This window comes from Oratosquilla oratoria, chromosome 3 (genome assembly GCF_046742065.1).
Source record: "Oratosquilla oratoria isolate Oo_2021 chromosome 3, ASM4674206v1, whole genome shotgun sequence".
Lineage (NCBI taxonomy): Eukaryota > Metazoa > Arthropoda > Malacostraca > Stomatopoda > Squillidae > Oratosquilla > Oratosquilla oratoria.
Window position 1 is genome coordinate 12,850,966 of NC_134779.1, and position 72,089 is coordinate 12,923,054.

Genomic DNA, 72,089 nt, shown 5'->3' on the forward strand with positions numbered 1-72,089 from the left:
AGTTTAGTGTGGATCAATTTATTCTTCAGAATTTCCAACTTCCTGAAAGTATCCTTCGTAGCAAGGGGTAAAGGAAAGAGTAGGTTTCCTAATCCGGTCATTATTAGCTTGACGTTTCGACTCTTCATGAGTCATTGTCAAAAGACAAAGATGGAACAACTACGTGGGTTTGTATAGTACAAAGATACAGGAATACAGCGCTATGATTGGCTGGAAGGTATGAGCTTTTCTCGGCCGCTCATTGGTTGAGAGGACGGGGCAGTTTTCACGCACGGTCATTAGCTGGTCTGCCCGCTCTCTCGAGCCTCCTTACCTCGGGGCTGTAGCGTGATGTTCTCCGTCCTGCCTCGGGGCTTGCCTCTCCTGAAAGGCTAATGCTTGGGAGTATAGTAGGGCGTCTTGATGGGAATTCAGAGATGGCCTACTATCTGCAATATACAAAGCTTCAAGGTAGGCAAGACGGTTTTTGTCAGACTCCTTCTGAATGATGACAATGTTCTGCCGAAGGACATCACCTGTGAGATGCTGGCCATGTTTCTCCAGGAAGTGGCATTTGGGACCTCACTGAGTTAGATGATAGCTCAGGTGCCTGGAGAGTTTGGTAGTAGTCAACCCTATGTAAGCATCATAGGGCTTACAGTCCCCATTTGGGCAAGAAAATGTGTACACAAGGCAGGTACTTTCCATATATCCAGGTCGTGCTGAGCTAGAGTTCTTCATGACGAGGTCCTTTGTGCGGCTTTTCCTGTAGCACACTACCAGCTTTACACGGTCTACGGGGTAGGTAACTTGATTATTCCTGTCAATGATACTTCTCACACTCTTCTCTTCTTAGCGGTAAGCAGATGCATCTGTGAGTGATTCCTTCTTCATCAACAGCTTGTTGTCCCTCGTGCCATTTGTTTAGAACAGTACGGAGAACACGTTGGCAATCCTGATTCTAAACAAATGGCAATACAAGGACTACAAGGAGAGGTGCATCATTACGGCAACAAAAACATGCTATATTACAACTGGTAGTCCATAATTTGCATAAAAATAGATCATTTGTATGATGAAGAATATGATAAGTATCTATCCCAAAATCCTTAGACAATGGAAGAAGAAAAGGGTGTCAACCAGGATAAGAATTTCTCACGTGGGGAATTGGAGAAGGGAGATAGCTATAGTTGGGAGCTGAAATCTAGGAAGCTTCGGGAACAAGCCGGGACCGTGAACGCCCCTTCAATACGAACGCACAGCTTTGAAGAACCAGAGAAGTAATACTTCTCCGAGAGGGAGTGATGTAATTCGTATAACGTGAGAAAGGGGACGTAAGAAGTGAAAATATCTGTGTGAATTGCTCACGACGTGAAGTGCAGACCCTAATCTATTTTTGGGGCCTTAAACGGGCAGAACTCGCGTTACACAGAAGTTTTACATAAATTATTTGATTTTTTTTAAATTTTTGTAGAGAAAGTCCACAACAAAATTTTAGAGATAATTTCAACATTTATTACAATTCAGGGTGTCTCCACAGTAATCAAATACGGTATTGAAGTAACACAATCAATTATGTGGAAAAAATCCTACAAACACTTATTACTTTAGTAAACTGGCGACAGTTTTCAGACATAAAATAATATACTTGTACATGGTTGGAGACACCCGTCCTGCGCGCTCTAGTACCTAAAGCTGAAATAGAAAAGGTACCTCACATCGTAACACTCCTCTATCCATCCTAGTGATGTAGCGCTGGCTTGGTATAATCTCTTGATGGAGAAGCACGCTTAGAAGAACAGGATGCATTTGATAACCATGGATATTGTTAGTCATTGTCGGGAATGGTGGGACCCAAACTATGTCCCTCGTGGATTACCCCAGAATTCACGCGGGGTAACTTCATATATCTTGAACACGGTTCACAAATTGTGCAGTCTGTCCACGCATTATATGTACTTTAAGAGTCATTTAACATTGGCACACGGGCTCCACAACGTAGAATCACTGGAATGTGACTGGCAACTGGATCACTCCATCCGAGATGTGATTGGCGAGAAGGTCGAGTAGCTACTGCGTGACACCATGCTCGACACAGTACCGACAGAACATGATGTATTGTTTTTGGCGCGTGAATTTTCCAATTGTCACTTTGCTTGAGGAATGTATCATGATGCCGGGACAGGTGTTGGATACAATTTAAGGAGTCTTGTGGGATAGTTAATAGTATAAGGAAAGGGACAGATTATTCTAAATAACCAAATTTAAGCTAGCTATAAGAAGAAGTGGCAGGCGTGCAGGGGTATAGAATGACGTGGGTTCTCCAACGAATAATAAAGATGAAAACAAATGGTGATACATAGGCAACAATGTATTAATCAAAATACAAAAATGTAAAGACACAATAATAGTATAACATAGTGAATAAACTGAACCCAGTTAAGTTGAGACATTTGTATGAGTGGCTTGTGAAGACAAAACTTTAGGTGACGAGGTGAGATGATGTCCTGACTAAAGAATGAGAATGTGTACATTATTTTCACCTAATAGAGGAAATCGAGGATGCTTGGACTCAATAAGGCACTGTCACTCAATTGGCGCTAAACTCTCACAGCAAAATGCTGCGGGGAATTGGGACTCTAGTAACTTTAACTTGCTTAAGAAGAGAACAAAAATAAAAAAAAATAAAAAAATAATCATTGGATGCTTTAAGACTTCCAATGTCTTTACTGAGCGAAGGAAAAAGTAATAGCTGAAGGGCCACCTACCGGGGCCAAGGGCCGAAAAGAAGGGGGTGCTTTCTAGTCTGCATATAAAAGAGAGGCCGAAGCCTAAAAGAAAATGGGGAAAACACTAGGTAGTGTGTCGTAACACCGAAGTTGTGACAGTATCTACTTGTGACTGTGGAGCGCCCGCAGTTACGAAAAAAAAAGGTGTAGTTCTTCCATGTTCAATACCCAGTCTTCCTCTGAAGCCAGGGTCACGAGGACAAATTAAAAAATATCGCATATATGAAAATACGAAGAAATATATTTTCCATGAATTACTGAAATAGCATGAAAGTTGATGTAGCCCAAACTGAAACAAAAATGCATTTAAAGCTAGGAATGATAGATGGAAAATAAGAGTGTAGCACCTTGCCTGTATACTACAAGTAAATACTACAGCCCCCCACACTCGCCCCTTCCGAGAATGCTGTTTGCAAGCAAAGTTGTTGGGGGCAGCAGTGAAACAGGTTGTACGGTTCGTAGGTTTATTAATCAGTAGGTTATGCGTACAGAGGGGAGGCACGACATGTGCTCAAGGAGTCTAGAGCAGCATTTCTCAACCAGGGTTCCCCGGAACCCTAAGGTTTCGCAAAAGGTCCCTAAGGGTTCCGCGAGAACAAGTGAGATAAGCTAATGCACTTTTGATTTTTTATTTAATTTCATATATATGATATAATTAAACACGCATGACATATTCTTGGTTATTGGAATAACGTAATATAGACATCATCCTATCTAACCTATCATTACGATGAAAATAAAATGAGAAAGATATGGTATATGTATTGTTTTTGCGCAGGGATTCCTTGAGACATGCAATTTATTTTACAGGTTAAGCAAGGGTAAAAAGGTTGAGAAACGCTGGCCTAGAGAGTACCTGACGGCGTGAGCGAAGATGTTGCACGCCAAGCACACACATAAGAAAGGGGCCTCTGTTGGATGTATGATAGGGCTTTTATCCGGGGGCGTCGCTGTTGGTCAAAGCACGCCATTACATCATTGCACCCTATTGCATACTGTGCTAGTCTCCTATGCCAACTACACTATACCACAAATACAAAATCCAACACAAAGTATCTTTACTGATTTTATGGGATTAACTGGTGCTCGTGGCCCGCTTCCCGTGGGCAGCGGGTTCTCCTGCAAATAAATAAATAAATAAATAAATAAATAAATAAATAAATAAATAAATAAATAAATAAATAAATAAATAAATAAATAAATAAATAAATAAATAAATAAATAAATAAATAAATAAATGAATGAATGAATGAATGAATGAATGAATGAATAAATAAATAAATAAATAAATAAATAAAAGTAATAAGATACACCGGGAATCTACCATTCCATGTAGTTAACAGTCCCACCCTTGATACTTTTAGAAATAGGATAACCCATCACTACCTCTCTCTCCTCAATTCAAATCCCAGTCCTGACCTTAATTCTGATCCCACCATTCACCCATATCCTAACCCCATTCCCAGTCCGAATCCTATCCCAAACCCTTAATTCCTTTACCCATCGCCCGCAAATCATGCCGCTCGTGAGCGGTCTTATGCGGGTTTCAGCAAAGAAAATAGTTGTCGGGAATAAATCCCAACAGAGGCATTTTTTTAGAGTAAGTAAGCTATTATTACAAATTAATATAGAGATCTGTGGTTACGGCCTCAGTTAATTTAGTAAATTGATAGCTGCAGAATTAGGATTAAGATTGAAATACAGTCTTTTAGAATGCTTAGTACATGAAAGCATGCATAACAAATTATACAACTTTACCTTTTTCCACTTAGAGTGGCTTATCATTTTTGTTTATATATACGAGAACATTATATAAAGCATTATGTAAGGGACACGACGCCATAGGACTAGGCATGACTGACTACCCTCTCAAGGAATGTCGAGTTACCGATATATAATTTTTATGATTAATCTTTTTATTTACCACTTGGTGAATTCTCCGTCTTGAGTATTGGTTCTAGTGTATCACCCGTCTCTAATTCCTATGTATGGGCATTGTACATGTATCGTGCAACATTTTCACTTCAGTTAAAGTAAAGTTGTACCTCCCATAGACCTTTGGCAACGAGAGGTCAAAGGTCACTAGGCGTGATCGGCGCCAAGTGGGGCCCTTGTAAGGCAGTCCAAAAGATGACACAAATTGAAGAAGTGTTATTGATTCGTGACTGGGGAGTGATATAAAAATTTATCCCAGTCACAGACCTTATATAAAAGTAATAGTGTGACGTGCGAATGCGACTGAGCGTGTGCTAAACCAAAGTGTGGGGACGCGTCCTATGAGAGACCCAGTCTCCCCTCAAGGCATTTCTCCATCCTTCCCCCCCTACCCATTCTATCCTACATGCCACACCCGGAGTCGACGCACACATTCACCGCAGCCAGAGCAATCAATCAAATCAGCCATCCCGAGTCCACTGCTGAATAAAGGCCTCTTTCATAGCATTCCATGATTCACACGACCACGCCATCATCTGCCACGTCACTCCTGCAAACTTCTCAATCTCGTCTCTCCACCTTCTGTCTGGTCTCCCTCTTCCACGCTTCCCATCTCGCGGCGTCCACTCAGTAACACACTTGTTCCATTGCTCATCAGTCGTTCGCACTAACTTACCTGCCCAGAACAGACGAAGAAAATCACCAAGTGGCCCCAAGGCCACGGTAAGTTGGAATACGGTAGTTTAATGAAATATCTAAATAAACCTGAATGATTGAAATTATTACATATTCACATAGATACATGATGCTTTGTGATGCCATTGTACCTTTCAGGGTTCGATGGTTGCCTGCCGATCACAAGTATGTAGTTTTTCTGTTGCGAAACGTTGTTCACAGGAGTATACCGGAATTAACTCGGTGGGGCGGTCACCTAGTTTAAACTTACACCGTTAGCATTACGTGTTAAAAGGTATGGGAAATCTGTCGGAAGTTATGATATTCTTTACAGTTGTGGTGTACAGGAAGAGTCATAAGGTCTTTTATTTCCTTCTTATTATATCTATTGGTCCACGTATATTTCCAGTTTGTTTGATCCTAGGTTCTTCTGTTTCAGGAGATTACTTTTCTGTATGGAAAATGTGTTTTCCACACCCTTAAGATGTGTGTTTTTCTAATTTTCATAATCCTATGATAACCCCCTGTTCATGAAAAAAATCCACCCCAGTGAAATGATGCTATCTCCCGTCTTTCTCTTTGGTCCTTTAACAATGGAAATGCGAGTCGAGGAAAAAGAGACAACTCTGTTGAAGGATGTGTCGAGCGGTGACATGTGGTTATTTCATACCATGTCACACGTTGTATTGTTTGTGGCTTATTGGTTGCCGTCCTTTTGAACGGTGGGAGCTACAACTTCCCAACATAGGGTGCTTTATGGGAGCTAGGGTCCATGTACATGTGGTTGATTACGTTGTAAACTGGTAGTTCGTGTTCTATTCTATGAAAGTTACCGACTGCTACAGGTCCCTTCTATGTTAAACTATATGAGATGAATTGAAATGTATGGTGAAGGAATAACTGCATAATAACAATATAAGAAGTAAAAAAAGCATTGTCAATACTACAATCCCTCTTGATACCGCATATGATAGTTTATAATAATTTTTTTCACGAAGTTTTCGCTATGTTTTTATTCAACCTTGAGGAGTACGGTGTGTTGTGGAAGGATTTGTATTTGTATTGTTTACTATTGATAATAGTTGTCACTTGCCTATGTATACATGACAGGGTATATTATTGATGTGCAGTGCACATGGAAGTTTTGAAACTTGAACAAAGTTCACTATCAGTGGAAGTTAAGTGGAGATAAGATGGAAGGAATGCTTAGGATGGGTGAATGATTATCAGCTGTCATCTTCCACTTGTATACATAACAGATGTTGGATGAAGTCCACAGCTGAAATATATAAACGTGTATACAGTACAACATGAGTTACAAAATTTAAGTGCACAAGACATCTGTATGTATATAACCCATGTTATAAAGTGTTTAACAATGTTTATCATTTGATATATTGGGAATAGAATAGACAAAAGTTCAGAAAGGCTCAATCATGGTTCAGTCAGTGACTTAGTGAGAAATGAGACAATTACAAAAGCAAAATAGAAGGATTTAGGATTATTAGTCGTGGATAGTTATCTCTTGACAATGTTAAAAGATGATTGTGGATGAATTTATTTTATTTTCTATTTTCATTTTGCAATTGTATAGTCTATACTGTAGAGTTATAAAAATACTGTACAGAAATTGTAAGAATAGCACAAGAAAGCATACGAGTCTGGCTTTTGACACATTTCCATTGTGGTACCCTAAAAAAAAAAAAAAAAATCCATATATCTTTAAACAGTATAAAACATAGACCATAGTAATTTAAAGTGTATTTTGATAATTCCACATTCATAATTGGTCAATTGATGGGAGCCCTTAAAAAAGAATGTAAGTCTCTTAACCTCCCATGTATTTGAACTTAGGAAGTGTGACAAACATAGAAATGTGTTTTCCTAACATGGATGGGGCTGATACTTTGTCGAAACCGACCAAATCAGAGCAAAATCTGATGAAAAATCAATGAAACTGGCTAATGTATACCCTAAAAATATGTTTGAATTCTGAAACAACCAATTGTCTAATTGTGAATTTTACTCAGCTTTCCAAAAATGTGATCCTTTTTTGCCTGTCTTGGTTCATGAGATATTGACCAGTTTCATGATAGCCACCAAACCACACAAAACCTACAATCTTGAAAAATCCTCAGTATTGAAAATAGTCATGTTATAAAACGTTCAGGTGTATCTTAACTTAACTCAGCTGAACCTAACAAATAGAAAACTCTATGATCATGAGCTTTGCAAGCGATACAAAGGATTACAAAGAAGGAGCATATCAATAGGTCGAATGTGAAAAAATTATATTAATGATAAATCAATAGAAATTATAAATGATAATGAAATTAGATAAATAGGTAAAGTCAAATAACAAACAGGTAAATAGTAAATAAGAAATTGACAAATGAATGATAAATGATAAACAAATAAACAGGCAAATAGTAATAAATAGCATCAAATAAATGGCAGGTATTACAGCATCTTGCTTAGGTATTTATCTAAATGAATCTTAAATCTTCAAATTGAACCACATTGCACTGCCTATACAGGAAGTTTATTCCATTCATTAACTACATGGTTGGGAAAGTTGTATCTACTCACTTCCAAATTAAATCTATATCCTGACAGTTTGAGAACATTATTTCTTGTTGGATTCTCATTCAATGTGAAAATGCTGTCACTTGATGTCAATTCCCTTTAGAATCTTAAAGACCTGTATCAAGTTACCTCTGAGTCTACATTTTTTTGGGAAAACAGATTTATATGTTTTAGTCGATTTTTGTATGATTTATTTTTGATATTTGGAATCAGTTTTGTGGCTGGCCATTGTACTTTTTCCAATCTGTCAATGTCTTTAATAAGATTCGGTGACCACACAGAAACAACATATTCCAAATGTGGAGGAACTAACAATTTATATAGCTTGTTAATGAGAGATGGACTTTTGAAGTCAAAAGATCACAATCGGTCTTAGAATCCTATTTGCTTTCTCAGAAGCTGAAATACACTGCTTAAATGATTTGAGATTGTTGCTGATAATTATGCCAAGATCCTTTTCATTATCCACTTTTGTTAATGAATTTCCAAATAACATATAATCATATTTGATGTTATTTTTACCTATGTGTATAACCTTGCATTTACTTGTGTTAAATTTCATTAGCCTTTTTTGAGACCTTTGCTGTAGTTTAAAAAATTCTTGGTGGAATATTATGAAACTGGTAATTATTTCACAAAACATCATCAGATAAGTAATATCTGGTGTCACCATTAGAAAGAACAGGTCAAAATACATACACACAGGAAGTTTCAGCAAGTTATGACAATATTAAGTGAAAGGTTTTGGTGGGTTTTGCTGGTTTTGATAAAATGTCAGACCATGAATGAAGAGATGATTAAAAAAAAATCATAGTGTTTAATCTAGAAAAAAATATGTAGCAGTGGTGTGGTATCTATATAAAGGGTATAAACAAGATGGTAGGCTTCCCACCCATGGGAGAGAATACAAGAACCCACAGTGCTGATGCACCAGTCATAAATTTTTACAGTAAATTAGAATAACTAAAAACAACAGTATCCTTGACCCTATCTGGAGATGTAATCCCAAGGAACTGACATTCAGTCCTCGGCCTGGGACCAAGATTTATAGGAGGGTCCAGAGGCCATTGCCAGGTGCTGTGGGTCTGCAGGTTTCCAGTCAATTAAAATTTGAGGCAACAGTGATTGATATTGTATTATGTAATTAATTTTCATGTTTTATACTTTCCCAGGTAAAAGATTCATCATGGCTCAGTAAGGGGCAGAAGGCAAATTTCCCTTCCTTGGGGAGGAAACAGGTTAGCATCAACACTCATAACAATTGCTGAGCAAATTTACTTTTTAGAGAAATGTATATACATTGTGACGAATGTGGATAAGATGTAAAGGGAACACGGGCTGAGGAAAATACTTTTATTCCTGACCAGTTTCACCTGAGTGGCAAAACTAGTCAGGAATAAAAGTATTGCCCTCAGCCCGTGTTTCCTTTACCTCCTATCCACATTTTTAGAGAAAATTTGACAGAACCAAGATTGTTATTATCATCATCATTATTATTATTATGATTATTATTATTTATTATATATATATATATATATATATATATGTATACACACATACATACAGAGAAAGAAATAAGAGACCAAATAGAAAACCTAGATGTTAGGAAATCACATGGACTGAATGGAATTGGAAATTGGATACTGAAAGAGTGTATTGACGAACTGACAGACAAATTATACAAGATAATAGACTTTTCACTCAAAGAAGGAAAGGTACTGCAAAATTGCAACGATGCAAACATAGTACCAATATATAAAGGAGGAAACAAAGAAGATCCTATAAACTTCAGACCAGTATCCTTTACAAGCACAGTAGCAAAAATATGCGAAAAAGTTATCAGAAACAAATGGACCAAACACTTGGAAGAAAATTAAATAGTAAACCCTAAACAATTTGGCTTTAGAAGTGGAAGATCGTGTGCCACAAACTTAATATGCTTTTACTCGAGATTAATTGAGATAATACAAGAAAGAGATGGCTGGGCAGATTGTGCCTATTGGACTTGCAGAAAGCATTTGACAAAGTACCACATAAAAAATTAATAAGAAAAATTGAAATAATAGGAGGAATACAAGGTAAGCTACTGGAATGGATGAAGGATTTCTTAAATGGGAGAAAAATGAGAGTGGTACTTAGAGACAAAAATTCGAACTGGGAAGATGTGAAGAGTGGCTTCCTGCAAGGCTCTGCATTGGCTCCTTTAATGTTTGCCATATAGATAAATGATATGGATGAGGGAGTGAATTGTTACATGAACTTCTTTGCTGATGATGCCAAATTACTCAAGAGAGTAAGCACAGAAGAAGATTGCAGATCACTACAAGAAGACCTGGACAAAATATGGGAATGGAGTCAGAGATGTGAAATGAACTTCAACATTAAGAAATATAGCATAATGGAATTTGGAAAAAGCAGAAATAGAATATCGGGTCAATATAGAATTGGAAACAAGGAAATCAAAAAAGTCAATTCAGAAAGGAACCAGGGAGTGATCATCTCAAGTGACTTGACACCTGATTAACATGTCAATGAATTATTTGGAGAGACTTTTAACATGTTAAGATCAATGAAAGTGGCCTTCAACTACATGGATGAAGAAATGGTAAAGAAAATAGTGGTTACGCTAATAAGACCTAAACTAAAGTATGCTGCAACACTGTGGGCACCTAGCACAAAGAAGAATATAAGAAAATTAGAAAGAATCCAAAGAACAGCAACAAAAATGGCACCCACACTATCAAATTTGACATACTAACAAAGATTGGAGAAATTATATCTATCAACACTGGGACAAAGAAGAGAAAGAGGTGATTTGTTGACCATTTACAGAATTATGAAAGGGATGGAAATTCTCAATAGAGACGACTTATTAAAATGGGACAGAAGAGAAACAAGAGGACACGAAAAGAAGCTAAAGAAGGACAGTTACAGAAGAGACCTGAAAAAGAATAGCTTCCCACATAGAGTGATTGATGTTTGGAACAACTTAATGGAGAAACAGCGAGTGCCAAAACTATACACGATTTTAAGAATAAACTGGATGCGAAGAGATAAGAAAATGGGTCACTATGGCTCATCCCGTAAAATACAACTAGGTAAATACACATATACCATTGGCTTTTTCACCCTTACAAGGGAGGTAGCCAAAGTCAAAGACATAAATCCATTCCCACCCATTTCATCCCCACATACTCCACTCCCATTCACCACCCCTCCCTCCCTCTTCTTGGCTCCTCCTAGATGATGGGTCATCCCTGCATCTTGCCCACTGTCCTGGGTCAGATGCAATGTAGCAAGACACAGCACATCCACAGCAAGGCTGCTTCATTTAATCGGAGACCCCCATCTCTGTCCCCTCATGCAGAAAAAGAGAAGATAGGGAGAAAACCCTTTGGGCTGCTTCAAAATATCATTCACACATACTTCCACCCCCCCAGCTCCCACCCACTCCATTCCATGCATCATAGCATCATCCATACACAACCATTCTCCACTCACCCTTATCTTCTGTCTTTTCCCTTCCTTCCACAACAGACATTCCCCTCTTTCCCAATGCTCCTTTTACCCCATCCATCCATCTCATCCTTGGTCACCCCCTTATGTTCATTACCTTCACTTTTACCTTCTGAAGTAGAGATTTATGACATAAAGTCTATTTATAGAGTAATGTTTGTATTATATTTACACTGAAGACCTTTCTCTCTGCATAGTAAAAGTGAAATTATTACTTCAATCAGCCCACAAGAGTGGAGCAGCCATCAAGATGATGTAACCCTCAAAAGACTTCTTGGTTTAGTTTGTAAGAATTCTGCAGAATCATTATGAACTACCAGCAAGTGCCAGAGTGTATGCCTGGCTGCCGATCAAGGAAGCATGCTTCTCTTGTTCAGGCAGCTATTGTGCGTGGAACTGCTGAAGAAGCCCTGGCATATATGAAGGTGTGTATCTTAGTGATGTATATCAGTTGTCTTGTTTGCATGTTGTGCTTGGTCTAGGAGAGTAGGATTCTGTATCAATGAATAGGTTTTGTTAAAAGACTTGAGTATCACTTGAAAAGGAATAATTGATATATATATTTTGAACAGATTGAGTACTGATCCTTTCAGTCATTTGCAATGATATATACTATACAAGCTTAAAGCTAGATTAGAAAATAATTTATTCATTTATCAAATTTCTTCTCACATAAAGTTGATTTTTCAGTTGATTTGTCACAGAAGCTACCATGTTGTTGACGAGGCTGGAAGAAGTGCTTTGCACATGGCTGCTTCCTGTGGGAAATCCAAGGTAACCATGAGTTTGGTCTTTTTTCCATGCTATAATTGGATTTTTCATGTAATCATAACAGCGAAGACTTGTAGTGTCATTAAATTGCTTCATGTAGTGACATCAACCTTACATCCCTCTTACTCTCATAGGTTGTAAAGTGGTTGCTGGCCAAAGGTGTTTTACCTACTCAGAGAGATTGGGAATCTGGGTACACTTCAGTGCACCGATCTATATTTTATGGAAATCTAGACATTGCTACAGTACTTTGTGCTGTAAGTACAGCATGTTTCTAATAATGCTCATAAGAATTGATATCATGACTTCATTTGTTCATTACATAGCCCTGTTTAAATGTATATAATAGTATTGATCTCTATGATAATTACCATTGAAATAGCCTTATTTGTTTTGTAGGCAGGAGGAAGCTTGACGAGTGTAGATCACGATGGATTGACTCCCCTTGACCATCTTATCCGGGATAGGCCTGCTTACATTGAATATCAGCCAACCCTTCCTAGTGAGGTGTACTCTTGGGGAACTAACTCCAACTTTACATTAGGACAGGTATACTGTCACATATCATATATCATTCTTTCATTATTAATATAGAGAAAGGAAGAGATGTTTGAGATGAAATTTCTGGGAAGTATGGTAGAGGATACAAGGCTGGATAGAGTGAGAAATGAGGAGTTGAGGAGGAGAGTGGAGGGTGTGGAAAAGGAGTTAGGAGATAGGGTTGATGAAAGAGTATTGGGATGGTTCAGACACATGGAAAGAATGAGTGAAGAAAGATTAGTAAAAGAAGTGTGGAAGGCAGAGGTGGAATGAGGGGGCAACCAAGGATGAGATGGATGGATGGGGTAAAAGGGGTGTTGGGAAAGAGGGGAATGTCTGTTGAGGAAAGGAGGAAACAAGACAGGGGTGAATGGAGAATGGTTGTGTATGGATGATGCTATGATGCATGGAATGGAGTGGGTGGGAGATGGGGTGTTATGAAGTATGTGTGAATGATACTCTGACACAGCCCAAAGGGATTTCTCCCCATCTTCTCTTTTTCTGTGTAAGGGGACAGAGAGGGGTGGTTGCCAATTAAATGAAGCAGCCTTGCTGTGGATATGCTGTGTCTTGTTGCATTGCTTCTGACCCAAGGCAGTGTGCAAGATGCAGGGATGACCCATCATCCAGGAAGAGACCAGAAAAGAGGAAGGAGGGGTGATGAATGGGAGTAGAGTATGTGGGGATGAAATGGGTGGGAGTGGATTTATGCCTTTGACATTGGTTACCTCCCTTGTAAGGGTGTATATATTAATATAGAGGTACTTTTTAAGAAGATAGATGGATGGGGTGAAGGGGGCTTTGGGGAAGAGGGGAATGTCTGTTGAGGAAGGACGGGAGAGGACAGAAGACGGGTGAACGGAGAATGGTTGTATATGGATGATGTTGTGATGCTTGAGGTGGAATGGGCAGGGAGATGTGGGGTGAGGTAGTATGTGTGAGCAAAATTTGACGCAGCCTGAAGGGATTTCTCCCCGTCTTCTCCTTTTATGCATGGGGGGACGGAGAGGGGGGTCGCCGATTTAATGAAGCGGCCTTGCTGTGGATGTGCTGTGTCTTGCGACACTGCTTCTAACCCAGGGCAGTGGACAAGGTGCAGGGATGACCTGTCATCCAGGAGGTGCTAAGATAAGAGGGAGGGTGGAGGGGTGTGGAGTGTATTCAGGGATGGAATGGGTGGGAATGATTTTATGCCTTTTCCTTTTTGGCTACCTCCCTTGTAAGGGGGAAAAAGCCTTGGTATATGTATGTATGTATGTATGTACTTTTTAAGAATATCTTCAAGTTATTTTAGATGTGATCATCTTTGGAAGGGACCAATTCAGGGTAGTTCATAAGCTTAGATGATTGCTTATGTTTCCTTCCTTTAGGCTAGCCAGCAAGCACGGGACATGCCAGGTTTAGTAGATTTCCCTATGAAGAAGACAGACACCATCCGCAGCTTTTCTATGAGCAAGTTCCACAGCATTTTCTTGAGTTTGAGTGGTCATGTCTATGTGTGTGGCCATGGACATGGAGGAAGACTGGGTATTGACACAGAAGCGCCAGTCATCTCACCTCGCCTTGTCAAGGCTTTGGTTCAAACTTGTGTTACAATGGTTGCTGCAGCAGTGGACCATTCCCTCTTTTTAGTGGATTCTGGCCAGGTAGATAGAATATTGAATTGTAGTAATTTTCACATAATCTTGGAATTGAGATGTAATATGTAATTATTTATGCCCATAACATATATATTGCCATGTAATGCACTAAACATACCTCTTAATTTAAGGTTTGGAGTTGTGGAACAAACACATATCATCAACTTGGACACAACCCACCACCAGAAGTAGTCACAACACCAAGATGCCTTGCATGGTTCAAGACCCATAAAGATGAATGTATTGTTGGTATTGGCACGGCTCGCTACCATTCAGTCATGTGGACTAGAAGGATCTTGTATTCTTTTGGTTTAAATGCTGGACAGCTTGGCCACCACCGAGCAGCCAATGAAAGAACAGTTGTATCTCCGAGAGCTGTTACTTCCATAGTCTTGAAAGAAGGAGGGGAAATTCTATGTACTGGTGTGTGTGATGCTGCCACTGTCATTGTAACCTCATTGGGTGATATTTATGTACTCCACCAGTATCAGACAAGGAAGGTTGCATCCAAGATGCAGGGGGTGGTCAAAGTGGCTTGTGAAGGTGGACACCTAGATACTAGGGTGGATGTAAATGGCATCAGAGAGAAAGGAGGCAGTGAGTTGAAAATTCTTGTGCTCCTTAGTAGTGGGTTTCTGTTTTTGTGGAGTGAACAGTTCCCCTACTTGAGGCAGTGCTTCTTTAATCTAAACAGGGAAATTCTGATCAAGGATTTTTCTCTGAATCATAGGAACATTGGTTTTGTCAGTGACAGAGGAGAAGCTTTCATTGGATATATCCTTCCTCAGAAACAAAGAAAAAGTTCACAAAAAACAAATACCCTGTCAAAAATAACAAGTGGACTTCTTGTAGACTTTAGTGATCATAACATGTGCCATACAATAAAATTAAATCGTTTGAATGCTTTGCACCGTGCAGTTGCCATTGCTTCTGAACCTGAGGGGTGTAACTTCATATGTCTTCAAAATGATCCAAAATGCTTTCTTCCTGAATCTGTTAAACCAAAAGTGACTCCATCACAATTGGAGGCAGATTATGCATTGTTGTTGGAAGAGACCTCTTTGTTAGATTTTATTCATGATGTCATCCTGGATGTTGGTAAAAGACATTTCCCGGTGCATTCTTACATTATTGCAATGCATAGTGATCAGCTGAGGAAGGATTTGATGGCTCAAAGTATAGAAAAGAATACTGAAGGCATTGAAGAACCACATTTTTACCTGGGTTGCGATAGTCCAGAGAGTAAGTACATCATTAAGTTGCCAAATACTTCCCCAGAAATTTTCCAAGAAATATTGTGTTATATGTACAAAGGTACATGCCAGTTTCTTGCTCCTGGGCCTTTGTCCCCAAATTTACGTGCTGAAGAATCCAGACTCTCTGCTGGTAATGAAAACTGTGCTCCTTGTGTTGACAATACTATTCTAAATGATCTGGTTGACACTCAAGGCCAGTCAGCATATTCTGTTTACAAAGAAGAGGAAAAAGTTGTGAAACGTTTAAATAAAAAAAAGAAAAAGGCAAAGAAAGGGAAAGTGCCTGAAACTACTGAAGAGAAGGACCTTGTCAGGAGGGCAGAGACAGTGGCATTAAGTCTTGGAATGAGTTCCTTGGCAAAACAGCTAGCAAACTACAAAGTGCAGGATGGCTGTGTACTAGTTAAGAATGCCAGTGTTGTCAGGTATGTAATGTCAGTTGGAGTAGATTTTAGGAAGCTATGTTATCAGTCTTACAGTAAATTTTAAAAAGTCACCTGAAACTTTTTAGTCTGATTGTGGGAGGTAATTAGATGTCATCTATGTGGGTATAAGAGGCATCTCAGTATCAGAAACTTGGACTAATGGATCAAAATGGTATATGGAAGTGTACATATCAAATACAAATGCCTCTTAGTAACCTTCATGTTATAATTCCAGACCAGACATGGTGAATTTTATGCAGTATAAGAGAAATCATCTGACAGACTTGTGGGATGTTATGATAGAGACTGAGGATGGAGAAATGGTAGGAGCCCACAAATGCATTCTTGCAGCACGACTGGAGTACTTCCGCATCATGTTTGGTGCTGGTTGGAATGAGGTGAGGTAGAAAAATAAGGTTTCACTGTTACAAGAATTTATATCAAAAATGCCTTGTAAATATCACCCTTTGCTATATCCTTTCTCTCAGTATTTCTGTCTGAATCTCTTTCTCTCTCTCTCTCTCTCTCTCCTCTCTTTCTTTCCTCTCCTCTCTTTCTTTCTCTCCTCTCCTCTCTTTCTCTCTCTCATCTCTTTCTCTCCCTCTCCTCTCTTTCTACTCCCCTCTCTTTCTACTCCCCTCTCTTTCTCCTCCCCTCTCTCTCTTTCTCTCTCTCTCATCTCCTCTCTTCTCTTCTCTTCTCTTTCTCTCTCCTCTCTCCCTGTCTTTCTCTCTCTCCCTCTCCATTCTCTCCCTCTCCTCTCTCTCCCTCTCCTTTTCTCTCTCTCCCTCTCTTTCTCTCTTTCCCTCTCCCTCTCTCTTTCTCTCTCTTCCCTTGCCTTTCTCTCTTTCCCTCTCCTTCTCTCTCTCCCTCTCTTCTCCCTCTCTCTCCCTCTCTTTCTCTCTCTTCTTCTCTTTCTCTCCCTCTCTCTTTCTCCCTCTTTCTCTCTCTCATCTCTTTCTCTTTCTCCCTCCCTCTTGCTCCCTCCCTCTCTTTCTCTCTTTTTTCAGGTGTCCAGTTAGTGAAATCCAAAATATCTATTGTCACCTTATGCACCAATATATACAATGGTGAACTTTTGTAAATTTTCAGTATACAAGGATTAAGCATCCTTACAGTGTCTTATAATAATTCTGTGATTTGACCATTTCAGACAAGTTCCAGTAGTGAACTGACTATGCCTATCCACTCTTCAGTTCTGACTGTCATCCTGGACTACTTGTATGAGGATGATGCCACAAAACTTCAAAGCTCTTCAGATGTGGAATTTGTGTGCAATGTATTAGCATTGGCCAATCAGCTTCTGATAATGCGTTTGAAGACTACATGTGAATTCATCTTGACTAATCTTCTCACCCTAAAGAATGTTGTGGAGATCTTAGAGTTTGCTTCTATCCATAATGCAACACAGTTGAAGGTGGCATGTATGGAGATGATAGCCCAGAATTTACCAAGTCTTTTAGAAATTGGGTAAGGGTTTCTTCCAATATGAAATACATTGCTTTCTATATCCTTAGCTAATATTAGAAATCCACACTCCTTCCTCTTTTGAATATATTTTTAGTCTTGTGTAATGGAGGAGTGCCTGTATAGTTCCACTTTACAAGGGAAAAGGGGACAAGTGTGAGTGTAGTAGTTTCAGAGGGATCAGCTTGTTGAGTGTAGTTGGAAAGGCTTATGGGAGGGTCTTGATTGAGAGGATTAGGAGAGGAACAGAGGGAGTAATTGGTGAGGAACAGTGTGGTTTTAGGACAGGTAGGGGTTGTGTAGATCAGATTTTTGTGGTAAGACAGATATGTGAGAAAGGTATAGGAAAAAGTAAGGATGTATTTTGGGCTTTTATGGATCTGGAAAAGGCTTATGACAAGGTTGACAGGAAGGCACTGTGGGAGGTACTGCAGATATATAGTATAGGAGGAAAGCTGTTAAGAGCAGTCAAGAGTTTTTATGAGAGTAGTAGAGCTTGTGTACGGATTAGAAATGGAGAGAGTGAATGGTTTGAGGTAAAGGTGGGAATTCATCAAGGATGTGTTATGTCGCCCTGGCTGTTCAATCTATACATGAATGGGGTGGTGTGAGAGGTGAATGCAAGGGTAGTCGGTCAGGGGTTGGAGATGGTTAAAGATAATGGAGAAAAGTGGGAAATAAGCCAGTTGTTGTTTGCTGACGACACTGCGCTTGTAGCAGGATCAGAGGAGGGATTGAGGAAGTTAGTGAGAGAATTTGAGAAGGTGTGTGAAAGAAGGAAGCTAAAGATAAATGTGGGCAAAAGGTGATGAGATGTTCAAGGGGAGAGAGTGACAGCAGGTTGGAAGTGAGCATTAAGGGTGAGAGACTGGAGGAAGTGGATAGTTTCAGATACTTGGGTGCGAATGTGGCAGGAAAGGGAGGAGTACTTGGGTGCGAATGTGGCAGGAAAGGGAGGAGTGGGGGTGGAGGTAGAATGTAGATTGAAAGAAGTGAGTAAATGCCTTGGTGGATTAAAAAGTGTAATGAGAAATAGACATCTGGGAATGGATGCTAAAAGGAGGTTATATGAAGGAGTGATTGTGCCAACAGCAATGTATGGGGCAGAAACATGGAACATAAGAGAGGAAGAGAGAAGGAGTTTGAATGTGTTTGAGATGAAATGTCTGAGAAGTATGATATGGGTTACTAGGCTAGATAGAGTGAGAAATGAGGAGGTGAGGAGGAGAACAGGGGTGGAAAGAGAGCTGGGAGATAGGGTTGATGAAAGAGTATTAGGATGGTTTGGACACATGGAAAGAATGAGTGAAGAAAGATTAGTAAAAGAGGTGTGGAAGGAGTGAATATAAGGGGGCGTCCTAGGATAAGTTGGATGGATGGGGTGAAAGGGGCATTACAAAAGAGAGGAATGTCTGTTGAGGAAGGACGGGAGAGGACAGAAGATAGGGGTGAATGGAGAAGGGATTTCTCCCCGTCTTCTCCTTTTCTGCATGAGGGGACAGAGAGGGGGGTCGCCCAATTTATGAAGCGGCCTTGCTGTGGATGTGCTGTGTCTTGCGACACTGCTTCTGACCCGGGGCAGTGGACAGGATGCAGGTATGACCTGTCATCCAAGAGGTGCAAAGATGAGAGGGAGGAAGGAGGGTGGAGGGGAGTGGAATATGTAGGGAATGGAATGGGTGGGAGTGGTTTCTATCCTTTTTGGCTACCACCCCATGTAAGGGGGAAAAAAGCCTTTGGTATATGTATGTATGTATGTACTTTCTTTACTTCCTTTGTTTTGATTTTATTTTGTCCTGATATATATACATATATATTTTTTACTATTTACCAATTCCATCATATTACGATTCTTGATGTTGAAGTCTTACTTCCCACTTCTGACTCCATTTCCAAACTTTGTTCAGGTCTCTCTGCACTGATTCACAATCCGTTTCAGTATTCACTTTTCTCAGCATTTTAGTGTTGTCTACAAAGAAGCTCATCCATGTCATTCACATAAATAGCAACCATTATTGGAGCCAATACTGATCCCTATGGAACTCCACTAATCACCTCCTTCCAAGCTGAACACTTTTCTCTGAACACTACCCTCATTTTCCTTCCATGCAAAAAATCCTCCATCTAATTTAGTAGTTTACCTTGTATCCCTCCTATGTTTTCCCCTTTTTTTTTTAGTAATTTTTATGTGTGGCACTTTGTCAAAGGCTTTTTGTAAGTCTAGGAAAGCACAATCAGCCCATCCATCTCTTTCTTGTATTATATCTATTAGTATTGAGTAGAAACAGATTAAGTTTGTGGCACATGATCTTCTCTGTCTGAATCCAAATTGTCTTGGATTTGTTATATTGTTTTCTTCCAGGTGTTTTTTCCATCTATTCTTAATTACCTTTTCACAAATATTTGGCTACAGTGCTTGTAAGAAAAACTGGTCTGTAATTTGTTGGATCTTCTTTGTTTCCTCCTTTATATATTGGTACAATATTGGCATTTTTCCAGTTCTTTGGTATTTTTCCTTCTTTGAGTGAACAGCTTATGTTATATATTTTGTCTATTCTTCTTTACATTCTTTTAGTATCCAATTTGCTATTCTGTCTGGGCTGTGTAATTTCCTGAAATCAAGGTTCATTAATTGATCCATTGTTTCTTTTTGTGTTATTTTTATTTCCCTCATGGTGGGGGATCACACTTTGTTCACTTCATCCCAATGTTTTATTATTTCTCTAGTGAAAACCGACTAAGTGATTGTTCATGACTTCAGCCATTTCTTAATCTTCTGTGTACTCTGTATTTCCCTGATGTAGTTTCACTATTTCCTGTTTATTTTTAAGTTTATCATTCACATATCTATAGAATAGCTTTGGTTGATCTTTACATTTTTCTAAGATGTCTTTTTTGTAGTTTCTTTTTTCCTCTCTGCGCACTTTTGTATATTCATTTCTTTGGTTGATATATACTTGCCATGTCTGTTGAGGAAGGATGGGAGAGGACAGAAGACAGGGGTGAATGGAGAATGGTTGTATATGGATGATGCTGTGATACATGAGGTGGAATGGGTGGGGGGATGGGGGTGAGGTAGTATGTGTGAGAAAAATTTGATGCAGCCCAAAGGGATTTCTCCCTGTCTTCTTTTTTGCATGGGGGTACGGAGAGGGGGGTCGCCGATTTAATGAAGTGGCCTTGCTGTGGATGTGCTGTGTCTTGCAACACTGCCTCTGACCCAGGGCAGTGGACAAGGTGTAGGGATGACCCGTCATCCAGGAGGTGCTAAGATTGGAGGGTGGTGGAGTGTATTTAGGAATGGAATGGGTGGGAATAGTTTTATGCCTTTTTCTTTTTGGCTACCTACCTTGTAAGGAGGAAAAAGCCTTGGTATACGTATGTATTTTCATTTTTTTTTTTTTTCCCTCTTTCTTTTTTCCATATTTTCCAAGCTTTATTTCTTCTATCTTTCGCCTCACTGCATCTTCTGTTGAACCAGTACTTATTATACACCTTTTCCTGTTTCTGTCTTGGTACATATATATCCACTCCTTCATTATAAATTTCAATCAAAATCATCCATTTCTCTTCCAATTGTGTCTCTTCATTATAGAATTCATCCTAATTTGCATTTTGAAAGAATTTCTTAATTTTCCCAAAGTCCATTTTGTACATCAGTCTTCCTTTTCTGTATTTCTCATTTCTCTCTAATTCCTCCTCTAGTTAAAATTCTGTTAATATGCGATCACTCATCCCAAATGGTGTCTTGTATTCAATTTTATCCACAATTTTAGGTTCTGTTGTAAATATTAACTCTTGTCATGATTGTTCTTCATTACTTCTATATCTCGTATTTTTTTTTCACCTTTGTGTCATTGTATGTTCTATAGTCATGTCAAGTAATACATTTCCCCATAGATCTTCTCCACCTTTCACTGTCATCTCTTCCCAACATATTTCTTTGCAGTTAAAATCACCCATAAGTATTAGTTTACCTCCATCCTTCAGCATCTCATTTAATGAATGCCTCGTGTCTTCCAATATTTTTGAATGCTTGCCGTCTTTCCAAGAGCCCAATTTTGGGGGCACAAATCTCTACAAACTCTCTACTTTTCATGTTGCTATCTTCAACTTTTATCATGCTCATTTCCACACTGTTTGTACCATCTGTATCCTTCGTCATATTTAAGTTTTTCTTGGCCAGAAACATGACTCTTCTGCCCTGTTTCTTGTCTCTATTTTTGGTCCAATGATTATAATCCATGTCCAACACTATTTGGTGGTAGTGGACCCCTTAGTTTCGTCTCTGCAATTTCCATTATGTCTAGTTTTTCTTCTTACAGGTAATCATTTAATTCACTTAATCCTGAGATCAATCCGTCTATGTTAGTATAAGCCACTTTTCATTTTTTCCTTCTCCATCTCATTTTATGTTTGTTTTGTTTTGCTTACCCGAGCATATAATTTTCTCAGCCTCATGTTAAAGACTCTCCAATAGAACTCCTTTCTTTTGGCCTCTGTTCTCTTTGTATTTTTTTTCTTTAGTTTCATGTCTGAGTGTCTTCTCTTTCTTTTTCCTCAACATTCATTTCTCTTTTTATCCATATATTGTTGTAATGTTCACTATTTGCTAACTCTCCTGATTTTGCTAGTGTGTCTTCTACTACCATTTGTGACCTTTGTTTTATCTTCAGTGGTTGATTTCTTTCTTTTGAATATTGTCCTATTCTATATTCTTCTATTTCCTTTTCTACTTCTTGGTCTCTGTCTTGTACTTGTTTTAGAATTGTTTTTGCTATTTCTTTTTCTGCTTTTTCCCTCAAGTACCTAACCATGGCATGTTTTTCCTTTAGTCCATGTACAACAATACACTTTCTATCCACTGTATCTCTAACCCAACTTGCTTTCTCTTTGATTACTCAAATAATTGAGTCCTTTTCATTCTCCTGCATTTGTTGTTCTATTTCTGTAAAAGGTATCTCCTCATTTTCTGTTTCCATTTCTTAATGTTCTGCAAAATTTTCGTCAGTTCTTTCAGGCATTGCCTGTATTTTGTAGTTTACCTCTTTTAATTCTCACTCTTGGTGGTACCTTTGTTTTTCATTCTTTTGTTTTCACATTTAACCTCAATTAGTTCTTTTTTTTATTTACTCAGTTCATTATTTATTTCAGCATTCTTTTTATTTAGATCACACACCTTGTTTACATTGAAGTAGTCTTTTCTTAAATTCATAATCTCTTTCTTTAGTTCTATGAATTCCCTATCCCATGAGTTTCTGTTAAAACTCATCTCCCTTTCCATGTCTATGATTTGACTCAAATTTCTTCTTTTGTACTTACCAAATCCAGAAAAAGGGTCATCAATACTTAGCCTTAGTGGTCCCCTAGGCATCTCTAGGCCTCTGTTTACATTAAGTTTTGGTATAGTGCCTCCAGAGTGCTCTGTGTTTGTGTCAATGTTCAATTAAAACTCATCACCATTTTCACATGCTCCTTCTTGATTTTGTTGCATTTTCTCTTGATAGACACTACTAGTAGCACTGCTCTAGATCATTTTAGGCACCCACAAGTGCTCCCCCTCCCACTTAATACAACACAGGCCTCCTGCTGTCCTTGCACTATTGAGAATTTTCATCTTATTCAGTAGCCTATGGAGCTCTAGTTGATGCTGTTGACTGATTGGTGGTTCGTGTACAGTACAACAGCAGTCACAGGAACTTTTTCTCCAATTGGTGTATGTCATAATTTATTTTCTTTGTTGTTCAGGTTGTTGAACAGTTTATCATCAGCTGTGCTTCAAGATCTTTCTAATTATTACAAGAAGTTTGTACCAAAAATGTCGTACCGCATAATCACACCATATGACTCCCCACCCTATCCTGAAGACCTCCAGCAAGCACTTTTAGAGAATCCTATGAGCCTCCCTGACATGGATATGGATTGGACAGAAGAAGTTAAAGCTGGTGAGAGAGTGGTCTTCAGTTTGAAATTTCTTATTTTTATTTTGCTTGTTGTCTACAAGGTTACTTGTAGTCATAAGAAATAATACAATTTGTAAGGGTTACCATGTGGTGAAGCAGTAGGGGTAAATCAGTTCCAGCTGCCAGGCCCTGCTGTGGAAAAGCTGTGCCTTGCTGCATTGCCTCTGACTCTAGCAATGTGCACAGGGAATGGGGTGATTCTTCATTCCTGAAGTGCTGAGATGGGAGAGATGGTTATGAATGGATTTCATTTGTGTATGATATGTGTGAGGATCAAGAATCGGGAGAGTGAGTGATTTCAGGGGAAAGTTGGACTACAATGTTGTGTGATGGTTATTCAACATCCTTGTTCAACACATTTATGGGTGGGGTGAGGATCAAGAATCGGGAGAGTGAGTGATTTCAGGGGAAAGTTGGACTACAAGGTTGTGTGATGTTTATTCAACATGCTTGTTCAACACATTTATGGGTGGGGTGATAAGGGAGGTAAACATGAAAGTGCTCGGCAAGAGTTTGAAATTAGTGATTGAGATTGTAGGGAATTGGGAGGCAAGTCAGTTGTTTGCAGATGTGGTTGAGTCTGAGGAGACACTGAAACTGTGGTAGAGTGGTAGAAGTAGATAACAGATGGATATGGGGAGTAGATTAAGGGAGGGTACAGCTTGAAGGGATGTTCTTATTATCTGCTTCATGGTGTGTGAGAGCAAAGCTGAGAGTAAATGTGGGCAAAAGTATGGTGATGAGGTATACAAGGAGTGATGATGATGGTGGGTTGGATGTGAATGTGATGGGAGAAGATAGAGTTTTAGGTATTTGGGGTTGCATGTGAAAGTGAATGGAGGGGAAAAGGTGGAGGTGAATTATAGAGTAAAGGAAGCAAGAACTTATCTGGTTGGAATGTAATGTTGTATAGGTGTCTGGGAATGAATGCAAAGAGAAGGTTGTATAAGAGAGAGATTGTTCCTATGGCACTGAAGATAGTAAGACTTGGAGTTCCAGCAAGGTGGAATGGAAGAATTTGATTGTGTTTGAGAGGTATGTTAAGTGTTACAAGGATGAATAGGGTGAGAAATGTGGTAGTGAGGTTCCTTTACTGGGATGAAAGATAAAATGAATCAAGCCATACTTTTGCATCATAGCATTGGTGTCAGTGGATCAAAGAGCTGATTATATTTATATGTCATTGTTTTAAGAGACTAGTAAGATGTAGGGTTGAAATTCTCATCCCTCTCATTTCTGTTCTTTACAAAATAGATGAGGAAGCAGGAGTAAAGATTACAGGTTCATCAAGTGGAAGCAACCTGAATAGCTCTGGAAAGAAGAAGAAGCGCACTCACAAAAACTCTATTGGCACTTATCGGAGCATGAGGGAATCAGTGTCATCTCAACTGTCTTTTGCAAGTTCAACATCAGAAGGAGATCTTAGCAAGGATCTTGAGGACGATCTTGAAGAATTGAGTTTTGATAGCCTCGAAGAACGGTCCCCTTGTGCCACACCAAGTGACAAAGATGATTTTTCCAAGGAAATGGATAATAATGGTTAAAGTTTAATTTTGTCATTTTTTTGTGAGCTATATGATTTTTTTCTTTCTCATGAGCATTTAGTATAAAAGAAGAAAGGAGGTATGCTGATCTCCTTTATTATGTGTTATCATTCTGCAGAATGCATGTTTATTTGGATCATATATTTTGGGTAAAATAATTGTGTTATTCAGTTAATATAACTGATCTTAAAAATAATTACAATTGTTTTTCTTATTTAGGAAAATGGCAAAAGGTTGGAAAGAAAGAACATGGAATAACAGCACAGGATAATGAACCCATAGCTTCAATGGAAAATCTAAAAAACACATTTCAGAAGAAAATGGTACTAGAGATTCAAACAAATGATCTAAAAATTGTACCAAGGCATGTATATTATTTTTTCTCCTACCCCCAATCTCTACATCACCTTCACATAAAGTGAAACAAGTGTAAGTGAGGCAGAGAACAAGGCTGGGAAGAGAGCTGTTGGATAGGGTAGATCAGAGAGTACTAAGGTGATTAGGGCGTATGAAAAGGATCGATGAGGGAAGGCTAGCTTAGATGGAGTGAGTGTGAGAGGAGGACCAAGAATGAGATGGAGTTGATGGGGCAAAGAGAGCTTTGAATAAATGTAAAAATGTCAGCCAAGCAGTGAAAAAGAGTGCAAAATATAGGAGTAGATAATGGAAGGGATAATGTGAGTAGATGAAGGGAGGGTACAGCTTGAAGGAATGTTCTTATCTGTTTCATAAATCATATTGATTGGATTAGAAAAGGATGCCATGCAGTTGCCACAGAAAGGTCACTCTGTTCCCAGTCACACAGCATGAGTCAAAAGTTTGATTTATTGATTTGGTTTTATGTTACGAAACTCCCCCTATCAGGAGGTAAGGACAGTGCCCTTTGCAAAAGACTTTTTAGCATGAAATTTAATGAACCTTGCCCTTGGTCCAACTCAGTGATAGAAGGGTTCAAACTACCTCATAAGTGATGCCCTAAACTCCTTGGCCAGCAAGCATCCACTGTATTTACCTGTGGGTAGATATAAGTATTAACTCAGACTCGAGTAGTGTGACTTGGAATGGAGTGACCCTTGAATGAGAAAGGTACCTGCTGACAGGTAAGTCTAGAAAAGAGCCTTGTGGGGATGAAGTCTGTATTGGTATAACATTTTTCTTATTTGAGATTTATCATGTACTTGATAAAGCTCAAATTAGGGAAAAATTGTACGATTAAAGATTTCATTCACATCTAGTGGTTTTCCTGAGGGTGAAACCCTTCATTTCTTGAGATGATGAGATGAGGGTAGTATTGAATGGGTCTTGTTTATAACATAAGATGAGGTCTGTTGGGGTTGGTTTGGTGTTTTTATATGAGTGGTGGGGCATATGTCAGGGTAGGAATAAGGATAGGGCTATGTAGAAGTTGTGTAATGTTGGTGTGGATGTTAAAAAAAATATATATATATATATGGATGGAATGGTACATATATACCAAAAGGACTTAACTCCTTATAAGGGTGGTGCATGACTAAGGCAAAACATCCATACACCTCACACCCATTCCACACCTATCCAAAACCTGTTCATCAGAGAATATGAGAGTACTAAGCAGGGATTTGGCATTTGTGGTGGGTGAGGATGTAATGTTATTAATTTTTGTATTTTTATCTACCTCAGTTCCAGTTCCCACCATTCTGTGCAGAAAGAAGAATATCCTACACTTGCAGCAACCCATACACTTGACCTGTCTGTGGCAACCAAGGCCAAAGTCCTTCAGAAGGGAAGGTTAGTAACAATGCTGTATCCATAAGCCAATCCCATTAGTGTTGACACTTTAAGAGTTTGTACAAGTATGCTCACTGGCTGAGTGGGTTAGAGCATTGCTACTTGTCGTTAGTGAGTTGGACCAAGGCATGGTTCATTAAATTCCATACTACAAAGTCCTCTATAAGGTGCACCACCCTAGCCTCCCAATAGGGGGAGTTCACGATGTTAAACCAAATCACAAGTATGCCTAGGTTATAGTTATAGAATGGTAGTGAAAATTTGTCACTCATAGTCTCAGGATGAAGTTTAGGTATTGCTGTAGATCTCTCTGAGAAGAAACTTTGTGTCATATATGTGTAAGGTAGTGTGTCATATATGTGTGAGGTAGTTTCTCTCTCATTAATTCATAGTGGTAGTAGGAGGGAAGAAGTAACTTGTTGTTAGCTGTTCTTGTGTAAAAAAAAAGTGGAGAGAATGCAGTTGATGTTCATTGATATATTGGGCCCAGTCAAGAGACAAGTGTTAGACACTTAGGGACTAGTAAATGGATGCATGAAACCACTCCAATAGAACATTTAAACTTGGAAACCAAAATCCCAATAGACCAGTACCTGAAAATGAAAGGCACACAGTTCTCCACAAAAGCTGTCAACCCCATCAGTCCCTCCCACCACAGAACAAGAACAACCAACTGAATGAAGAAAAAAATGTAGCAGCATAGTACTCAAACATGTAAAACAACCAACTACCTACACCTAGTGACAGAGTTTGGGATGGCATGCAAAAGAAAGAAGTTGAAGGTAAATGTGGGTAAAAGTAAGGTGATGAGATGTACAAGGGGAGAGGATGGCAACAAATTGGAAGTGAGTATTAAGGGTGAGAAGCTGGAGGAAGTGGTTAGCCTTAGACACTTGGAGGCACATGTGGCAGGAAAGGGAGGAGTGGAGGTGGAGGTAGAATGTAGATTGAGAAAAGAAAGATGCCTTGGGGGATTAAAGAGTATAATGAAAAATAGACATTTGGGAACAGATGCTAAAAGGAGATTGTATTTACCTAGTTGTATTTACCTAGTTGTATTTTGCGGGAAGGGGAGCTATGCTCGTGTTGTCCCGCCTTTGTATCTTGCAGTGTCTAGTTTGTTTTTAAACTCATGAATGGTTTTTGCGCATACTATTTCATTGTCCAGTTTGTTCCAAGTGTCCAAAACTCTATGAGGAAAACTGTTTTTCTTCAGTTCTCTTCTATAGCTATGTTTTTTTATTTTCTTTCCATGTCCTCTTGTGTTTCTTTTGTCCCAGTTAAGTAAGTTCTCACTATCGAGTACCTCTGTGCCTTTCATGATTCTGTAGATGGTCAATAGGTCACCTCTCTCTCTTCTTTGCTCCAGTGTCGGTAACTCCAGTTTAGCCAATCTCTCTTCGTATGATAGGTTTGCAAGTGCAGGTGCCATTTTTGTAGCTGCTCTTTGGATTCTTTCTATTTTCTTTATATTCTTTTTGGTACTGGGGGACCACAATGTCGCTGCATACTCTAATCTAGGCCTTATCAATGTAACCAATATTTTTTTCATCATGTCTTCGTCCAAGTATGTAAACGCCACTTTTATTGATCTTAGCAAATTGTAAGTCTCCCCGACAATTTTGTTAATCTGTATATCATAGGACAAGTCGTTCGTGATAATTACTCCCAAATCTTTTTCGGATCCTACTTTCTTTACTTCTTTGGTTCCAATTGTATATTTTCCTGATATTCTGTTTTTGCTTTTTCCAAACTCCATTATGCTACACTTCTTAGTATTAAAGTCCACTTCCCATTTCTGACTCCAGTTCCATGAAGGGGTGATTGTGCCAACAGTACTATATAGGACAGAAACATGGAACATAAGAGAGGAAGAGTTATATGCTTGAAATGAAATGTCTGAGAAATATGGTAGGGGTTACTAGGCTGGATAGAATGAGAAATGAGGAGGTGAGGAGAAGAATGGGGGTGGAAAAGGAGATGGGAGATAGGGCTGATGAAAGGTTATTGAATGGTTTAGACACATTGAAAGAGTGATTGAAGAAAGATTAGTAAAAGAGGTGTGGAAGGCAGAGGTGGATGGAGTGAACATGAGGGGGCAACTGAGGATGGAATGGATGGGTGGGGTATTGGGAAAGAGGGGAATGTCTATTGAGGAAGGAAGGGAGAAGACAGAATATAGGGGTGAGTAGAGAATGGTTGTATATGGATGATACTGTGATGCATGGAAGGGAGTGGATGGAGAATGGGGGGTTAGGAAGTTTTGTGTGAATAATATTTTGATGCAGCCCAAAAGGATTTCTCCTCATCTGAAGGGACAGAGAGGGGGAGTCGCCAATTAAATGAAGTGGCCTTGCTGTGGGTGTGTTGTGTCTTGCTACATTGATTCTGACCCAGGACAATGGGTGATTGTTAGGCCAGTAGTCTGCCCCACATTGGGAGCCAAATGTTAGGCTGGTTGAAGACAAACTCTGATGAAGAGAGAGTTGGTTTTATTTAGCAGTGAATATTGGGTGCCAGTCAGGGGGGAGGGGGATAAGATGGCAAGGAAGGTGATGACTGTGTTTCAAATTGTGTCTCCAGGCAATCTGCTTGCAAGGGAACAAGGGGGGAGGAGTTGAGAAACCAGAAGCAGCAAGCCAGGCTCACATATGATGCTCTGAGGCAACCTGAATCTTTGATGTTGGTCCATCCTTTATATTCATGGGCAGGTCATGACCTATGCTCCTAATCGGTGTGAGGTCATGTGTGCTGCATGGGAAGTCGGAGGCAAAACATTTGATGCAGGTGACTCATGAAGACAGAGGATACGTATTCTTCAAGGAATCCAGTGTTCCTGTGTCACATGGCTGGCCAAGGTGCAGGCCAGCTATGGCTGGCCAATGCTGGCATTGCATGTGTGTTTCCTCAAGGAGGCTTTGTCCCACCTGTAGGCCCCAAGGAAGCTCTGAGTTGAACTGGCAGTTGGTAGACCTGTTAGGCGAACTGGCAGACAGTGACGGAAGGCAATCTGGCAGACAAATGGTGGCAAATACCTGTGGTAGACAATTGTGCTGGCAGTCAGCAGACCTGGCAGGCAGTGATGGCAGCGGCAGACAGCAGTGGCAGATGATCTAGCAGATCAAGTGGAGGCTGACACCAGTTGAGTGGTGGCTGTCAATTGGCAGAGTGGCATCAGGGGCCCCAAATATTGGGGTTGGATTTATTTAGCAATGAATGTTGGGTGTCAGTGAGGGGGGGAATGAGACAGCAAGGGAGGTGACAACTGTGTTTCAAGTTGTGTCTCCAGGCAATCTGCTTGCAAAGGAGCAAAGGGGGGGAGGAGGTGAGAAAGGAGCAGCAAGCCAAGCTCATGTATGATGTTCTGAGGTGATCTGAATCTTCGGCAATGGTCCATCCTTTATATACATGGGCAGGTCATAATCCATGCTTATAATTTGTGTGAGGTCATGTGTGCTGCATGGGGAGTCAGAGGCAAAACATTTGATGCCAGTGACTCACAAAGAGGGTATGTGTTCCTCAAGGAATCCAGTGTTCCCATGTCATGTAGCTGGCCAAGGTGCAGGCCAGCTGTGTCTGGCTGATGCTAGCATTGCATGTGTGTTTCCTCAAGGAGGCTTTGTCCCACCTGTGGGCCTCAAGGAAGGATAGGGTTGTGTTGCAGCTGGGTAGACATGAGTGTATCCCATGGGATTGTTTGTGGGTCAGTAAGGTCATGGGTTGGCCAAGAAGAGGAGAGGACGGGAGTGAGGTCAAGAGGTGAGGACCGGGAGTGAAGACTACCCCTAACAGTGAGATGCAAGGATGACATGTCATCTAGGAGGAGCAAAAAAAAGAGGGAGGGAGAGAGTGGTGGTGAATGGGAATAGAGTGGATTGGGATGAAATGGGTGGGAGTGGAATTATGCCCTTTGACTTTGGCTAACCCCCTTGTAAGGGGGAAAAAACCCTTGGTATATGTATGCACTTACACCTCACAACATGTCTGTACAAAAAGACTCGCAAGTTACAAAACAAGCACTCCAAGACTGATTCCTAAACTCTACTCTATTTGACTCCCCCATACTTAACCCCTTCCATACGGTGCCGCACACGTAGGCGTCATGAGGAGCAAGTGGATTCGCGACGCTGCCATATCGGCGTCTTGATTATATTTATTGTAGTCGCCCCTGTGTTTTTACATTCTCCCAAATGTGCCCTGAATCCCATTCTCTGTGGTTTTCAAAATTCGCGGGTGAAAGAGAGAACGATCGATATAAGCGGCGACTATATTTTATGATAAGAATATTATTACGTGACGTCATACGGCTGGCATTGGCTGCTGCCCGCGAGATTTAAGTCCCGTACTGAAGTGGTTAAATCTAAAAATTCCCCCTCACAGCAAGCAAAATCTATACTGCCATGACTATATTGATGCCACTACCTAGCATTGAAATGGTACCAACAGAATAGATTTAACTACAGATTCATATCGCTCAAAATGCAGTCACTAAACAGAAAACTCAAAACACCTCATCCTACACTGCCGTACTCACAGATCACTTTTAAGTTTTAATAGCCCTCCTTTCTACTCCTCTCCCTAAATATCTCCTTTCCACCCTGTGTTACACCACCTTTTTGGCACGATATTGTCTCCAAGAATGGAAACACAGGTTATTGATGAAATACTAATACCCTGTACTAAATAATACATGTTTTCATTTCACAGTGGCAAAAATAACAAGTTGTCTCAAAAACAAAGGAAAAAATTAGCTGCTGAAAGTGCCCAAGCATCACCACCAAAGGAAAATGGCCATGTGACTCCAACCTCTCCTTGGGGTTGCTCGTCATTGGTAACAAGTAAGTTAACTATGTGTATTGTAAGTACATTTCCTTCCATTTCCATGTAAGATCTGTTATTGTATTGTGTAGGTAATTTGGCACATTACACTAATGAAAACAAGGATTAGTGTAATTTATGTGTGCTGTTGTGATGTGTTGCTTTCAATCTCACTTTGCACAGTGATAATCCTTGTTCAGATCCAGTGGCTGCCAGTATTACTCTGAGCAGCAAAGCCCCTGGCATAAGCTCTTCATCTCGGCTCATCACACAATGTGTGAATAACTGAATCTACAGTCACCCATAATATTTTCACATAAAATTTCATCCACATAACTTGTCGGTGTGTGACAGAATGGATGAAATGCCAGTAATTTGATCCCATCCTCTCTTTTACTAGTTAGAATGTACCTCCTCCACAATTTTTTCCAGTTGTTATCAAGTTATGTGGATTCAGTCTTGGTAATCTCCCTATTGGTATACTCAAATGACATTAATACAGGTTGTTTATAGAAGGGTAGGTAACTATGCATGTAATGTACTTGTACAATTCTATATACTCGTCATACATCTTTCACAAAGAACAAAATACAATAAATCTCTGTTTTCATTCATTTTCATTATTGCAGGTATCCAGGGTCCAGCAAAAAGCCTTGTGGACATTATGAAAGCTGAACAAGAAGTTATTGGAAGCAGAGAGAGTACTGTATCGAAGAGGTTTCCCAGTTCAAAAAAGTGCCTTGTTGATCCACAGAAGAGCCAGCCTATTAGCATAACTGGAAAAAGAGGGTAATTTGCTTTTACAATCCATGAGAATAAAGCATTTTCTCTTCACAGGTTTTTGCAAGTTGATATCATATTTATCAAAGTTGTGAATGCGTGTGTATTCAATGTTTACAGATTAATATTTAAGTTATTTTGCTTGGGAAACTTGTTTCTTATGTTTTAAGTCTTTCAATTTGACCTGCTGTATTTATTTAATTAAATAAGGGATCTAATTTTTACACCGTGTTGGAAATAACCAATGCTCCTCTCTCTGTGTGGACAGTATTGCACTGAAGAGTTGGGGTCATACAGATAGTAGAGATTTTAGGAGGATAGCAGTATGGGGGGGGATCTATCTATATACTAAGGGCCCTTTCCCCCTGATAAGGTTAGTAGCCAAGTCAAAATGCACATACCCACTCCCCCACAAGCACAAACCACAGGACATGAGCGTAAACCACAGGCGGGAACGGATGGCTAGAAAGGAACTCTGATGTATAGTGCTTTTTCGATAAATTTGAAGGAAATGTCTAGTTGTATTTACATTTGGGAAATAATTATGTTTATTGAGTGACTGAAATGATAAAATAGAGTAAAATTCAACACATTGTTAATACACAAAATGGAGATTGATAAAGGAGAAAGACAAAAAAGTGAACCAATGAAGAGATGTTTGGACGTAAGAAGAGTGGAATCACCGCTAGGGGTCATACCTAAGAAATCTTGTATAACTGACACCCCGAAATCTACTCAAAGGTTTGATAATAATGCATTTTCAGGGTTTATAAAAGAAAGTGGAATATTAGGTAGAGGTTTAGAATTGGAAAGAGAATCTAGGTATAAAAATGTCCTAAAAAATCTGGAGATTGCTGAATTGTTAGAGGAACTAATGGATCTGAAAGCTGAATACAGGGCAATGTTCAGAGAGGTGAACCAACTTAAAAGAGCTAATGATAAAACTAACGGAGTTTAATGAACTAAAAAAGGAATTAAACATGGTCAAAAGTGAAAATGAAAGAATGAAAAATGAAGATAAAAACAAAAATGAGGCTTTGAAAAAAGAAGTGAAAGAACAAATACGAGCGGTGACTGAGAAAGTTGGAGAAACAAAGAGACAAATCTTCAAGAAATGAAAAATCAATGGAAAGTGGAACAAGAAAATAAAAAAATAACTTTTAAAGAAATAATACAGCAAGTGGAAGAAAATGCTAAAGAAATGGTAAAGTAGTTAAGGAAAAAGAAAATTGGGTCAGAGTCAGTGGATAAGAAAAAGTGCATTGTAGTTTATGATATTAAAGAAAAACATAATGTACCTAGATACCAAAGAGAAAAAGAAGAGAAAGAAATTGCAAAAGAAATTCTGAAAGAGATACGAGAGGATAGGCAGGTAATGGACAAAGAGATAGAAGAGGTACATAGGATGGGCCATTACTCCAAAGAAAAAAATTATAGACCACTAAAAAACTAAGGTCTCAAATGATAGCAGAAGTACTATCAAAAACAGCAAAGCTGGCAAATTACAAAAATGTGTGGATGAAAAAAGAAATGAGCGATGAGGAAAAAGAAAAAAAAAAAAGACACTTAGAAGTGAAGCAAATGAAAAAAATGAGTGAACAGAGACTGAAAAGAATGAGTTTTTTTTTAGAGTACTAGACCGAAGGCTGAGAAAATGGTATATAAAAAAAAGAAATGTAATAAACAAAAAAGGAGGAGTAAGGAAAAAATTTAAAATAACATATACCAACATAGACAGCATGGTTTCAGGACGAAACAAATTAAAAGACTATCTGGCAGTAAAGAAACCAGATATAATGGGAATTGTGGAGACAAAACTAAACGGTCCACTACCACCTACTACTGTGGGACAAGGTCTATACAACCATTGAATGAAAAATAGAAAGGAGAAACAGGGTGGAGGAGTCATGTTTTTGACAAAGGCTTAAATGTGACAAAAGGAAAAAAATAATGTGGAATTTATTATGATAAATGTTGAAAACAGTGACATGAAAAGTAGAAAATTTGTAGTGATATGTGTGCCCCCAAAAACCCAGTCTTGGACAGAGTGATCATTCCAAAATGTTGGAAGACACAAAGCATGTATTAATTGAATTACTGAAAGGAGGAAATATAGTAATTATGGGTAATTTTAACTCAAATGAAATATGTTGGGAAGAAATGACAGTAAAAGGTGAAGACCTTGGGGGATATACACTACTGGATATGGCCATTGAATACACAATGACTCAATGGATAAAGGAAAATACCAGATATTGAAAAAATTAAGAGCCTTTGAGACTAGATTTAATATTTATGTCAGAGACTGAAATTGTGGATAAAATGGAATACAAGACACCAATTGGGAAGAATGATCACATACTAATAGAGTTCGAAATAAAAGAACAAATTTATTTGAGAAGAAATGATGATATGGTTTAATGTCGCACACTCCCCCCCCCACCCTATTGGGAGACTAGGACGGTGCCCCTCACAGAGGGCATTATAGTGTGGAATTTAATGAATGATGCCCTTGGTTCAACTTCGCCAGTGGCAGGATTCGAACCGCCCTCACCTCTACCTTTGCCACAAGTAATGAGACCCTAACCTGCTCAGCTAGAAGACTAATGTACACGAAACCAATTTTGAGAAACTCAGAAAATTCTCTCAAAATGTAAATTGGGAAAACTTAAATGAAGAAACAAAGATGGAAGAGAAATGGAACATATTAAAAGAAATTTGTAATGAGGGAATAGACAAATACGTACCAAAGCAGAAGCAAGAAAGGGTGTACATTAAGTGCTGGTACAACAAAAAATATAGTGAGGCTAAAGATAGAAGAGACAAAGCTTGGAAAAGATGGAAAAAGAAAAAAAACGAGTAAGTGACAAATATATATCAAACTAAGAAATGAATATATGAAAATACACAGGGAAGAAAAGAGAAACTATGAAAAAGACATAATAGAAAAATGCAAGGACCTACCTAAACTAAAACATAAACAAGAAATAGTAAAACTGTGTCAAGTGAATGATGAATATATAGATGTAGAAATGGCTGAAATTATGAACAAAAATTTTAAATCTTTATTCACAATTGAAAGTACACAAAATTGGGAGGAAGGACAGAAAGAATCCCCCCCCCCCATGAGAGAAATAACTGTGACACAGAAGGAAATAAGGAACCAAATGATAAAACTTGACATCAGAAAATCACATGGTCCAGATGGAATTGCAAATTGAATATTAAAAGAATGTATAGATGAACTAACAGACAAAATATATAAGATAATGTATTACTCAAAGAAGGAAAGGTACCACAAGATTGGAAAAATGCAAATATTGTACCAATATATAAAGGAGGGGGCAAGGAAAATCCAACTAACTATAGACTGGTCTCCCATACAAGCACAGTAGCAAAAATATGTGAAAAAGTTATCAAAAGTAGATGGATTAAACATCTGGAAGAAAATAATATACTGAATCCAAAATAATTTGGCTTTAGACACGGAAGATCAAGAAAGGGACGGATGGTGGATTGTGCTTTCCTAGATCTACAGAAAGCATATGATAAAGTACCACACAAAAAACTACAGGAGTCCCTCAAATAACGCAGGGGTTAGGTTCCTGTAATTACCGTGTATGACCAAATCCGCGTATGCTGACATTCCATATTAAATACCGAGAACTGTATGTATGTGTATGTGTACGTTTGTGCGTGTGTGTGTGTATGTGCGCATGTATGTGGTGTATGTATGTGTTTGTGTGTACCGTATATACATGTGGCGTATATGTATGTATGTGTGTGGCGTATATACATATACAGGTAAACGTCGACTTACGATGGCATTAGGTTTCGATAGAGCCATCGTAAGACGATCTCATCGTAAGTCGATCCCCACTCTGTTCCGTGGTCACTGTACCTAGCCTACCTGTATATTAACCACCAGAGATACTGAATATAGCCTATTAAACATGTACAGTAGTTTATTTAATTATTTTTATCCTTTTTACCATATTCAAACACTATAATATGTATTTTCAGTACGGTACTTAAATCTCGCGGGCAGCAGCCAATGCCAGCCGTACGACGTGACGTAATAATACTCGCATCATAAAATATAGTCACCGCTTATATCGATCGTTCTCTCTTTCACCCGCGAATTTTGAAAACCACAGAGAATGAATCATTTGAGAGAATGTAAAAACACAGGGGCGACTACAATAAATATAATCAAGACGCGGATATGGCAGCGTCGCGAATCCACTTGCTCCTCATGATGCCTACGTGTGCGGCACCGTATGGAAGGGGTTAAATTATCATATCGTCGTCGTCATCGTAAAGTCGAACAATCGTAAGTCGCGGCCATCGTAAGTCGACGTTTACCTGTACAGGTAAACGTCGACTTACGATGGCCGCGACTTACGATTGTTCGACTTTACGATGACGACGACGACGACGACGATATGATAATTTAACCCCTTCCATACGGTGCCGCACACGTAGGCGTCATGAGGAGCAAGTGGATTCGCGACGCTGCCATATCGGCGTCTTGATTATATTTATTGTAGTCGCCCCTGTGTTTTTACATTCTCTCAAATGTGCCCTAAATCCCATTCTCTGTGGTTTTCAAAATTCGCTGGTGAAAGAGAGAACGATCGATAGAAGCGGTGACTATATTTTATGATGCGAGTATTATTACGTCACGTCGTACGGCTGGCATTGGCTGCTGCCCGCGAGATTTAAGTTCCGTACTGAAAATACATATTATAGTGTTTGAATATGGTAAAAAGGATAAAAATAATTAAATAAACTACTGTACATGTTTAATAGGCTATATTCAGTATCTCTGGTGGTTAATATACAGGTAGGCTAGGTACAGTGACCACGGAACAGAGTGGGGATCGACTTACGATGAGATCGTCTTACGATGGCTCTATCGAAACCTAATGCCATCGTAAGTCGACGTTTACCTGTATGTGTGTACAATATGTGGCATATACACGTGTGTGTGTGTGTATGTGGCGTATGTGTATGTGTGTGTATGTGGCATATGTATGTGTGTGTGTGTATGTGTGTGTGTGTGTGCACGCGTGCGTGCGTGCGTGTATATGAGTGTGTTCACATGTACAAATAAGCATGTACGTGCGTATGTCTGTGTTCATATTTGTGTGTACACGCACGTGCATTCATAACATACACTGGTTGTCTAACACTTGTCTACATGTATTTACCTAGTTGTATTTTGCGGGAAGGGGTGCTATGCTCGTGGTGTCCCGCCATTGCATCTCGCAGTGTCTAGTTTGCTTTTAAACTCATGAATGGTTTTTGCGCATACTATTTCATTATCCAGTTTGTTCCAAGTGTCCAAAACTCTATGTGGAAAACTGTTTTTCTTCAGTTCTCTTCTATAACTATGTTTTTTGATTTTCTTTCCATGTCCTCTTGTGTTTCTCTTGTCCCAGTTAAGTAAGTCCTCTCTATCAAGTATCTCTGTGCCTTTCATGATTCTGTAGATGGTCAATAGGTCACCTCTCTCTCTTCTTTGCTCCAGTGTCGGTAACTCCAGTTTAGCCAATCTCTCCTCGTATGATAGGTTTGCAAGTGCAGGTGCCATTTTTGTAGCTGCTCTTTGGATTCTTTCTATTTTCTTTATATTCTTTTTGGTACTGGGTGACCACAATGTCGCCGCATACTCTAGTCTAGGCCTTATCAATGTAACCAATATTTTTTTTATCATGTCTTCGTCCAAGTATGCAAATGCCACTTTTATTGATCTTAGCAAGTTGTAAGTCTCCCCGACACTTTTGTTAATCTGTTTATCATAGGACAAGTCGTTTGTGATAATTACTCCCAAATCTTTTTCGGATCCTACTTTCTTTACTTCCTTGGTTCCAATTGTATATTTTCCTGATATTCTGTTTTTGCTTTTTCCAAACTCCATTATGCTACACTTCTTAGTATTAAAGTCCATTTCCCATTTCTGACTCCAGTTCCATACCCTATTCAGGTCTTCTTGCAGTGCTTCACAGTCCTTATCAGTTTCTACTTTCCTTAACAGTTTGGCAGCGTCAGCAAAGAAGCTCATGTAACAGTTCATGTCCTCATCCATGCCATTCATATAGATAGCAAACATTATTGGTGCCAGTACAGATCCTTGCAGTACTCCACTGATCACTTCTTTCCAATCTGAATATTTTTCTCTGAGCACTACTCTCATCTTTCTACCAGTCAGGAAGTCCTCCATCCATTTTAGTAGGTTCCCTTGTATTCCTCCTATGTGTTCCTGTTTTTTTTTAGTAATTTTCTGTGTGATACTTTGTCAAAGGATTTTTGCAAGTCTAGGAATGCTCAATCAGCCCATCCATTTCTTTCTTGCACTATGTCTATTAGCCTTGAGTAGAAGCATATTAAGTTTGTGGTGCATGATCTTCCTTGTCTGAACCCGAATTGTCTTGGGTTTAATATGTTGTTGTCTTCCAGATGTTTTACCCATCTATTTTTGATGATTTTCTCACAAATTTTGGCTATAGTGCTTGTTAGTGATACTGGCCTATAGTTGGTGGGTTCTTCCTTGTTTCCTCCTTTATATATTGGTACAATGCTAGCATTTTTCCAGTCATTAGGTATCTTTCCTTCTTTGAGTGAGCTATTTATTATGATGTGTATTTTGTATGTTAGTTCTTCTTTGCATTCCTTTAGAATCCAATTTGCAATACCATCCGGGCCATGTGATTTTCTGACATCCAGTTTTGATAGATGTTCTGATATTTCTTTTTGTGATGTTTTGAACTCACTTATGTGGGGAGATTGCTTGTTATTATCTACATCCCAATTTTGTATTTTCTCTCTGGTGAAGACAGATTTAAAGTGGTTGTTCATGACTTCAGCCATCTCTAATTCTTCTGTGTATTCTATATTTCCTTGGCGTAGTTTCACCATTTCCTGTTTGGTTTTACGTTTACCATTCACATACCGATAGAATAGCTTGGGTTGATCTTTGCATTTATCTATAATATCCTTCTCATGGTTCCTTTTTTCCTCTCTTCTCACATTAACATACTCATTCCTATAGTTTATATAAATTTGCCATTTGCTTTGTTTTTTGTCTTTTCTCCACCTTTTCCAAGCTTTGTCCCTTCTGTCTTTTGCCTCACTGCATCTTTTGTTGAACCAACATTTAATGTACTCTCTCGCTTTTGTCTTGGTACATGCCTGTTTACCCCTTCATTGTAATTATCCATCAATATATTCCATTTCTCTTCCACTGTTGTCTCTTCCATATAGAATTTTTCCCAGTTTGCATTCTGGAAGAATGTCTTTAGTTTTGCAAAGTCTGTTTTGTTGCACATCAATCTTCCTTTCCTATGCTTTTCATTCCTCTCCATGTCTATTCCTTTAGTACAGTTTCAATGAGTACATGGTCACTCTTTCCAATTGGTGTCTTGTACTGGACTTTGTCCACTATTTCAGGTTCTGTTGTAAATATTAAATCTAGTTTTGATGGCTCTTCATTGTTTCTGTACCTTGTGTTTTCACTGACCCATTGGGTCATTGTGTACTCCATGGTCATGTCTAGCAGTACGTTGCCCCACAAGTCATCTCCTCCTCGCACTGTCATGTTGTCCCAACAAATTTCTTTGCAATTGAAGTCCCCCATAATTACCAGATTACCCTTACCCATTAGTATCTCATTTAGTGATTTTCTTGTATCTTCTAGCATTTTTGTATGTTCGTTCTCTTTCCAAGCATTCGTTTTTAGGTCACCACAAACTTTCTACTTTTCATATTCTTGCCTTCGACTTTTATCATGATCAGTTCAACATTACCTTTGCCCTCTGCAATTTTTGTCACGTTTAGGTCTTTCTTGGCCAAGAACATGATTCCCCCTCCCTGTTTCTTGTCCCTGTTTTTTATCCAGTAATTGTATAGGCCTTGTCCAATAACGATGGATGGTATTTCACCTCTTAGTTTAGTCTCTACAATTCCCATTATGTCTGGTTTTTCTTCTAACAGATAATCATTGAGTTCGTTCAGACCTGAAATTAATCCGTCAATGTTAGTATAGGCCACTTTTAATTTTCTTCCTTCTCCATTATTTTTTCTGTCCTTGGTTTTTTCGTTTTGATGCGCCATTGTCTCAATCTCATGTCGATTACTCTCCAATGGAATTCTTTGCATTCTGTCTCCATTCTCATCAAGTTTTTTTTCCTTTGCTTCTTCTCTTAGTGACTTTTCTTTTTCTAATTCCTCAGTATTCATTTATCTTTTTATCCATATCTTATTGTACTTTTCACTCTTTGCCAAGTTGCCTACTTTTTCAAATATGTCTTCTACTACCATCTGTGACCTTAATTTTATCTTTAGAGGTCGATTTCTATCCTTAGAATAGCGACCGATTCTATATGTCTCTTCCAGGTCTATGCGTGCATCTCTTTCTCCCCCCTGAATTTCATTTAGGATTTCTACTGCTGTCTCTTTTTCTTCTTTTTCTCTCATGTACCTCGCCAATCCCTGTTTTTCTTTTAGTCCATATACCACAATGCATTTTTTCCTATCTACTGTATCCCTGACCCAGTTAGCTTTTTCGTTAATCACTTGGATAATTGTGTCTTTTGCATTATCCTGCATTTGCTGCTTGACTATTTCTTTAAAAGCAATTTCCTTGTTTTCGATGTTTTCCTTCCACTTCTTAATTTTCTGAATACTTTCCTCACCTAGGTTCTCTTCGATCTTTTGTGTCAATTCTTGTAATTTATTGTTCACCTCTATCTTTAAATTTTTGCTGTTATTATCATTAGCTTTCTTCTTTTCGTTGTCATTCTTCAACTCATTTATATCCCTTTTCATTTCTTTAATCTCGTTTGTAAGATCCAAGTTGGTTTTTCTTAGGTCAGAAATTTCGTGATTCGCCTGTGCTAAGCAGTCTATTAATCCTATGATATCTTTTCTTAAGTCCATAATTTCATTCTCCCACCGAATCCTATTTTTGCTCATATCTCTCTCTATCTCTAATAATTGACTTAAGTTCCTGCTTTCATACTTACTAAATCCTGGAAAATCTTTCTCATCGCACGTGTTAGTACAAGGTTTGTTTACACGTGTGTAAGTGTGTATATGTCTGTTTTTGATCTCCCAAACCACCACTGCCAGTAACAACAAGAACCTCATAAGAGAAATTAAGACACGACAAGCACAGTCATTATCAGACTAAAAAGTTGTGTTCCAAACAAAAGAAACATTACACTTCAACAGGTTAGGGCGGTAAAATTTCACGATAGCACGGCGCAGGTGGTGGAAGCGATAAGCTAAAGGTTGTTGGCTACCCCCCACCACCCCCTACTCCCCCTCTCCTCCCCTCCCTCCCTCCTGCATCAGTACCCGAAGGTTGACAGGTGACCACAGGCAGCCACCCACGGCTATCCCCTCGCCCCACACCCTTGTTTGAGCAGTTCCCAGTGTACATAATGACCACGTTATATGAGGATCGACTGTATATGATAAAATAGAAAGCAGTCACCACAAATGTTTGCGATGTTGCCGCGTATGTGCGTATGCGAGTCCGACTCGGCGCGAATTTTAAAACGGTTCTCTACATTTGAGATGGTTTTGAAATAAAATCCGTGTATGATTGAATCCATGTTATTCGAATTCGCGTTATTTGAGGGACTCCTGTACTAAGAAAAATTTAAATAATAGGTGATGTACAAGGAAAGTTATTGAAATGGATGGAAGATTTCTTGAACATGAGAAAAATGAGGATGGTACTTAGAGACAAAAACTTGACCTGAGAAGAAATGACAAGTGGAGTCCCACAAAGTTCTGTATTGGCTCCAATAATGTTTGCCATATATATAAATGACATGGATGAAGGTGTGGAACTCTTTGTAGATGATGCAAAACTACTAAAGAAAGTAAGTGCAGAGGAAGACTATGAACCACCACAGAAAGACCTGAATAAAGTCTGGGAATGGAGTCAAAAGTGGGAAGTGAACTTTAACATCAAGAAATGTAGTATAATGGAGCTTGGAAAAAGTAAAAATAGAATATCAGGGCAATATAAAATTGGTACAAAGGAAGTAAAAAAAGTTAGCTTGGAAAGGGACCTAGGAGTAATTATCAGCAAAGACATGTCACCAGACAAACATATCAACAAAATAGTCAGAGAAACCTTCAATTTACTAAGATCAATGAAAGTGGCCTTTGACTACTTGGATGAGGAAATGGTAAAGAAAATATTAGTCACACTGATAAGACCAAGATTGGAGTACACTGCAACACTATGGACACCCAGTACTAAAAAGAATATAAAGATTTTAGAAATAATTCAAAGGCAATGACAAAGATGGCACCAACACTCTAAATTGACATAAAACAAATGTTGTCCAAACTGGAACTACCAACCCTGAAACAAAGAAGAGAAAGAGTATATCTACTGACCATCTACAGAATTATGAGAGGACATGAAAAGAAACTCAAAAAGGATAGTTATAAAAGAGATCTGAAAAAGAATAGTTTCCCACACAGAGTGGTGGATATCTGGAACAAATTGGATGAAGCAACAATGTGTGCAAAAACTATACAAGAATTTAAGAACAAACTAGATGCTGAAAGACACAAAGACAGGTCACTACAAGCATAGCTCTCTTCCCATATAATACAACTAGGTAAATACCCATTCCACTCCCATCCACCACCTTTTCCTCCCTCTCATTCTTAGTGCCTTGTGGATGGAGTGTCATCCCTGTCTCCTGCCCACTGTCCTGGCTCAGAAACAATGCAGTAAGACTCAGTACATCCATAAGAAAGCTGGTTCACTAAATCAGTGACAACCCACTGTGTCCCCTTATGTGGAAAATTGTAAAGATAGGGAGAAATCCCATTGGGCTGTTTCATAATATCATCCACACATAACTACAGTGCTACCTCTCATTAACGGACTAAAAGGGGGGTAATGGTGTCTGTTGATGTGAATAATCTGTTGATTTGGAGTGGTTTTTGGGTGGCACAGTGATAGCACAGCACTAAACAACAGCACCAAAAACACCGCAAACACAGCTAATTAACATCCGTTAATGAGAGGTAGTACTGTACTCCCTACTCTCCCCTCCCCTCCTTTCCTTGCATCACAGTATCATCTATACACAGCCATTCTCCACTCACCCCTATCTCCTGCCTTCTCCTTTCTCTTCTTCTATGGAGAGATAGTACAAATTAAGAGTAATTTTATATATATGTGTATATATATATATATATATATATATATATATATATATATATATATATATATATATATATATATATATACTGGAGATAAGTCTTCAATCATAAAAGAAAGGTGCACAACACAAGTCCATGGGAATATCACTAAGGCCCCTAAAGTACTGAATGTATAAAGTTTATGCTGTCAGTACCATATGCTGGGTCCCTTTGTCAGAAAATACAAGGGAATGGTAGAGGTTAGAATAATTTTAGCCAAGAATGTAATATCCTTGTTGAGCAGGAAAAATAGTTGTAAATGGAGAATGGTTGTGTGTGAATGATAAATTGACACAACTTGAAAGGATTTCTCCTTGTCTTCTCTAATTACTCATGAGTGGACAAGGAGAGAGGGCTGTCATGTAATGAAGCAGTGGGGTTAAACCATCTTTGGCTGTTGGGCCCTACTATGTAGGTGCTGTGATTTACTGCATTGCTTTTGACTCAGGCAATGGGTGGGAGTCAGGGATGGAGGGTGCATGTCCTGATTGGTTACCTCCTGTATAAGGGAAAAGATACCTTTTGATATAAGAATGCAAACAATATTTTGTTGCATAAGACTTAGAATGTTTATTATGTCAACCACATGAAAAAACAGAATGTTCTTTCAATCACATGAAAAATAACAAAATGTTCTGACAATCACATGAAAAAAGTACAAAGAAGTATTATGCAATGTCTTTTGTGTCTTGACAGGTGGGCAACTGTTGAAAGACCAGGTGAGAGTAGCAGTGCTGAAGCTGCTGGCCAGTTTGCTGCTTCTCCAGAGACTCCAAAGTCTTTCCCCTCTTCCATCCCATCAGAAGGATTATCATCCATCCCATCATTTTCTCATATTCTAAAAGAGGAAGAGAAACATACAGAAAACTACATGAGGGAAAGGTCCAAGCCACTCTCTTTGATCCAGGTCAGTTACACTTATTCTTTCTTCCAACTTGTGCACCATTATCTGCAAAGTAAAGTTGATAGTTATGGAGACAGGTTGAGAATCCTCTGGTTGGTGGTCAAGCCTCAGTCCTTCCTTAATGTCCCCTCTTCCACCCCTTAAAATAGATTACTCATACCTTCATATAGGTTTTATTTTATTCTTGCTTTAGTAATCAAGAGTAGTGAGCACAAGGCTTATTAATGTGCAGGGTTGCATGAGCAGTAAATGGAACAAGTAGGAAGTTAATGGAAGAGTGGAGGAAGAGATTAGTCACAGAGTGAAGGAGGGAGAGAATATAGGAGGTGCTCTGAGAAGGAAGTGAGTGGAAGCACTAAAAGGAGCCTATGAAGTAATCACTGTATACTGAATGCACCACTGATGGTTCTTGCTTGTGGTGATCCTGTAGTACCAGGAGTGAGAGTAAGGAGTATGAAGCCCATAGAAGTTGTGGTCAGGATGTCACAGGCAAAAATATGTACATACATACATATACCAAGGCTTTTTCCCCCTTGCAAGGGAGGTAGCCAAAAAGGAAAAGGCATAAAATCATTCCCACCCATTCCATCCCTGAATACACTCCACACCCCTCCACCCTCCCTCTTATCTGAGCACCTCCTGGATGACGGGTCATCCTTGCACCTTGTCCACTGCCCTGGGTCAGAAGCAGTGTCCCAAGACACAGCACATCCACAGCAAGGCCGCTTCATTAAATCGGCGACCCCCCTCTCTGTCCCCCTATGCATAAAAGGAGAAGACGAGGAGAAATCCCTTCAGGCTGCGTCAAATTTTGCTCACACATACTACCTCACCCCCCATCCCCATGCCCATTCCACCTCATGCATCACATCATCCATATACAACTATTCTCCATTCACCCCTGTCTTCTGTCCTCTCCCGTCCTTCCTCAACAGACATTTCCCTCTTCCCCAAAGCCCCCTTCACCCCATCCATCCACCTCATCTTAGGACGTCCCCTCATGTTCACTCCCTCCACACCTCTTTTACTAGTCTTTCTTCACTCATTCTTTCCATGTGTCCAAACCATCCTAATACTCTTTCATCAACCCTATCTCCCAACTCCCTTTCCACCCCCGTTTTTCTCCTCACCTCCTCATTTCTCACTCTATCCAGCCTAGTAACCCCCATCATACTTCTCAGACACCTCATCTCAAACACATTCAAACTCCTTCTCTCTTCCTCTCTTATGTTCCAAGTTTCTGCCCCATACAGTGCTGTTGGCACAATCACTCCTTCATACAGTCTCCTCTTAGCATCCATACCCAGATGTCTATTCCTCATTACACTCTTCAATCCACCAAGGCATTTACTCGCTTCTCTCAATCTACATTCTACCTCCACCTTCACTCCACCTTTTCCTGCCACATTCGCACCCAAGTATCTAAAACTATCCACTTCCTCCAGTTGCTCTCCCTTAATGCTCACTTCCAGTCTACTACCACTTTCACCCCTTGTACATCTCATCACCTTACTTTTACCCACATTTATCTTTAGCTTTCTTCTATCACATACTCTCCCAAACTCTGTCACCAACCTCCTCAGTCCCTCCTCTGATCCTGCACAAGCGCAGTGTCGTCAGCAAACAACAGCTGGCTCACCTCCCACTTTTCTCCACCCTCTTTAACCATCTCCAATCCCAGACCCACTACCCTTGCATTTATCTCTCGCACCACCCCATCCATGTATAAGTTGAACAGCCAGGGCGACATAACGCATCCTTGACGAAGTCCCACCTTTACCTCGAACCACTCACTCTCTCCGTTTCTAATCCTGACACAAGCTCTACTACTCTCATAAAAACTCTTGACAGCTCCTAGAAGCTTTCCTCCTATCCCATATATCTGCATAACCTCCCACAGTGCCTTTCTGTCTACCCTATCGTAAGCCTTTTCCAGATCCATAAAAGCCCAAAAAACATCCTTCCCCTTTCCTATAGCTTTCTCACATATTTGTCTTACCACAAAGATCTGATCTACACAACCTCTACCCGTCCTAAATCCACACTGTTCCTCACCAATTACTCCCTCTGTTCCTCTCCTAATCCTCTCAATCAAGATCCTCCCATAAGCCTTCCCAACTACACTTAACAAGCTAATCTCTCTGAAACTACTACATTCACACTTGTCCCCTTTTCCCTTGTAAAGTGGAACTATACAGGCACTCCTCCAGTCCTCCGCCACTCTACCCTCTCTTCAGCAAACATTAAATAACCTCACCAGCCAGTCCACCATCACTGTACCTCCTTTTTTTAGACATTCTGCATGGCATCCATCCAGACCAGTGATAAAATGAGTTGGAGAAGGATGTGTAGGTTAAGGCAACAACCTTTTCCATGGATCAGTGCCACCTGCATGAGATCCAGTAACAGGGGTTTGCTATGGATGGTTGGCCCCCAACTCATGGGGTTGGGAGGTGGTCCCATGATGACGATGCTACCACACCAGAATCAGTACAGAGCAGAATGGCCAGACTGATGCAGCCACTATCCAGCCCTTCTAAGCTACCAGAAGAGGCTGGATGACAGCTTTGCAGACAACTGACCAGGATGTAAGACTTCATCCCATACTATACAACACATTATGGAAGATTGTATTGTACACAATAATGCATGCTAACAATACAGTATTCACTTTATGATGGATTTGTAGGAAAAACCCATCCCAGCCATGGTGTTCTTTAGGGAGATGGGACTGCTCAGCCAGATAGTCTAGGGAATGACAACAACAACCTTTTCCATGGCAGGGTTGCCTTGGGGGATGAACTGGCAATTAAAGGAAGTATTTAGTAAATTGGAAGACACTGGATTCATGCCTGTTTCTTGGGACCAGGCAAATGTTATTCCTGCTTTCAAAAAGGGTGAGAAATTGTCTATGCACAACAACAGGCCAATCAGTTTAACATTGGTTATAGGTAAAATGCTAGAATCAATAATAGCTAATAGAATTAGAGATCATATTGAGAGAAATAATTTGATTCATGACTCATAGCAAAGTTCACCTAGGGTAGGTAATGTGTAACTAATCATCTATCTTTTTACGCTAATGTCTGCAAGGTGTCGGATAACAATGATAGTTACAGTGTTGTTTACCTTGACTTTAGCAAAGCATTCAACAAGGTGGCCCACCAGAGACTACTAGATAGTTGAAGCTCATGGCATAGGAGGAAAATTGTTTGAATGGATTAGAGCATGGATCAGTGACAGAAAACAGTGGGTCATCATTAACCCCAATAACTGTACAGTAGGGTTTCATTGGTCATACCTGTGATGTGCAATTTTTCAGAGGAAAAAATCTTAAAAGAAAGTTTTACTGTTATAGAATTAATGTTTGCCTGGAAAAGTAAAGGAAAACCAAATAGTTGCCTTAGTTTGGGTGTGGTGGTGTAGCAAAGTTGCACATTTTTTTCACTTGGATATAGTAGTGCATATATATACATATATATGCATGGGTGAACTACAGGGAACTTTTCTACTACATTCTTTTTTATACTTTTTCATACTGTTCCTCACCACTGCTGTTTGAATTGTTCTGTTTCTTTCCTTTTCATAGGAGTGTTTTTTGTGTTAGTTTTCTTATATCTTACACCACAAGAAGTAGAGAGTTGTGGGTTGTGGGGAAATGACTGACCTGCCCCTTCTATGATGTAGGAGGAGAATTAAGGGATGTGTGGGTGGGTAAGTCTAGTGTGTGGACTCGTTCACTCTGTGATGCCAAACTTCATTTTAAGACATATGGGAGTGAAATATAGCCTTCACATCATTTAATGTATGTCACAGTTACACACCGGTTATCATATGATGTGCCACAATTTACAGGTTGATGGTGTAAAACCCAAATGGGGGAGTGTTTCTAGTGGAGTTCCCCAGGGCTTGGTTTTGGTCCCTTATTGTTCATTATGCACATATACAACTTGGACAATGGGATTATTAGTGATGTTAGTAAGTTTACAGATGGCACTTAAAATAGGATGCCAGATAAGATCAGGGGAAGACATTGGGATACTGCAGGAAGATCTTAACAAATTGTTTGCATGGTCAGTGAAGTGGCATATGAACTTCAATATCTCAAAGTGCAGTGTTTTAAATGTAGGTTTACACAACCCAGAAAGTATATATAGGTTAGATAACACCTTTTTAGACAAAACTGAATATGCAAGAGACTTGGGAGTGCTAATGAGTCCTGACCTTACATCCTAAAAACAGTACATTAGCACCAGAAATAGAGATAACAGAGCATTAGGTTTCATTGCTGGGATGGTTATGAATAAAAGTGCAGGGTAGTTATCAAACTCGACCCATCCTTAACTATGCAGTACAGTTTTGGTTTCCATCCTATAGAATGGATTGGATATTAATTCTCTAGAATCAATACAAGGGAGAATGACCAAAATGATACATGAGCTCAGAAGTTTACCTTATTAGGACAGGCTTAAGTAACTTAAACTCGTTGGAAAGATGTAGAATGTGGGGTGATCTAATAAAAGTGTTCAAATGGGTGAAGGGATTTAACAAGGGTGATGCAGATAAGGTCATCTTATTAAGATAGCAGGGCAGGACTGGTAGTAATGGATTTAAATTGGGCAAAGTTAGATTTAACCACTTCAGTATGATGATATTAATTCTCTAGAATCAATACGAGGGAGAATGACCAAAATGATACATGAGCTCAGAAGTTTACCTTACGAGGACAGGCAAGCAACTTAAACTCGTTGGAAAGATGTAGAATGCAGGGTGATCTAGTAAAGGTGTTCAAATGGGTGAAGGGATTTAACAAGGGTGATGCAGATAAGATAATCTTATTAAGATAGCAGGGCAGGACTGGCAGTAATGGATTTAAATTGGACAAAGTTAGATTTAACCACTTCAGTACGATGACGCCTACGTAGGCATCGTGAGGCGTGAGTGGGTACACGAGGATGCTGGTGTTGGTGTCTTGATTATATATATATTTTTTGTAGTTGTACACGAGTTACCCCCAGATTCTGTGAACTGGTTTGGTCATGTTTTCTATGTTTATTATTACCCAGTGACTTTATATTTTATGATATGTGATGCATTGTATCTATGGCAGCTGATGTGCGCAAGAATTTGACTCATACTGAAGTGGTTAAGAAGGAAATAGGCAAGAACTGGTTTACCAATAGAGTGGTTAACAAATGGAATAGACTTGGTAACCATGTGGTGAGCGCTGAAACTATTGGTTGCTTAAGAGAAGGTTAGATAACTTTATGGATGGGGATGATAGGTGGTAATGGAATGGAACTGCCTAGTGTAGGCCTTATGGTCTCTTGCAGTCTCCTTCATTCTTATGTTCTTATTACTGAGTAAGAATAAGGTGGAGTTTTCACAAGGAAGAAGCAGGAAGGAGTGAAAGGGGTGAATTTGATGGGAGTGAGAAAGGAGTGAGGATGTATTTTTTTCCATGCCCAGCCATTTCACTTTGCAGGTAAAGGGCATTTAAAAAAAAGATATTAGCAGCCAGAAATAGATCAAATCAACATTTTTAGAACAACTTCTGTAGACATCGAGATATTTATGTTTATGGAAAATTTATCCTTCTATTACTAGCTATGAACCTTTGTAGTATAGACTGTAGGGTACATTATTTCAGTATGTCCACCTAATTGTAGTACACAGGAAAGGAGCAATGATTGTTGGGTCCCATCTCCTACTTTTCAATATACCTAGCCTCAAATTCATGTACAGTTCCAACTTAATCTGTATCCTTGATTTCCAGTTATCATATTTAGATTTGAACTCATGTATTGTTTGAACTTGGGCTACATCACCTTCTAAGCTATTCTAAGTACTGTATTTATGTTTCTATATGGAAAACTGCATTTCTTCACATCCTTTAGACATGTGCTCTTAGGTCTTGATGAATGTTCATTTCAGTTGGAAGACCATGCCATTGAAGAACTGAACAAATTCTATGGTGCTTTTGAGTGCTTTGAAGAAGTTATTGAAGTCAAGAGAGTTGCAAAGAGGCTGTGCAATCCAATTTGGAGCAATAACAGAGGACCAAAAGACACGTAGACCAGGATGAATTGTGTAGTTTAGATGTGAACTTCTGCTCAATTTTATTTGTGTATGTGTGGCTTGATTTTTATTTTATTCATGTAGTGTTATGAGCCTATCATAGACTTTTTTGATATAACATGGATTGAATTTGTAAATTAAACTTTCATGATGAAAGTGCCTGAGATTAAGAAAGATATTGGATATTTATTTTTTGTTTTATGCGCTGCATTTTACTGTAGTTCAGAAGAATGGGGAATTATGTAATTGACATATGGAATTAATTCTATGCATACTTATTTAATGGGTATATGGAGTTATTTCTGGATTTGGTTTATGTACTTGCATTGTAATTAGTAACAAAACTAGTGTCAATAATTTTTTCTTGGACATACTGCTTAATACAGATTAAAGGAAATGGTGAATATAGTTTTAAGAAAGGACTTTGTATCACAGGTTGCTACAGCTAAGTGCAGTTTTGCCCAAATAAGTTTTAGTAATAGATAACTTTTGTTTAGCTGTGATCACAAAATATTTTCTTGTTAAATCAAGAAACAAAAATTAGGGGTGCTATATTATTATTGTTTTGTGTTGAGACTTCTAAGCTTCCATTGCTTTTGAAAACAAAAGCACTATGAAATCAGATGGTAGTGTGTGTATGTATGTATGTATGTACGTATATATATATATATATATATGTTGTTGTTTTTTTTCCTTCTCTTTTCTTTTCTTAAGCTGGAACTAGCTAATGAGATGTTAGATAATTTAGTTAAGACCAGTATTAGGAGCAAAACTAGTTTTGGAGATGTAACAGGGTTTTTACAAGCATAAATGGAGAAGACATTGTGAATCTCTCATGAAAATATTGATGTGCACATAAAGGGTTTGGCATTAATGATGAAATGTACTAATGTGGTAGCTGTGGAGCCAGTGTGTTTGGGAGTGCAATTGGTTCCTATTTACTCACAACTCATGAAATGAAAAAGGGACAATTTTGATATTTGGAGAATGCAGATCTTCCTCTGTACTTGAGTTTTGTACAAATGAATAATGGACATTAAAGATTTGAGAAAAGTGAACCTTTTTTGTCTCCACATTAAATTGTAGCAGATGTGACTTTGATTATCCACATGTTTGTTTTGTTTTCCTACACCCATTGTCATTTATGAAGTGGCAGCTTGGTAAAATGGGCTACAACCTGATGCAATTCTCCCTTGCATATATTTTCTGGTTTTCAAAACCTAGGACCAACAACTGGTACCTACAATTGGATATCCTCATGAGCTGGACAAAGAGAATCCTCTTCTTGCTGCCCAATCATTCTCACCTTTGTCAACCCCAACTCTCTTTCCTCTACCTTTTCACACAAGAGCTAACAACTACCAACAGTTTACAAAGGATTACAAAGGCGGAGCATGCCGACAGGAGACCTTTTGGTCCATATCTAGATCAGATGCGAAAAAAAAACAATAATAGTAAAATAATAAATAAAAAACTATAATAATGTAAATAAATAAAATACATAAATAAATGCATAGGTATAGTTAAATAATAAACAAACAGGTAAATAGTAAATAATAATAAATTGACATATAACTAATAATAAATGAAAATGAGTCGGACAAATGATAGCAAAACTAAAACAAATAATATAAAATAAATTATAATCATTACAGCATCTTCCTTAGGTGTTTATCTAAATGATTCTTAAAGCTTTGAACTGAAGTACATTGCACTACCTGTGCAGGAAGTTTATTCCATTCATTAACTACACGGTTGGCAAAGTTGTTTCTACCTACTTCCAAATTGAATCTATTTCCAGACAGTTTGAGACCATTGTTTCTTGTCTGATTCTTATTCAATGTGAAAATTTTGTCACTTTTGATGTCAATTCCCTTTAAAATCTTAAAGACCTGTATCAAGTCACCTCTGAGTCTACGCTTTTTTAGAGAAAAGAGATTCATATGTTTTAGTCGATTTTCGTATGATTTAATTTTGATATTTGGAATCAGTTTTGTGGCTCGCCTTTGTACTTTTTCCAGTCTGTCAATGTCTTTAATGAGATTCGGTGACAATACGGAAACATCATATTCCAAATGTGGATGAACTAACGATTTATATAGCTTGTTAATGAGTGATGGACTTTTGAAATCAAAAGATCGTGCAATGAGTCCTAGAATCTTATTTGCTTTCTCAGAGGCTGAAATACACTGCTTGGATGATTTGAGGTCGTTACTGATAATTATGCCAAGATCTTTTTCACTATCCACTTTTGTTAACGGATTTCCAAATAACTTGTAATCGTACTTAGTTATTTTTACCTATGTGCATTACTTTGCATTTACTTATGTTAAATTTCATTAGCCACTTTTCAGACCATTGCTGTAATTTATCTAAATCTTCTTGAATATCTAATTGGTTTGAGTGATCATTTGCCACTCTGCACAGTTTTGTATCATCAGCAAATTTGGAAACAGTAGATTTTAGTCCAATGTTCTATATCATTTATATATACTATGAATAGAAGTGGTCCAAGAATGAACCCTGAGGAACTCCACTTGTAACATTTTTCCATCTAGAAGTTTTTCCATTTAAAACAACTCTCTGTTTTCGACCATTCAACCAATTACTAGTCCAACCTAATAGGCTACCACTTATTCCGTGTAAAGCTAATTTAGTAAGTAGTCTTTCGTGTGGGACGATATCAAAAGCTTTTGCAAAGTCTAGATATATTATATCTATATTGTTTCTTTTGTCATAATTCAAGATAACTGTGTTGTAGAATTCGAGTAAGTCACGCAAGAACGTTTCCTTCTGAAACCATGCTGGCTGTCATCAAACGGTTACTTTCTAAATGATGTTCGATAGCATCTCTGATGATAGTTTCCATTATTTTTCCTATGAGCCAGTGGCCTTGAAACAGTTCCATGATAATACAACACATACAAGTCCCAACTTTCTCAAGTGATCTATAGGAGGAAATAGGAATACTACCATCCGTTTTGGGGCTGCTGGGTTCCAGTCGGTGAAACTCGATGCAACTATTATTATTATTTCCATGTGTGGGTACATGTGTGCTTATCCTGTATAGCCACTACTAAGAGTCTTCCCTATTTTTCTGCCATTCACTCCGGTCATCCATTGTAACATTTGTTTCAACAACAATCATTACCTTTCTCACCAAGCATTACTCCATATAGTTCATCCTTTTCCTCTGTCATACACATCTAACCTCTACTTTTAATTCCTTTGTCTCCAAAGTTTAAAGCTAGCAAGATCTATAGGAGGGCCTGAGGACCATTGCCAGCCACTGTGGAACTGTGGGTTTCCAGTCAGTGAAACTCGAGGCAATGATTATTTACATAATAGGGTATTGACTGCATAAGTTTCATGCAGTCAATATTTTAGGGACTATAGTGACATCCTTATAGACCATTCAAGCAGCATTTTTTTTTTTTATGATTGGAGATAAATCTCTACTCTTAAAAGAATGCTAATAAATTTTAACTTCTACTATCCCCTCCTTTTCACAGTTTGTTGCCCCAGGTCTCTAGCAGGAGACCCAGGGTCCCAGGCTCCTTCAGACAACCTTCCATAAATCTCTCTACCTCTATGACCACCTCTTTGGTGTGATATTGTCCCCAAGAATAGAAGCACTGGTTATTGCCAACAAAATGCTAAATTTTGTTTACTATATTGTCAACACTGTTAAGATTAGACTTATTTATCCACACATAATAAACTTCAAAGATTCTGTTTGTTTATATTTTACCTAATACAGGCATATAGTAGTGATAAGTTAAAGGATGTTTGAGTCAGGAGAGATGCTACAGAGGATGAACATATGAATATAAGGGAATTTGTATATGAAGCCAATTAAATGAATGAGAAAAGGACAGAAGGATAAAATAATTATTTTGGAGAACTCTAAATCAGATATTGAAAAAATAGTAAAGGGACAGTATATAAAGAAACCAGAAAACAAATTGAAATACATATACCGAGGGCTTTTTCCCCCTTACAAGTGAGGTAGCCAAAGGCATAAATTCACTCACCCATTTCATCCCCACATAATCCACTCCCATTCACCACCCCTCCCTCCCTCTTCCCTTGGCTCCTCCTGGATGATGGGTCATCCCTGCCCTGGGTTGGGAGAAATGCATCAAGACACAGCAAGGCCACTTCATTTAATTGGTGACCCCACCTCTCTGTCCTCACATATAGAAAAAGACCAAATTTTAATCATTATTTGCTAAAGAGGAGAATGTTAAGAGAAAGGAGGAAAACTTAACAGAAATGTGTTAAATCATTTAAAAGGGGAAGAATGAAAAAGACTTATCAAGAAATTAGAACTGAGAAAAGTGATAGGGCTATATGGTGTCTCAAATTGGATACTGAAATAATAGAAAAGAATTGGTTTTATACAGCTAATTGTATATTCCCTGGAATAAAGGTGCCACTGGACTTAAAATAGACCACTGTTGTACCAATCTTCAAGGGAGGAAGCAGGAAGACCTTTGAATTATAGATCAGTATCCTTGATCTTTATGATAATCAAAATGTGTGAGAAATTGTAAAAGATAGACGAATTATGAAGAAAAAATAATTTTGATTGCCAGTCTATTCAGATAAGGTCTTGTAAAACTAATAATGTTTTTATTTGATAGCACTTGAGATACACAAAAAAGAGGGATGGATTGTGAATACCTAAACCTGGAAGAAGCTTTGACAGGGCACTACAGAAAAGAATGATACTCAGACAGTAATACAATATTTAATTCTTGACTGACTCATTGGCCAATCTTAATTGTGGTGAGCTTTATAAAACTAATTGTACTTGTTAGCCTAGTTGGAATGGGTATATAATTACTTTCTGTTTTGTTTTCAGACTGTGCTGATGTAATTCGGTTGAATAAAGCTTAAAGAAAGATTCTGAGTAATCACTGAGGTAACCACAATTTATTCAACCGAAATAGGCAGCATCTGATCTGAAGATAAAGAAGTTCCTGAGTCCTGAATGCCTGGATGTATATCCCAACTCACCTACTGCTGCATGAGAATGGAATCACTGGAATCATACTTTCTCTGTATTCCTGGAATCCATTGCAAATCTTAATCCTAACAAACTGGATATATTAATAAATTTTGTCTCTCCAACTGTATATGGTTACATTGCAGTGTACTACCTATGAATCAGCTATAGATCTTCTCAAAGACCTCTATGTCAAGCCCAAAAATGAAGCATTCACAAGACATTTATTGGCTACTCATAGACAGCATGAAGGGGAGACAATAGATGAGTATCTACAAGAGCTTCAGCTGCTCAGCAAGGATTGTAACTTTAAGGCTGTTACTGCTTCACAGAATTGGGATGACTACATATGGGATTCTTTCATCAATGGTTTGCTCTCTCATACAATCAGGCAATGACTGCTTGAAAACAAAACTTTGGACCTAAATACAGCTGTTGATCAAGCCAGCACTCAATGTTGCTCAGAAGACCTTGGAGTCTTATTCTCATTTTACTGTCTGGTGTAAGTGCTGCTGCGACACCTGAGCCTATTCGCACCAATGATGGTACCTGTGCTGCTGTAACATCTGAAACTGCTTATTCTGTTGAAAGGACCTGCGCTACTACCAATTCGAAGTTCCGATGCTAATTTTGTGGTAGTCCCCATCATAACTGTGGACAGTGTCCTACAAGAAACATCACTTGTCATAAGTGTAATAAGCAGGGACACTTTGCTAAAGTGTGCTGATCTACTACATTTTCTACTTCTGTATCCACTAAGTCTTCTACATTGGCAGTCATCTCTGCTTCTTTCCTGGGACTACTATGGTGAGCAACTGTGTATGTTTTGGTTGATGACTTTGCAAAAGCTTTTCATTCTGTCCCCAACGAAAGGTTACTTACTAAATTAGTTTCACATGGAGTAAGTGGTAATCTATTAAGTTGGACTAGAAATTGGTTGAATGATTGAAAACAGAGGATTGTTTTAAATGGGAAAACTTCTAGATGGAAAAATGTTACAAGTGGAGTTCCTCAGGGTTCTGTTCTTGGGCCACTTCTATTCATAGTATATATAAATGATATAGACCATGGACTAAAATCTATTGTCTCCAAATTTCCTGATGATACAAAACTGCAGAATGGCAAATGATCACTTAAATCAAATAGATATCCAAGAAGATTTAGATAAATTACAGCAATTGTCTGAAAAGTGGCTAAATTCAACACAAGTAAATGCAAGTTTATGCACATAGGTAAAAATAACAGTAAGTATGATTACAAGTTATTTGGAAATTCATTAACAAAAGCTACATAAATCATTAGTTCGTCCACATTTGGAACATGCTGTTTCCATATGGTCACCGAATCTCATTAAAGACACTGACAGATTGGAAAAAGTACAATGGTGAGCCACAAAACTGATTCCAAATATGAAAAATAAATCATGCAAAAATCGACTAAAACATATGAATCTGTTTTCTCTAAAAAAGTGTAGACTCAGAGGTGACTTGATACAGGTCTTTAAGAGTCTAAAGGGGATTGACTACATCAGAAGTGACAAATTTTTTATACTGAATAAGAATCCAACAAGAAATAATGGTCTCAAACTGTCAAGAAATAGATTTAATTTAGAAGTGGGTAGAAACAACTTTGCCAACCATGTAGTTAATGAATGGAACAAACTTCCTGCTGAGGCAGTGCAATGTAGTTCAGTTCAAAGCTTTAAGATTCATTTAGATAAACACCTAAGCAAGATGCTGTAATGCCTGCTATTTATTTTATATTTGTTTATTTATATTATTTATATATTTATTATATTTTATATTTATATTATTTATATATTTATTATATTTTATATTTATATTATTTATATATTTATTATATTTTATATTATTTGTTTCTTTCCCTTTTTGGCTACCTCCCTTGTAAGGGGGAAAAAGCCTTGGTATATGTATGTATGTATGTTTATTTCTTTGTTATTATTTGTTTGTTTATTATTATGTGCTGGATTTTCGTTTATTATTAGTTATCTGTCAATTTATTATTATCTACTATTTACCTGTTTGTTTATTATCTAACTATACCTATGCATTTATTTATTTTATTATTGTTTATATTATTATGATTTTTATTTATATATCTTTTATTTTTTTATAATTATTATAATTTTTTCCGCATCCAACCTAGTTATTGACCAAAAGGTCTCCTGTAACCATGCTCCTCCTTTGTAATCCTTTATGAAGCAACCACTCTTATTGAAACAGGGAGCTTTGAATCTTTCATCTCACATAGCTATGCCAATAAGCACAAGATAAAGGTTGCCCCAGCCACTGGAAGCATATCTATGGCCTCTTCATCACTTGCATCTCCTGTGAAGGGACACTGCACAGTTGACATCAATTTGAAAGGTGAGTGCTACTACAAGACGAGGCTTTCAGTGCTGCCAGACTTGTGTTGTGATGTCATTCTTGGTCAAGACTTCATGAGCCACTGGTTTAAACCAGACTGGAAGTGATGCATCCCGACCTAGGCTTTTATATGACCCATAGTTGGCAAGCGTAGTTGGCAAGGATGTCCTAGTGCAAGGCAACGGACCAATCAGGACCCAGGACAGTTCGCCTGGGACCTCACCAGCCTCCTTTATAAGGAGGGGGACCAAGCCGAAGCAGCAGTTCACTCCAGGACACAACATCTTCAAGCAGCTCTTCTCTTCAAGCAGCTCTTCTCTTCAAGCAGCTCTTCCCTTCAAGCAGCTCTCCCCATCAAGCAGCTCTCCCCATCAAGCAACTCTCCTCCACAAGCAGCTCTCCTCCACAAGCAGTACTCCTCTCTAAGCAGCAGTCATTTCCAAGCTTCAAGTTGTCCTCTGCTCTCAAGCTCATCCCTTTTCGAGTTAAATAAAAACTGAATGCGTAGAGTTACCGTGAGTTTCAATTCCCTGGCTTGTCCGAGCCATATCACAACACCAGCACTAGTGTTACTGTGGACTTTGGCAGATCCAAGGAAGATCTAAATATCTCCAACCCTGCCACTTGCAGTGTACTATCTACTTTGGTGGATATGCCTTGTCTCTTTTCAAGTCTTGCTCCTCATTGTAACAAAATCTCGGAGGTTTGAGAATACATCTCCATGTAGGGCACAAGCCTTGTTTTGTCAAATGAATACCACCAAAAGAGATTCGCTGTTGACTATGGATAAACCATTAATAATTTCACTCATTTGGATGCGTACCCTCTTCCAAGAATAGACAACCTTGTCACAGAACTGTCTCATTATAAGTACTATAGTTCACTGGACCTGAAAAGTGCTCATCACCAAATACCTATATGGGAAGAGGACAAGCCATATATTGCTTTTGAAGTGAATGGTAAGTTATACCATTCAGAGTTATGAACGGCGTTGCTTGCTTTCAAAGGACTATTGACAACATCATCATGCAACATGATCTATAAGGAACTTATGCTTATGTAGACAATATTGTCATGGCAGGGAATACCCAGCTGGAACATGATGAGAACTTGGTGAAGTTTCAAGAAGCTGCTTGGTTCCACAACTTTACCTTCAACAAGACTAAATCTACCATTTCTACAAAATCTACAGATTTTCTTGGTTACCCAATAACTCACAGCTCTCTCAAACCAGATTCTGAATATTTACGTCCATTAAAGGAATTACTAATTCCTAAAGACCGTACTTCCTTATGCCATGTTATTGGTATGTTTTCCTATTATTCACAGTGGGTTTCCCAATTCTCTGACAAGATCAGACCTCTTGTTACCACTGACACTTTTCCTATGGGTCTAGAGGCCCTGAAAGCCATCGATGATCTCAAAGATTGGGAAGGCTGGTGTGGAAAAACCATGAATGATAAAATTCAACAATAGAAGACTGAGTTGGGGTGCTACAACTATGATATCATGTACCGTCCTGGTAAATATAACTCTCCTGTGCTCACCATGGAGCTACTATCAATAACGAGAAACTATCTGAGTTCCACGCTTGACTTTGCCATCCTGGTGCAACAAGACTTGCTCATTTTGTCAGAGTGAGAAATCTTCCTTATTCCGTGGAAGATGTGAGGAGGGTGTGTTCTGAATGCCCTCAATATGCCCAACTGAATCCTCAGTTCTACAAACCACATCCCCTTATTAAGGCCAAGCAGACCTTTGAACGTCTTAGTCTAGACTTCAAGGGATCTCTACCCTCTAGCTCCAGAAACCACTATATGCTCACAGTAGTGGATGAGTCTTCTCGTTTTCCATTTGCATTCACCTGTCAGAACATGACTCATGGTACTATAATCCATTGTCTAAATCAGATTTTTGCAATTTTGGTAAGCCTTCCTACCTACATTCTGATCGTGGATCCTCATTTATATCCAAGGATCTACATGAATTCTTGCACAATCTAGGTATCACCACTAATCGAACATCTTATAATCCTCATGGTATAATGCTATAATCTGGAAGGACATAACCCTTGCTCTGGCATCCAAGAACCTTTGAGAATGTCAGTGGGAAATAGTGTTGTCTGATGTTCTTAATTCAATTAGATCTACTCTGCACAACCACCAATGCTACGCCTCATGAGAGGCTCTTCTTGTACCAGCATCAGTTTCCCAGTGGCCATTCATTACCAACTTGGTTATCTGTTCCTGGACCTGCCTTACTATGATGTCACATTCACACCAGTAAATATGAAGGCCTTGTTGATGAGGTTCAGGTGTTAGGAGTAAATCCACAATATGCTATTATAAGATTTGCTGATAGATGTGAATCAACAATATCAGTGCATGACTCGGCTCTGACTGGTAACGTATCTTTGTATGAGAGGCTAAAGGATCTCAATGTCGGTCCTTCTACAGAAATAGGTTCAGTGAAGATTCTTCCAGAGCCTATTGCCAATTCATCCGAGGTGAATTCTTCCGATGATGTAGGTGATCAGAATATATTCATCAAAGAAGGAAATATAAAGGCTAATTCACTTCCAGCTCAGGTATCTAGTGCTCCAGTTAGTCTCCAATGTAGGGATGAACCCTCAACTCCTACACATACTGGTCCTGAACAACTGCGCTGACCTATGCAGAAATGCCACAAGCCTCTCTGCTATATAAAGCAATGATTCATTAAGGGAGGGGAGAATGTGGTGCTCTGGGCTTTGTAAAACTAATTGTACTTGTTAACCTAGTTGGAATGGGTATACTTTCTGATATTACTTTCTGTTTTGTTTTCAGACTGTGCTGATGTAATTCTGTTGAATAAAGCCTAAAGAAAGGTTTTGAGTATTAATTGAGGATACCACAGTAGTAGTTCTTGCCATTTACTTGGGAGCTGTTGATTTCCTGCAATTGATGCCTGGGCCAACAATCTCATTAGTTGGAAAATGAAGGATGGAGCATATTATTAAAGATGAAAGATTTTTCTTATAATTGTATATGAATAGAAATGAAGGGTGAATATGCCTATTGGAGAGAGGTAACTATAGGCAATTCACTCAAAGAATCTCAGTTGAGTTGCATCGTAGCAAACTTTTTCATATCTAAATATTTCAATTTCCGATCTGAGTGTCACTCTTCCGACCATATACATTGGCACAACTGTATTCAAAGACTTGTGAAGATAATGAATACGAGATGATGAAAGCTGTAAACTAAACAAGATGCCAAAAACCATGAGCGGTATGTATTCATGTTCTATTTTAACTCGTGAGATTGATTGGGGGTGGAGGGAGCAAGACGCTGTGCTTCCCACCACCTGTCCAGTATAAAAAATAATCATATAAACCTTTCATTTTCTCTTTCGTGTGTCACTTTATGGAATATATGAAAGCACAGTCATATTCATGACTATTTTATATCACAGAAGACATGTTAGATTTTACAGCCGGCCTCATAATGACTGGACACAGTGATAATAAGTAAAATGCTGTATAAAATAATAAACATTAAAATTATATTCCTTATACTCGCTATAATTACTGAAGTCACACTATCGAGATGGAAAGCTTTGAAATGGGTGAACAAGGACTGCTTCATCCCTAGATGTACATAAAGTTCGTGTAACTCGTTTAGTCATTGAGTTAAGTGAAGAAATATCAACATATTTTAAGGAAACTTGAGGTTTCAGCCAGCTCAGCGGGGGAAGGGTGAGCAGGGCTGCCAACCGCTCCATTAACACACTGAAAGACAACACACTGCTGCATGCCAGACCCCCTGATATCCACCCTTCTGAATCCTCTTTCCCACGAAAGGACAGAGTCCACCTGGCCAGACTGCGGTGCGGCCACCACCCAGCACTTCTAAGCTACCAGAAGAGGCTGGATAACCGCATTGTGAGCAGCTGCCCAGGATGTAACACTTCACCCCATACCATACAACACATAATGGAAGACTGCATTATACACAATCATGCATGCAAACAACACAACATACACTCTATAAAGGATTTGTGGGAAAACCCAGTTTCGGCTGTGGCATTCCTTGGGGAGACGGGACTGCTCGGACAGACAGTCTAGGGAGCGACAACAACAACCGAAAACGCAGGATCGACTGAGATTCTTTGAGTGAATTACTTATAGTGAAGTAACACTGGACACTATACTATAACACCAATGATATTGTTGAAGGTGCATTCATAAGAAGAGTATAAAATTAATAGGATTATAATTCAATTACTGCAAATAATGATTATTAAAATAGATTTTTTAAATAGATAACTGACCATTTGAATATGAAAAACACATTCAATAGAGTAAAAATGTTTAATTTTTATCCAAGAAATATTGCATTAATAAGAAAATATGAACGTAGACAAGTGTAGTTAATAAGATTCATAGTGTAGCTCAATATATTATAAACTAACGATTAACATATTGATAATACTAACATTACACGAAATAATGCTATTAGTTTTACAAGAAGAAAAAGTCATTGTGACAGAATTTAATTCCTATTTTAATTGGTTACCAACAGGAATTGCCTTAGAGCTTGTCTTCTCATTTATACATACATATACCAAAGGCTTTTCCCCCCTACACGGGAGGTAGCCAAAAAGAAAAGGCATAGAAACCACTCCCACCCATTCCATTTCCTATATATTCCACTCCCTTCCCTCCCTCTTATCTTGGCACCTCCTGTCCACTGCCCTGGGTCAGAAGCAGTGTCGCAAGACACAGCACATCCACAGCAAGGCCGCTGCATATATTCGGCGACCCCCCTCTCCGTCCCCCCATGCAGATAGGGAGAAATCCCTTCGGGCTGCGTCAATTATTTTTTAATACAATTTATACATTTATACAGTATGGAAAATCAACTTGATAACAGTTATAATAAAGGCTATTTAAAAGTTACTACAATTTAGAGTGGAAAACTGCGAATGGTGACGATAAACTGAAACAAGGATGTTATCCTCGGCAATTTGCATTTATTATTCCGAACTATGTGTTCTTGTCATTAATAGCACTTCATGTACATTGATTCATTCCCAAATAAAGTCTATCTATCTATGTATCTACAAGACATTTAAATCTTTGAAGGGCGACAGAAATTAGAATAAAGATAAAAATATTTAGCAGATGCTGTTTACAACCGAACTAAAATATTACTGAAAAGAGCTTAGTAGAATTAATTGCATTTCTTATTTTCCTATTAGAAAAATAAGTTATATTGGAAAATTAGTATATGCGATTGAATATTTGACAATTTATTTATCAGATCTTCTCTTCGTTGGAAACTTAGGTTGTTTATATATGTCGAAAGGTGGCGAAACATACGTATTACTGTGGTGGTGATCAGAATTCCGGTGCAGTTGCATCGGAGAAATTCTTTGACCCAAGATGTCAGGATCAATAGAAATTCCGCTTCGAGACAGTGATGAGGTAAGTATAATCTGCATGTAGCGACTTACAGAGTTTAGACTTGCACATGACTTAGGAACTGGTTACTTCAACCCAGGTCAGGGTTTTGTATTCAGTCGGATTGTTTATCTCCCCCCCCCCCCATACAAGGATACAAGTAATCTTTGCTGGAGTGACTTTTAAATCTTAATTAGTATTTCATATTATTATCGACCAAATTTTACAGTCCGCAAGCATAATTTACATTTTCAAGTTCAGTGATAACAGACCTATAGAATTTTTTCAGATTTTTCTTAATTTTGTATCAATTCTGGGGGTGTGCTTTACACTGAGTCACTGGGATATTAATTTAAGTAAGTACCAGGTATTTTTACCTAGAAACAATGGGGTGTGTTCTTGGCCTTGCCTTTGGGTTTTGTAATTTCTATTAATCATTAATCATGGAAATTACAAAACCCAAGCCCAAGAATGCTTGTTTTTATATGTTTTTATATGATCCTAACATTTTCAAGTTCAGTGATAACAGACCTACAGAATTTTTTCAGATTTTTCTTAATTTTGTATCAATTCTGGGGGTGTGCTTTACACTGAGTCACTGGGATATTGATATTAGTAAGTACCAGGTATTTTTACCTAGAAACAATGGGGTGTGTTCTTGGCCTTGCCTTTGGGTTTTGTAATTTCTATTAATCATTAATCATGGAAATTACAAAACCCAAGCCCAAGAACACAACAAGAATGCTTGTTTTTATATGATCCTAACCACCCTGACCGTGTGTAGCAGATAATCCAACTGCTATATAATTTAGCCTGGCTTCTACCGTATGACAGTGTTGCCTGAAACCGTTGTAATTAGCTCAACCATACTTGATACTGACTAGGTGTTAGTACTGAAATGTACTAACCTGTTGTTATCATTATTACCCAAGGAAAACAGTTCTTTATTTATTGCCATTACCTATTTATAGTATTTGGTTGTTTTGATACCTGATGGGCTAATAAATAAAAGTTATAGAATGATCATGGTAGTAGGAAGGACTGATCACAGAAAAGTGTGGAGTAATAAGGTGAATAGAACCAAACCTTATGAAAGTAACCTAACCTAACTAAATAACCTAAAGCAATTAAACCAAATATAATCTAAGCAGCAAAGAACCCCAGAATTATAAACCAATAAATATCATTGACTTGCATGATGATAACCAAAATGTGTGAGATATTTTAAAAAGGGGTAAATTAATTACATGGAAGAAAGTAATCTTGGTTGACAATCATTTTATTACCTTTTTCATGTATGGGACATATGAAGGAATTTACTTGTTCTTTAGGTATTTTTCATGCAAATGAAATGTTGAATAATTGATATTTTGTCAAGTGGTGTATATCTTCCTGCTTTCATTAGCAATGCCATAATATTTAAGTGCTTTTCCATGATTTCAAATAGATGATTCATTAGGTATATTAATATTGGAACTCTTAGCACTGAAGATACCAGGTTGTTGAGGGTTAACTTATAATTGGGGTATGAGATGTATTTTGTAATTAAGGTATATTGTGTTTTCTCCACAGGTTATCGAGTTAGATCTAGCTACTTTGCCAGAAGGTTCTGAGGTCTTGGGAATTCTACGCAATGAAAAAGTTCCGCTCAACTATTGGGTTGACTTGGCAGTGAGTTTCAGTGTTTGTGTATTTAGCTAATTTAGAAGATACAAAAATTTTATGTTACATTTAGTGTCATGCAATTTTATTTAGCATGGAGGAACCCCAAAATATGAACGAGATATCTCCTGTGTTTGCTGGAGCATAAAACCTAATGGTATGTGTTAGGAGAGATGGAAATTATATTTAGAGGGGGAAATTGTTTCACCAAAATTTTGTTAAAGTTGATGAGAAAAGATTTTGTGAAAGAAATTTTGTGCATTGCTGTGTTAAAGGCAGTAGTGATGCTGGTATGTTATTAGCGATGCATACAGTGATAAAGATTGAACATATTCTATTTGCAAAGTGATTAATATTATCTCATAACCTGATATCAATATAGCTCATTGGAGTGCTGATTAACACAGATAACTCCAGAACTCCTTAGCCACATACCACCAGCTGTTCTGTATTTTGTGCACAGCTTTTCATTTGGTAATATGGGTTCATTAGCTATAAGGTAATCTTTGCAGTCCATAGTAACATTATCTTAATGAAACTGTCAATATCAATGATGGGTACTTGGATATGGTGGTCCTGCAAGATGGACAGCTAAGCTGCCCAGTTTCAAAACCCATCAACCCTGTCACCTCCATTAGGAGGTGCAGTCCTGATGGGCTGGCACTTTGTCTCCAGACAGGCCAAGATCTCCTTATCAACTTGAACTGTATTTCTTACATTTTTTCACATGTGGAGAGCTGCCAACTGGCAACTGTTCTCCTCTCCCCAATACTTTGAGCCAGTGACTTAAGAACAGTCCCACACTGATACAACACAGAAAACAGTCAAAAGTTTCTTCACGGGGAGTTCTGTAGGTGGTTCCAAGGACCATTGCCAGCTGCTGTGGGGCTGTAGGTTTTGCACTTTATAAAACTTTAGGCAACAATTGATTAATTGAACTATCAGTACCTGTAACTCAATCACATTATTGTATATGATAGATTAAAAAAATAATTCTGGCCAATGTCTGACCCTTTTACCTGTAATTCATTCATACCCACTCAGGGGCTGCAGGTAGAATGTAACAGTTTGACAGGGGACAGGGATGACACTTCATCCACAAGATGCTAAGATGGGAGGGGTGATTAATGGGATTTGGAAGGATATAGTTTGGGTGTGTGCTTTCACTTGGCCACTTCCCATGTAGGGGGAAAAGGCCCTATTGTTGTGTACATGTATTTTTTTTTTCCTCTTCTTCTTCTTCTTCCAAAGAAGTATGTCTAAAGCCGTTTTGTTATGATAGAGTTCAGTATGTCATTAATAAAGATATTTGTAGTTGTTGTATCATGAATATAATGAAGTTCTGCATTTGTCTGAAGATTTAGATACTTGTGTATTTTCATCTTAAATATTTGTGTATTTTCATCATGATAGGTGGAGTATTACAAGCAGAAGAATGAAGAAGACTTTGTCAGAATCCTTGAGGCAAGCAGAACAGATGCCAACACTCAGTATAGAGATTCGGAAAAGGATCAGGTGGGTTTGTTCAATTAATTATTAAAGTGTTCTGCTTTATAGCTGAGGTTGTGTTTTTGTAAACAATGACTGAAATGATCTTTGGTGGTACTTATCATACTAATGTGTTCAACTGTAATATATCACTAATTACTTTTCAGATGCGAGCCCTGGACACCTTGGCTGCATACTATGTCCTCAAGGCCAACAAAGAAAAAGACAAATCACAGAAGAAGGAACTCTTTCAGAAAGCGACATATCTTTACACTACAGCAGATAAAATCATCATGTATGACCAGGTGGGTTTCATAAGAACACCTCCATGGGGGAATGTACATATGACAAGAAAGTCTGATATAAAATATATTTTTTTTAATTGCTGATATGCACCATTGTTTCTTCTTACACACACACACACTCACTCACTCTTGTACTCTTATTTCATTGGGTAAAGTATAACTAACAGGCTTTAAAAAGTGGAGTCCAGGTATGTCTGTATGTTTCTACAAGTTATTAATATTTGTAGAGCCATCTCTTGGGTCGTGCCTACTTCTGCTTACTGGAGGGTGACAAGATGGAGCAAGCAGATGCCCAGTTCAATTTTGTGTTAGGGCAGTCAGCAAATAACATACCTTCACTTTTGGGAAAGGCGTGCATTGCCTTCAATAAAAAGGTAATCTATTTATGTTTTCTACCACAACCTTCACCTTCATTATTGCTTATATTTATTGAATGTCTTCCTTTATATGTTCTCAAATATTGCTAGGATTTCTCATACTGGAAGAGTTTTGGGTCTTATTTTATTATATGTTCATTTGTGGTGCCTGTGATTTACTTTCTTTTTTGTGGCAGGAATACAGAGGTGCTCTTGCATTTTACAAGAAAGCTTTACGAACAAATCCAAACTGTCCTGCTGCCGTAAGACTAGGCATGGGACATTGCTTTATGAAACTGGGTAACCAAGATAAAGCACGATTTGCATTTGAGCGAGCTCTAGAGCTGGACAGCATGTGTGTCGGAGCACTGGTGGGGTTGGCAGTCTTGGAGTTGAATGAGAAAAAACCAGAACACATTCGAAGAGGAGTGCAGATGTTGTCCAAGGCTTATAACATCGACTCCACAAACCCGATGGTTTTGAATCATTTGGGCAACCACTTCTTCTTCAAGCAGGTAAGTATTTCTTATTGTGTCTTTTGATTTGGTGAATTATACATGCATACATCATACATATACCAAGGCTTTTTCCCCCTTACAAGGGAGGTAGCCAAAAAGAAAAAGGCATAAAATCATTTCCACCCATTCCATCCCTAAATACACCCCACTCCACTCCAGGAGGGCAGTGAATCATACAACAAGGAATATCTGTCAAGCAGGAGAGGGAGAGGGCAAGAGATAGGTGGGGGAAGGATTGCCAAATAATGAAGGGTTGTTGGTAAATCAGTTTTGGCTGTCAGGCCGTGGTGTGGACATTGTCTGTCTTGCTGCATTGGCTCTGACCTCAGTAGTGGGTGGGGGACACAGTAAATCTCAAGGCAACAGTTATTGTTAATTTTCAGTACATCACTTTCATTACAGAGCATGCCTTAATCTATAGTCTTCTTCAACACTATCAGTCATGCATTCATTTGTTCACCATCCTGACCATGGCTTCAAACACATTTGAATGTATTGCAGTAATCAAAGGAATGTTATTTAAGATCACATTGGAAGTTACTCTTATGCATTACCATACCCTAAAGAAACTGTATTTCCTTTTGGTGTACAGGACTTCCAGAAGGTGCAGCATTTGGCTCTCCATGCTTTCCACAATACTGAAAACGAGTCTATGAGATCTGAATCCTGTTACCAGATGGCTCGAGCATTTCATGTTCAGGAAGATTATTCCCAGGCCTTCCAGTATTATTATCAGGCAACCCAGTATGCTTCCCCAGCATTTGTCCTTCCCCACTATGGGTTAGGACAAATGTATATCTACAGAGGAGACACAGAAAATGTAAGTGAAGTAGTAGAAGCTCCTTCAGACCATGATATCTGAACTATTGGAGATAGAATCAATATTTTCATGAAGATAGGTTGGAAATCCCTGCTGGAAAGTGATGGCAATATTTTCATGAAGATAGGTTGGAAATCCCTACTGGAAAGTGATGGCTCCAAAGTTGAACAATTATGTTCATAAAATAGGTTTTACAGCTCCTCTGTTGATTTCAGGCTGCACAGTGTTTTGAAAAAGTTTTAAAAGCACAACCTGGAAATTATGAAACAATGAAAATTCTTGGATCATTGTATGCCAGCTCCACGTCACAAAGCAAGAGAGATTTGGCCAAGCAGCATCTTAAAAAAGTAAGGAAATATGGTTCTGAATACATCAATTTTTATGTATTTAAAATTTTTCTATCTATGAAGGCTGTGGGTCTTCTACAAGAAATACTAAGGGTAATCTATGTGTACAGGGGAAGGGGAGACCATATTGTTAGGGGATGTGTGGAATTTGCTTTGCTACACTCATGGATTTATTTTATGTTTGAATTTTATTTATTTATTTATTTATTTATTTTAACTTTGCTTCTTTCAGGTAACAGAGCAATATAGTGAGGATGTGGAGGCATGGATAGAACTTGCTCAAATTCTGGAAGGGAGTGATCTTTCAGCAGCTCTTGCAGCCTACCACAAAGCTGCTTCTCTGTTGGCCAACCTTGTCCAGATGGATATCCCTCCTGAAATCCTTAACAATATTGCTGCTCTGCATTTTAGGTAAGATATTTAGAATATGCTCACACTTAATTAAAACCAAGATCTTAATCATATGTTACTAAATATAGATTGAGAGAAACAAGTAAATGTCTTAGGGGGTTAAAAAGTATATACATACATATACCAGGCTTTTTCCCCCCTTATAAGGGAGGTAGCCAAAAAAAATCAGAAAAACCACTCCCACCCATTCCATCCCTAATATACACTCCCATTCTCTTATCTTGGCACCTCCTGGATGATGTGTCATCCCTGCATCTCATCCATTGCCCTGGGTCAGAAGCAGTGTCACAAGACACAGCACATCCACACCAAGGCAGTTTCATTAAATTGGTGATCCCCCCCTCTGTCTCCTCATACAGAAAAGGAGAAGGTGGGGAGAAATCCCTTCAGGCTGCATAAATTTATTTTTCACACATACACCCTCATCCCCCATCCCCCACCCACTCCCCCTCCCACTCCCCTTCATGCATCACAGCATTGTTAATACACAACCATTCTCCATTCACTCCTATCTTTTATCCTCTCCTGTCCTTCCTCGACAGACTCTTTCCCAAAGTCCCTTTTACCCCACCCATCCATCTCATCTTAGGTCAACCCTTCATGTTCACTCCTTCCCCCTGTTTTACTAGTCTTTCTTCACTCATTCTTTCCATGTATCCAAATCATCCCAATACTTTTCATCAACCCTAACTCCCAACTCCCTTTCCACCCCTGTTCTCCTCCTCACCTAATTTTTCACTCTATCCAACCTAGTAACCCCTATCATACTCCTCAGGCACCTCATCTCAAACACATTCCAACTCCTCTCTTCCTTATGTTCCATACAATCTCCTTTTAGCATCCATTCCCAAATATCTATTTCTCATTACACTTTTTAATCCCCCAAGGCATTTACTCACTTCTCTCAATCTACATTCTACCTCCACTGCCACTCCTATTCCCGCCACATTCACACTCAAGTATCAAAAACTATCCACTTCCTCCAGTCTCTCTCTCCTTTAATACTCACTTCCAGTCTGCTGCCACTCTCCCCTTGAACATCTCATCACCTTTTACCCACATTTATCTTCAACTTCCTTCTTTTACACACCTTCCCAAACTGCCACTAACTTCCTCAATCCCTCCTCTGATCCTGGTACAAGTGCAGTGTCGTCCGCAAACAACAGCTGGCTTATCTACCACTTTTTTCCATTTTCTTTAACCATCTCAAATCCCTGACCCACCACCCTTGCATTTACCTCTCGCAACACCCCATCTATCTATAAACTGAACAGTCAGGACAACGTAAGACATCCCTGGCAAAGTCCCACTTTTACCTCAAACCACTCACTCTCCATTTCTAATCCTAACACACACACTACTACTTTCATAAAAACTCTTGACTGCTCTTAACGGCTTTCCTCCTATCCCATATATCTGCAATACCTCCCATAGTGCCTTCCTGTCTACACTTTCATAAGCCTTTTCCAGATCCATAAAAACCCCCAAAACATCCTTTTCTTTTCCTATAGCTTTCTCACATATCTGTCCAAAAAGGCTCCAAAATCGGGTCCTTTGTCTGTGGGGGGGGGGATGAGCTGCCGGGCCGCGTCGCGGGGGGGCCGCCTGTGGACGCATCCGGGAAAAATCTCGTACTCGGGGGATAGTTTGCGGGGGCCAGAGGCGCATGCCCGTCGAAGCTAACCGCCTTGGGTGATGGAATAGGAGGTAATCGACTTGAGACTGACTCGAGGTAGCCGTTGTACAACCTTTCCGTCTACTACGTTTTGGAGGAGGGGGACCGGGCCGCGTCGCGGGGGGGGCCGCCTGCGGACGCATCCGGGAAAAAGCTCGTACTTGGGGGATAGTTCGCGGGGGCCAGAGGCGCATGCCCGTCGAAGCTAACCGCCTTGGGTGATGGAATAGGAGGTAATTTGGCTTGAGACTGATTCGAGGTAGCCGTTGTACAACCTTTCCGTCTACTACGTTTTGGAGGAGGGGGAGAACTGCCCTTGTCCTCCGCCAGCGCAGCATGCCTTCTCTTTGTTTCGGGTGAGCGGGGAAGGGATCTTCCCTGCGCGCGCACTTCGTTCTTTGCCTGCACTTTCTTGTGAGCATGAAAATACGCGGACCACTGCTTATCGTCCCAATGAGCAAGCGACCTCATCCGGGAAAAATCTCGGACAGGAATGGTAGCTAGAGGTGGCCTGAGGCGCATGTCCGTCTACGCTAACCGTCCTGGGTAAAGGAATAAAGGACAACTTGGCTTCCCGTCTACTATGCCGTGGAGGAGGGAGAGAATTGCTCGTCTCCTCTGAAGCCGTAGTCTGCCTTCTCTTGTTTTTGGGGGGTGAAGAGGGAAGCCATTTTCTATGCTTGTGCACCTTTTCCCCTGCATGTGCTTTCCTGTGAACATGAAAGTACACGGAACACTGACTATCATCTCACTGAATGCACGTCTCACACGGGGATGAAGGTGAACACTTAAGAGCTATACACTTGAAACACCAAATGTGAGGATCCACTTGGGCTGGCGGTAAGGGGGGTGAGATAAAGGTATCTTCCTTCGGCGAAGGCACCAAACCTCTCTTGAACAACAACAATACTGGAACCAGAGTCCATACTTACAGTGAAGGGTAGGATACCCGGTGGCGGTTAAGGGAATAATACTTAAGAAATTCCAGGACACAG

At 38.9% G+C, this 72,089-nt stretch overlaps 2 protein-coding genes across 6 annotated transcripts in view; both read left to right on the top strand.

Annotated features, from left to right (window-relative positions):
- The first annotated feature begins 6,393 nt into the window (after positions 1-6,393).
- LOC143020424 (inhibitor of Bruton tyrosine kinase) lies at positions 6,394-54,404 on the top strand. 5 transcript variants are annotated; one of them, XM_076176847.1, is made up of 18 exons: positions 6,394-6,412; positions 9,137-9,202; positions 11,705-11,905; positions 12,171-12,254; positions 12,386-12,508; positions 12,651-12,800; positions 14,162-14,437; positions 14,563-16,112; positions 16,348-16,510; positions 17,266-17,582; positions 23,328-23,524; positions 24,797-25,081; positions 25,306-25,450; positions 26,746-26,853; positions 31,561-31,691; positions 32,301-32,460; positions 44,386-44,596; positions 46,887-50,509. In XM_076176847.1, the coding sequence occupies exons 3-18, from the start codon at positions 11,789-11,791 to the stop codon at positions 47,106-47,108; spliced, it is 4,239 nt and encodes a 1,412-aa protein (XP_076032962.1). In that variant the 5' UTR covers positions 6,394-6,412; positions 9,137-9,202; positions 11,705-11,788; the 3' UTR covers positions 47,109-50,509. The 5 variants fall into 5 exon arrangements, with proteins under 5 accessions (XP_076032962.1, XP_076032958.1, XP_076032980.1 ...); XM_076176843.1 differs by lacking the exon at positions 6,394-6,412 and adding an exon at positions 6,562-6,721; XM_076176865.1 differs by lacking the exons at positions 6,394-6,412; positions 46,887-50,509 and adding exons at positions 6,564-6,721; positions 54,184-54,404.
- An 8,975-nt stretch (positions 54,405-63,379) lies between these two features.
- Ctr9 (RNA polymerase-associated protein Ctr9) overlaps positions 63,380-72,089 on the top strand; it is a 40,227-nt gene continuing 31,517 nt past the window's right edge. Inside the window, exons 1-9 of the mRNA XM_076176978.1 lie at positions 63,380-63,536; positions 65,085-65,183; positions 66,588-66,689; positions 66,830-66,967; positions 67,195-67,341; positions 67,521-67,838; positions 68,434-68,661; positions 68,877-69,008; positions 69,241-69,419. Of these exons, the coding sequence (XP_076033093.1) occupies positions 63,495-63,536; positions 65,085-65,183; positions 66,588-66,689; positions 66,830-66,967; positions 67,195-67,341; positions 67,521-67,838; positions 68,434-68,661; positions 68,877-69,008; positions 69,241-69,419 (1,385 nt within the window). The 5' untranslated portion in view covers positions 63,380-63,494. The remainder of the gene's footprint in view (positions 63,537-65,084; positions 65,184-66,587; positions 66,690-66,829; positions 66,968-67,194; positions 67,342-67,520; positions 67,839-68,433; positions 68,662-68,876; positions 69,009-69,240; positions 69,420-72,089) is intronic.

What these genes read in the sequence shown, in the direction of transcription:
- LOC143020424 (XM_076176847.1), top strand. Translation starts at nt 11,789, where the DNA reads ATGAACTACCAGCAAGTGCCAGAGTGTATGCCTGGCTGCCGATCAAGG. An exon ending in TTGCTCGTCATTGGTAACAA is followed by an intron (nt 31,692 to 32,300) that starts GTAAGTTAACTA and finishes TCATTATTGCAG; the next exon opens with GTATCCAGGGTCCAGCAAAA. An exon ending in AGCATAACTGGAAAAAGAGG is followed by an intron (nt 32,461 to 44,385) that starts GTAATTTGCTTT and finishes GTGTCTTGACAG; the next exon opens with GTGGGCAACTGTTGAAAGAC.